At 41.6% G+C, this 71,808-nt stretch overlaps 2 protein-coding genes across 3 annotated transcripts; one reads left to right on the plus strand and one right to left on the minus strand.

Moving 5' to 3' along the window:
* The first annotated feature begins 6,550 nt into the window (after positions 1 to 6,550).
* WRNIP1 (WRN helicase interacting protein 1) lies at positions 6,551 to 27,938 on the plus strand. 2 transcript variants are annotated; one of them, XM_032861453.1, is made up of 7 exons: positions 6,560 to 7,577; positions 9,753 to 9,944; positions 11,217 to 11,458; positions 21,928 to 22,157; positions 25,659 to 25,814; positions 26,544 to 26,623; positions 27,204 to 27,938. In XM_032861453.1, exons 1-7 carry the CDS (start codon positions 6,756 to 6,758, stop codon positions 27,477 to 27,479), a joined length of 1,998 nt encoding a protein of 665 aa, XP_032717344.1. In that variant the 5' UTR covers positions 6,560 to 6,755; the 3' UTR covers positions 27,480 to 27,938. The 2 variants fall into 2 exon arrangements, with proteins under 2 accessions (XP_032717345.1, XP_032717344.1); XM_032861454.1 differs by lacking the exon at positions 26,544 to 26,623 and having other exon boundaries at positions 6,551 to 7,577; positions 27,204 to 27,367.
* Positions 27,939 to 59,460: 31,522 nt separating this feature from the next.
* SERPINB1 (serpin family B member 1) lies at positions 59,461 to 67,244 on the minus strand. Its single transcript, XM_032861456.1, has 7 exons — positions 67,136 to 67,244; positions 65,785 to 65,960; positions 62,782 to 62,919; positions 62,122 to 62,239; positions 60,745 to 60,887; positions 60,483 to 60,650; positions 59,461 to 60,099 (listed from the first exon to the last, which is right to left on the minus strand). The coding sequence occupies exons 2-7, from the start codon at positions 65,950 to 65,952 to the stop codon at positions 59,698 to 59,700; spliced, it is 1,137 nt and encodes a 378-aa protein (XP_032717347.1). The 5' UTR covers positions 65,953 to 65,960; positions 67,136 to 67,244; the 3' UTR covers positions 59,461 to 59,697.
* Between the last annotated feature and the right edge of the window lie 4,564 nt (positions 67,245 to 71,808).

Below are 71,808 nucleotides of genomic sequence, written 5' to 3' on the forward strand. Positions count from 1 at the left end.
AGTGTTAAGTCTGTATTTGAAGCCTGCCTGATTGCTTTTCTTCATGGATTCCATTCAAGTACATTCCTAGTGTCCACTACATGGCAAGCCTGTGGTCTGGCCCTGCGCAAGCAAGGTGACAAACTCTATCCTATGATGGAAGTGGAGGCAGGAGTGCAAATAGACCTGTAAATGGGCAGGTATAATCCTATGAAGATATCCACAATAAAGAATAGACAAGGTGTCAAAAGGCACCAGAGCATATGGCAAAAGGCGCCAAAGCAGCCTAGAGGGTTGAGGCAGGTAAGCAGGACTTAATCTAAACTGAAGAGAATAGACAAGGTGTCAAAAGGCACCAGAGCATATGGCAAAAGGCACCAAAGCAGCCTAGAGGGTTGAGGCAGGTAAGCAGGACTTAATCTAAACTGAAGAGAATAGACAAGGTGTCAAAAGGCACCAGAGCATATGGCAAAAGGCGCCAAAGCAGCCTAGAGGGTTGAGGCAGGTAAGCAGGACTTAATCTAAACTGAAGAGTAAATAGCAATCCAGACATAGCAAAGGACCAGAAGGAAACTCTAGGCCAAGGATGTAAGATGCATATGTGTGAAAATATGATGATTATCTTTAGTGTTTTTGCCATGAAATATAACAATGGCTGCTAGTTTGTGGCAAAAAAAAAAAAATTACCTTAAGAAGACATCTTTCTCCTATTCTACTAAAAGTTTTTTTTTTTTAATCAGGGATTGAATTAAAATTTTGTCTACGCCACTTCAAATTTCACTTAGAATATTAAGAGACCTGCTCTCTCCAATAATTTAATAATACCTAGTACAGGTTAACACAATTCAAAAAGAAAACAAAATAATAGATAAATGCACTGAAAAGGAAAAGGCAAGAGTATTGTTCTGACAACAATTCTTTGACACCACCTGCTCGGTGTCCTGTAATTAATTCAATTCTGACACCAACTAACCAGAATTAGTATCAGACACCACAGGCTAAGGGAAAAGTCCTCCACAAGACTGCCCCCACACCATCCTCAAGTCTGAGGGGCCAGCTGCACTCCTGAGGGTTTCTCATGACCCTCTCATTTTTGGATAATTCACTAGAACAAATCACAGAATTCATTGAAAGCACTCTACGTACAATTTCAATTTTTTTTAGTGAGGGATACACAGAATGCGATGTCTGGGAGGGTACCAGATGAAGAGTTTCCATGCCCTCTCCCTTGGAGACAAGGCTCATTCCTCTCTCTGCCCATCAGTATGCTCACCAACCAAGCATAAAGAAGCTCAACTGGGCCTTGGTATCCAAAGTTTTCACTGGAGTTTCATTATGTAGGCATGCTTGATTAGATCACTAGCCATGTGATTGAACTCAATCTCTAATGTCCCTGTCACCTCCAGGTTGGTATGAAGTTCTGATTGTGTGGGTGGTCTTTCTGGTGACCAGCCACCTTTTTTGAGGCTATGTTAAGAACCTATCAGAGGCAACCTGATTGGCATAATACTCTACTGTCACTCAGAAGAGTCCAAAGTTTTCTGAAGCTCTGTGTCAGGAACCAGGGACAAAGATCAGATATATTATTTTTATATTATATCAATAGAAAATCATTTAAAACCAATAAAAGAGTTCTAAAAAAGCCAAATATGAAATAAATAAAAAGCCAGTGCATTTCTTTTATACCAATAAGACCAATAAGAAAATAGAACACTCAGAAGACCTTATTACATATCAAGAAAATGTATACAACCTATTAGAATAGACTGAATAAAAAACGTGGCATAGATTCCAGAAGATACAGGGGAACGTCAGGAAAGAAAGGAACATGAGTTTAGGTTAGGGAGAGGAATCACAAAGCCGAAAGGAGAACAGATAATCATGGGGCTCACTTCTAGGATGGTGACTAAAGATGTCAGGGATTAAATGGACTCAAAATGTCCAACATACCTTGTGTATAAATATGAGGCAGCAAGATGATATCTGGAGGTTCAATAATACTTGTGGTTACTGACCAGAGGGCTTATTTGAGTTACCCACTGAATACATCATTCCCAAACTGACTCTGGAGGAGGAGGACAGAGAAGATAGTTAGGTGGCTCAGAGTAAACTGCAAGGCCAGTTGAAAACAATCAGTGGGTTATTTAAAGAGAAAATTTAAGCCTGGATTTTACTTCTTTACAATAGTCTCATTTCCTGCAACCTTATCATATGGTTTAAATTTATTTATATTTAGCTGATTTTTAAAAGAAAGTGTAAATCTGGTTAGAAAAATCAGTAGATTCAGTTTATTTTTCTACCATCACCATCTAGTGGAGAAAACTTCAAACTTCAGGCAGAACGAGCTAGGGTTCAGAAATAAAATAGAGGCATTGTTGGGTCGGGCACTACGCTACACACTTTACATTTATAAGGTCATTTGCTTCTCACAGCAGATCATGTAGTGCCTCATGGAGGTAGGCACTGTTGTTCCTCTTTTAGGTTTGGGAAAGTGAGTCTGAGAAGTTGAGTATCTTGCCCAAGGTCACACCGTGGCCAACTCAAATCCAGATTCCTGAAGTCCATGTCAGATGCCACTCTCACCTCACAGTATATCCAAATACCTCAACTTTATTCATGAATATGACTATGGATGCAGAATATACATACATATATGAAGATTTTTCTTTCTTTTTATATTTTTCCCTTTTTCTTATTATTTCTTATATATTATATATATGAGCAAAGCACATGTATTAAAAAGAAAATATTGTATAGTTTTGTATTCTAATTTTTACTCCTTATTACATAAATACTTTCCCATTATAATAAATACTTTTGACTTACTCATATATACATATACATATTAGGTAACAATAAAGACAGCTATAGAATTACATTTATATGTAAATATACAGTGTAATCCCAAAATGCATTTTGAAAAACTATAAGAAGCTGCTAAAATATTAACTATGCTGATCTCTGAGTAGATTTTCCATAATAACATGTATTATTTCTAAAATATATATATTTTAAGCCTTATATTTACCAAAAGAATAGACATTCAAGAAACTTTGTCATTGTCTGATTTGTTGTAATTATTTAAAAATAATTCGTTTGTGTTAGGGGTGATCATATGTCCTTCTACTTCTATAATAGTTTAAATTAATATAGTACATTACATTCCCATGTTTAGTAACATTTTCCTTCACAACCTGTTTTGAGGACAGTCTTAGAACCTGAAGAGTACCAGAATTTACCACACCAAAATATACCACTTTTGCATAAGGATTAAAATTGACCCTTAAACAACACCGATTTGAACTGGGTGAGTTCATTTACATATGAATTTTTATCGATAAATACAGTCCTGGGTTGGGGTGCCTGGTTGGCTCAGTGGGTTAAGCCTCTTCCTTTGGCCTCAGGTCATAATCTCAGGGTCCTGGGATGGAGCCCCCACATCAGGCTCTCTGCTCAGGGGGGACCTGCTTCCCCCCCTTTCTCTGCCTGCCTCTCTACATCGTTGTGACCTCTCTATCAAATAAATAAATAAAATCTTAAAAAACAAAACAGTACTGGGCACCTGGTGGCTCAGTTGGCTAAGAGACTCCCTTCAGCTCAGGTCATGATCCTGGAGTCTCAGGATGGAGTCCCACATAGGGCTCCCTACTCAGCAGGGAGTCTGCTTCTCCCTCTGACCTTCTCCCCTCTCATGCTCTCTCTCTCTTTCATTCTCTCTCTCACATAAATAATAAATAAAATCTAAAACAAACAAACAAACAGTACTGATATGTGGAATTTAAGAAACAAAACAAACGAAGGGGGAAAAAAAGAGAGCGAGCGAAAAGCAAGCCAAAAACAGCCTCTTAACTGAAAAACTGGTGTTTACCAGAGGGGAGGCAGGTGGGGTGAAGTGTGATGGGGATTAAGCAGTGTACTTTTCCTGAGGAGCGCCGGATGGCATATGGAAGTGTTGAATCACTATATTGTACACTTGAAACTAATATCATACTGTATGTTAACTAACTGGAATTTAAATAAAAACTTAAAAATAAAATATTTAAGACTGCTAAAAAATAAAAATAAAAACAGTGCTGTGCTGTAAATGGATTTCCTCTTCCATATGATTTTTCTCAATAACATTTTCTTTTCTCTTACTTTAAACACAGTATATAACATATACAACATATAAAATATGTACTAATCAACTGCTTATGTAATGGGTAAGGCTTCCCATCAACAGCAGGCTATTAGTAGTTAATTTGGGGGGGGGGAGTCAAATGTTATATACGGATTTTCAACTGAGTGTTGGGAGGAGATCACTGCTCCTAACACCACAATTGTTTGAGGGTCAACTAACTGTATTTTGAGCTGAAGACAATTAAGAAGCAGCAGATATAAGAAAAGCTCTCTGCTCTCCCCCATTTGCCTAAAAGGAGAACATAAATCTGTAAAGACGTCCCTCCTCCCCTCACTACCAGAAAGGACAGAAGTTAATTACCAGGGGGAGCCTGGGTGGCTCAGTCTGTTAAGCCTCTGACTCTCTTTCAACTCAGGCCAAGCATCTGATTCTTGATTTCAGTTCAGGTCATGATCTCAGGGTAGTGGGATCAAATCCCACATCAGGCTCCACATTGATCATGGAGTCTACTCGAGATTCTTTCTCTCTCTCCCTTTCTCCCCCTCCCCTGCTTGCACTCACTAAATAAATAAATAAAATAAAATCTTTTAAAAAAAGAAGAAGTTAGTTACCAGAGACAGCTCCAGGCCCGTATCAGCCCCCAGATGGTACCAGAGGAATCACGAACTTAACTGGCCTTTATCTTCCATTAGTTACCCATATATTTATCTTTCCACAATTTGTCACTCTTGAAACTCAGTCTTTTTCCTTTGTCTTATCAATCCTCTACAGATTTATTATTCTTCTGTTAAGATGTAGTAAGCTCACGCTCATCACTAAGCACTTCCATGTGTATGAGTGCCTTACGTGTTAATGTTTTTCTTTCTTTTTTTTTTTTAACTTGTTTTCTCTTTTAGTCTGTCTTTTGCAAATTTGATTCACGGGGACCAATAAACTTAGGATGGGTAAGGGGAAAAGACTTTTTCTCTCCCTAACAAACCTCTTCTCTAAGTACTTGCTTCTGTGATGTTCTGTGATGGTTGCTCTGGGGGATAGGTAAAAGGCTATAGAAAGTCATGCTCCTTCCTTTTTGCACAATTTCAGATTATGATGACCAAAGAATAAAGATTTTTATCTCATTTTAACATACTTTTTCTATTAATTTTTATTTTTAAGCCTGACATATCTAGTCAGAAAATCATGAAAAAAACCACATCTCACATCTTTTCACAGCTACCAGGAGGCTGGGCCACACACTTCACGTCCAGTTATCAACTGAAACAATGCTTCCTTTACCTGAGCTTTTGATTACTATTGTTTATCTAATACTACTTCCTTGTCTTGCCCCTTTTTGTAAAATCATCTTAATAAAGAGACTTACAAAATCCTCAGCATTTGCTTTGGAATAAGTTTCATGGAGATGTTCTTGTACAGATTAAATAAAAATATCATTCTTGTCAACTTTTAGAAAAATTCGTTCTTTCCTAAAATTCATTGTTTTTTCATTCTCCACTCTCCCTCAAATTTCTTCCAAAATACCAAAAAAATAATGATAGTAATAATGCATCCTTACATTTTTGAAGGAGAGGTTTACAGAAAAGTAGAAAATAAAATTGCAGACAATAGTAATCCTATCATTCGAAGATGTATAATGCCACACTTTTTAATCTCATTTGTTTTTTCATTTATGGCGGGCATTATCTGTCACTGCCTATAACACTAAGTTTGACTGATTCCCTAATATTTTATTGCTATGGGGATAAATACACCTGACTTGGATTACCCTCATTTAGAATTAAGTCTGCTTTTGAATATTTAACTATTAAACAGCAGACTGAGACAAGTATCTAAGTGTGTTAAGTAAAAAGCCCTCGGGTGAAAAGGCCAAAAAGCTAAAAGGGGGTGAGGTGGGGATATTTTCTCTTTATTTGCGTTTTCTGACGTAAATAATTTTTTCAGACGTGTAGTTGCTTGCATTGTTTTCTTTTGTTCAGGTCCTTTGTCCAGTTTTCTTCTGTAGGGTTTCGGGGTTTCCCCATTTTTCTTTAATTAGAAACAACCTGCCATGAGCCTCCTCTCTTCCCCCACACGCCCGCTGAGTTCCCTGGGTGTGAAAAGCCGCTTTCCCAGGTGCAATCTCGGCAGGTTGCCTCAGGCTCCTCCTCGATGTCACCAGTCTGCAAGGGCGCCGGAGCTGCGCTGTTTTCACCTCCGCGGCTCCTGCGCACGCGCAACCCGCCGGCCTCCCGGCCCCTCACAAAGGTGGCTCTCAGGGCCGGCCGGAAGTGGACGCTCAGCCGCCAGGGCGGGTAGTGTGCACTACATTTCCCGAAAGGCTAAGGGGCGCGATGCCAGCGGTGGCTAGGTTGAACCGCCGCGGACTACGCTTCCCGACGCGACACGCGAGGCGTTGCCAGCGGCGGCTGAGGTAAACGGCTGCGGACTACTCTTCCCGACGCGCCCCGCGAGGCGCCGCCGGAGGCCGGCCGAGGGCGGGCCGACGCGGGAAGCTCCGGACGTGAGGCATGAGCGGCGCCCTCCCCCGGCCCGCGCGCGTCCTGCTGCCTCCCCGAGCGAGGGTCGGGCGGCGCGGGGCCTAGCGGCGGGCATCTCGAGCCCTCGGCGTGCGCAGGGGCTGCTGCGGCCGCGCCGGGCGCCGGCGAGGGCGGCGGCCACCATGGAGGTGAGCGGGCCGGAAGACGACCCCTTCCTGTCGCAGCTGCACCAGGTGCAGTGCCCCGTGTGCCAGCAGATGATGCCCGCCGCGCACATCAACTCGCACCTGGACCGCTGTCTGCTGCTCAACCCCGCGGGGCACGCGGAGCCCTCGGCCGGGCCGCACCGCGCCGGCGAGCGGGCCAAGGGGCTCTCGCCGCCCAGCGCCAAGAGGCGGCGGCTCTCCGAGAGCTCGGCGCTGAAGCAGCCGGCCACCCCGACGGCGGCCGAGAGCAGCGAGGGCGAGGGCGAGGAGGGCGACGACGGCGGCGAGACCGAAAGCCGGGAGAGCTACGACGCGCCGCCCACGCCCAGCGGCGCCCGCCTCATCCCCGACTTCCCGGTGGCCCGCTCCAGCAGTCCCGGGAGGAAGGGCTCGGGAAAGAGGCCGGCGGCCGCGGCCGCGGCGGCGGGCAGCGCGTCTCCGCGGAGCTGGGACGAGGCGGAGGCGCAGGAGGAGGAAGAGGCGGTGGGCGACGGCGATGGCGACGGGGACGCCGATGCGGACGGCGAGGACGACCCGGGCCACTGGGATGCGGACGCCGCCGACGCCGCCGCCTTCGGGGCCAGCGGTGGGGGCCGCCCGCACACCCGGGCGCTGGCGGCGGAAGAGATTCGGCAGATGCTGGAGGGCAAGCCGCTGGCGGACAAGATGCGTCCCGACACGCTGCAGGACTACATCGGGCAGAGCAGAGCCGTGGGGCAGGAGACGCTGCTCCGGTCCCTCCTGGAGACGAACGAAATCCCCTCCCTCATCCTGTGGGGCCCGCCGGGCTGCGGCAAGGTGAGTGCCGCCTTGGCTGGAGGGTTCCGAGTGTCGATCTCTACGGGTCGGGCGTGGATCTAACGGTCAGAGGCCGTCGCCGAAGAACCCGCGCGTCCACCCTGGATGTTGAGGCCTGAGGGCAGGGCCTCAGATACTATCGGAGCCGGGGCCGCGCCTGGTCCACAGGTGGAGTTAGTGATGGGTGTGAAAAAGACACACCGCGCCAGATTTGTAAGACACGTTTTCCGGTCATTTGCAAAATGAAGATGTCCGAATTCATAGGTTTGCAAAAATATGTGGACTCTTAGATTTGAGCTATCTCTGTGTTCCAACGTGTACCTCGACCCTCCCATTAATAACCCAATTCTCAAGGAAATGACATGCTGCAAATTGCAGAGGAACATTTGTATATTCGATTTGTAGGTATATGGGTTTAGCTTTGTGGGGGGGGGATCAAAAATTTTTCTGTTTCGATTGTTTCTCTTCCCGCCCTCTAGCTGTTGGTTTATTTTTAACAGACTGGTGTTTATTTATCCTTGAGAATATATTTATTTACCAAGTCTAATATGAAAACTCTTTTCCCTTTCCCAGTCGTTTTATCTAGCATTTCCATAACTGTCCTCACTATGCTTTCTGCTTTAGAGAAGAAGAGAAGAAACATCAATGCATTTTGGTGTCCAGTTGTATGTACCTTGTTAGCATATGTCCAGAGGAAGGTGGTTCAGATATTGGGGTCTAGAAAAGGTGTCATTGGAGAACACTTGAGAAACAGGCAGAGTTAAGCAAAACAGAAGGCTAAGAGGTGTTTAAATATATGATTTTTTTTTTCCTATCCACAGGAAGAGAGTGGAGGATGAGCAGCAGTGAGTGAAAGGCAAAAGTCAGTATCAGAATGTAAAAGAGCCCTCTTAGCTTTGTGATTCACACTCCTTAGTTAGTATGCAAGGGCTTTAATGAATTTTCCAGTTTTTCTTTCCGACTTCGTCTCCAACTTAATCACACCATCCTTTGCTACGGTTCCTGGAATGCATTTTGCTCATTTTGTGCCTTATTGTTCACTTCCATCCCAAATAATTTACCCGGGGGGGTGGGGTGGGGATGGAGATTTAGTTGCTACCCTATTTAGGAGATTGAGCAAGAGCATTATTAATAATTGTTTGTGAAATCTTTACATAAGTTCATGAGAATGGCCAACTCAGCTGTTGGCCGACTAGATGGCAAGAAAAACCTCCCGAGGAAAATGAGTAGGGTGAACTAATAAAAGACGCCATGCAGAAGATGTGATGGGCTGCTCAGCATAGTGGTTGGTGGTCACAAGCCTAGGCATATGTGGTGTGGAAGCCCATAGGCTGGGATTTGATGAAGCAGCAGCCACAGTAGCTTAATGATACACTACAAATTTTAGAAAATAAAATGTACCTTCCCATTAATTCAGTATCGAATTTGTCCCTCTCATTAAACACTTTTTCTTTATTTTCATTCTTATTATTATACTTTTCTGTGAACAATAATAATGATATTAATAACAGTATATGCAATTTTATGGAACACCTGGTACCTACCAGGCACTAAGCAGTGGTTTCCTTGGATCTCACCATTGTCTTCTCATAACTACTAACATGGTCAAAGTGCTGTTGTTTAATCTACTTCCAAAGCAGACATTCAGCGGTGGCAGTATGCAGTCATCGTTAATGCTAGGTAGTTGTCATTAGTCTTTCAGTTCAAAGCCTCACTCCTTTTCCAAGCTGCACTGATGAGCCTCCAGTTGTAGAATCGATTGATTCTGTGGTTCTGCACTCCATTTCTACAACTAGTCCTTCAACAGTAGTGCTTTCTTGGCTGGAAGAGGTCACAGCTGTCACTCGGGCTCTGCTAAATCAAGACAGCCGCTCTTTATGGGGATTCCAAAGATCTTAGAGTCCCCAAAAAAGGAATCAAACAGGGTTAGGTATAAAGGAGAAAAGGTCAGGATTAGCCTAAGGTTTAGCTACTTTCCTGTTTTATTTTTAACCATCTTTTTTTTAATTTTTAAAAATGTGCTCTGGTATTTCGGATTGCATCTGTGCTGCTGAGCATTCTTTAGAGTTCAAGTTGCTTGGTAAATAGTGCTGATGCTGCTTGTGTTAGTGCCCATGGGTGCTTTTCTCTCTGTGTCTGATCAGCTTTCCAAACTCTGTGTGTCATATTTTCTAGACCACTCTGGCTCACATCATAGCCAACAACAGCAAGAAACATAGCATAAGATTTGTGACATTGTCTGCAACAAATGCCAAGACAAATGATGTGCGAGATGTCATAAAACAAGCTCAAAATGAAAAGAGCTTTTTCAAAAGGAAAACCATCCTTTTTATTGATGAGATTCATCGGTTCAATAAATCTCAGCAGGTATATTAACTTCCTTCTACCTTTTGGTCATTGTGAACATTACAGTGAATATAAAGTATGTGAGATTACTTTGAAAAGCATAAAGCACTACGCAAATATAAGGACTATTGTTATCATTAGTTTTCTGTGCATAAAGAGGTATAGATTGTCAGCCCATCTCCTTTGAGCCTTTTTCCCCACTTTTTCTTAGTGTTTTTTGGTGACAAGAAAATGCTTTCTCTGTCTGATAAATGAAATTATTAATATGGTCCTGAGTTATACTATATCAGAAAAACAGCTTATCAAGTTTCTCATTCTTACAGATTTTTGGATCTCAATATTAAGAGTCCTAGTAAGAAATTTAACTTGATTTTTAAGATCCTTATTTTAATATTTTTAAAGTTCTCCCGTATACAGTGTTACTTTTTTATTTTCAAAATTGAAGAATGTTTTCTGTGACCTCAGGGTTTCAGCCGGGTGAATGTTACAAGATCTAATCACCTCTACTTATTTAATGGCTTTTGAGATAAAAGTAAAAGTACAGTTTATTTGTATAAACAAAGCCAAGCCACTGTTGTATTCTTGTAAATAAACATTAACTTTTTTCTTCCAGTACACTTTTTTCTCTGATATATTTTGTTAAAGCTTTTTAATCAGAGACAGAAATATTTTACAAAACCTTACTACAAAACCTTGTTCCTGATCTGAATCTCTTATTTTTTAATTTTTTTTTATCTGAATCTCTTTTTAAATAGACTCTTCAGAGTTCTGATAGGATGTTAACGCTTTCAGTTTCATTAGACCATTAACTCATCTTAGCATTTCTTCCCTATAAGACAATGTCCAGTGGTTACATATTCACCAATGCATATTTACCAAGTTTGTTAGGAAGAATGGCTGTTATGACCAAGTACTCCGGAGGAAAATTTTACAAATACTAATGTTTTTGTGTTTTCTTAAACTCGAATAGCCACCTGCCAGTTGGGATAGAAGCCTTAGGATAGAAGATAATTTTCTAAGTAAAAAAATCATTTATCTTGAAACTACATTAGAATTGTACTTTGAGGTTTAGTGTACCAGCAAGGGCCAGGTTTAGACATTCACATTGCAAAAGGTGTGTTTTTGGCTTAAAAAGCGTGAGTTGCACTCACACAACAGTGCACCCACATCCATTGACTATAAAGCTGTTGTTCCTGAATTCAAAACTAGGAAAAGGAAGGAATGGCCAACTTACATAGGATTCTGCAGGTTGTTGACTGGAATCAATTTCTTCTGTTTTCCTCCCATGATTAGGACACTTTCCTTCCTCACGTGGAATGTGGGACGATCACTCTGATTGGGGCTACCACGGAGAACCCTTCCTTCCAGGTCAATGCTGCTCTCCTAAGCCGCTGTCGCGTTATTGTTCTTGAGAAGCTTCCCGTAGAGGCAATGGTGGCTATCTTAATGCGAGCAATCAACTCACTGGGAATCCACGTCCTAGACTCCAGCCGTCCCACTGACCCTCTGAGCCACAGCAGTAACAGCAGTTCAGAGTAAGTTGACTGTGGGCAGTATCCTGGGGGCACACACCTCTCAGAGAATCCCCTGGCAGACAGCCAGAAAGGGCTGGACAGCCATAAGGAGAGGGCAGGGACGGAGAAGAAATGTTGATCTAGTAATGAAAACAGGAGTGGAAGAAAGTGCTCAATTGTACCAAGTGTATCTCTGCAAATGTTTCCTTTCTTTTAAGATGGATTTTATAGCCCTATAAGGGGTGCATCTAATTTTTCAAGCTTTAACATTGTTTTGTGCGTTTTTTCAGTCCTTGGGTGTTTTCATTTGTGCTTAGGGATTTTTTTTTTCCTAACACACTTTTTTTTAAATAAGGCTTGGAAGACTATGGGAAGCCTTACTGATTATTTTCCTTCATCAAATAGGCTTGACCTACAAATCTTTCTTGAGATTTATATTCAGATTCCCAATTTCTTTTTTCCTGAAGTTTACGCCTCTTTTAGAAATATTAACTATAAATTAATGTGAATGTTACCATAACAATTTTTAAATCTTTTTAAAATTATTTTTGCACATTTTAAAAGTCAAGCTCAATTCTGTAAAAGTAAAGAAACTTTATCTGAAAATGACATATTAAAAGCTCTCTCATTCCTTTTGGCATTCTGTTTCTGTATCATGAATACCGTGTAAGTTCATTAATACCAGAGTATATATAAAGTTATATGTAATCAATTAGATTACTTGGGTTAGAGGTTTTCTTTATATTCGAATATATTCTTCACATGTCGTTTATTCATGTGTCAACTGAAATAACGCAGTGGAACATAATCTGGTGTGATGAGAGACTAATGCCTGCCTCTTCATGCTGTGGACCCCACAGCTGCTGGTGCCTGCCCCGAGGCCAAGTTCTGGAGCCACTCTTCTGTGAGGATTAAAGTACAAGACACAGTTTTAGGTTCAGGGTTTAGGTTTCAAGAGTCTCTCTGCGTGTGTCTGGCCTCTCCCATTTGCCCCTGTCTCATGTAGGAGGAATTATGCTGTGGTTCATGAAAGCCTTGAAACATGGCCAAGGACTCCCAGGTGCAACGGAGTTACATCAGTTTAGGGTAGAGTTGTGATGCCATAGCCATCTTAAAAGAAATACAGAACCCGCTGGTATCAGTTAAGTGTATTCATACTTAGAGCCCTTTGTGTGCTGGGCACTTGTTGGGGTCAAAAGGGGCTACATACAGCCAGCCTCACATCTAGTATAACTGTCCTGTAAACAACATTTTCACTACAAAACTCATATAACCAAGTGATAAAAATGGAAAGAGAGAGGAACAACTATCCTAGTATATTTCTGTGTACTAGTTATCATAATATATCTACTACATATTATGCATTTTTATTAATTAGGGTAGTTTTATTGATTTCAGTCATGTCATGATTTCATGGAATTGTTATTCAGATACCCTCAGGTTTTTTTCTCTCCAATCACTGCCATGCCAAAATTAGGTGAAATGAGAAAGACAGTGGAAGAACCATGGAGCTCATCTTAAAAAGGATTTCCACATTTTAACCAGATCTCCGAATCATTTGCATGCATATTAAATTTGAGAGGATAAGTGAAAGAGTTAAGATTTCTCTATTACTGAGACTGCGAGCCTGATACAAAAGTGAGCCAATGATTCTTAATCTGCTAAAATTGCATTTCAGTCAGAGAAAACCTGCCATGTACAATAGATTGTTTGCTTTTTCCACTATCACTCATTTGAGTTGATCCTAGTTATAGCTTATTTTTATTCACTTGTTTCCTTTCTAATTCCCATCCCTCCCCTTCCTGGGAGGGCTAAGAGGATAAGAACTTGTCCTCCTTGTTCATATTCCCAGCACAGTGCCTAGTATATACATGCTTAGTAAATGGTTTGTGAATGAATAAATTCTAACTTTCAATTTGAGAGAAATAGTTCAATTTTATTTTTGGATCATCCAGCATAAGGGATGATTGCCTCACAACCTGGGTATCAAGAACCTTTTCATTTAATACTACTGCCTTAGCAAACAGAATGAAACTTAGTTAATTGATTTACTGGTTAGCAATTCTGAAAAGAAAGTTAAGTTGGGAGATGCCATAGGCCACAGAAGGAACTCTTATATTATAAGTGATTTCCTAACAGAAGCACCTGACCACCCCAGTGGAGAATTAAAAACAGGTATTGTTTTCTTTCAATTTTAGGTAAAATTGTACTTTCCCATCTATTGACTGGCTTCAAATGTATATACATTCTTGTGAACATAAATTGGGTTTGGTAACACTAATCTAACTGGAAGGAACGACTTTAAACCCCAAATAATTACTTCTCTGGGAAGCCGTGAGTGCATTTGTAGTCTTGTGTTTTGGTGCCCTAGTTTACAGAGAAATCTAGACTACCACTGTGCGTAGAATAGCTGAGCAAGTACTGGTCTGGAAACCAGTGGAGCTGATTGCTAGACCATTCTTGGTTTTTCTTGAATTGTGGATTCTCATCTAGTATATGTTTGTACATGACAGATTCCTGTGAGAGTGAGATAGAAGTGTTCTTTTAAAATTTTTCTTTCCGTATTTATTTGTTCAGCATTAATTGAAGGCCCCACATATAATATACTAGGCATTGGCTGAGTGTTGAAAAGCGCATTCCTGTCCGTTTAGAGAGCTTAGTATATGATACGGAAATAGGTAAGTGGGCTTCCAGGGACGTGCTGTGATTGAGTTATGACCAAAGAGGAGTAGGGGATAGAGAAGAGGCATCTAGAATATGTGAAATCAGATATCTCACCTGATACATGAGGGGATGCTGAGTTGAATTTTGAAGAATAAGCAGAATTTAACTAGATGAAATGGAAAGTTCATTTGGCAAGGGAATATAGCACCTGAAAGTCAAGGTAATAAATAGGATGATCCATTCATTATAGCTGAGTGGAACAGTGGGCATGAGGAAGTGATGGGCAGTGAAGCCAGGGAGGAAGGCAGATTATGAAAGACCTGTGTGCTAAGGTAAGGTGAGTGATGTGGAGAGCTATGGGAAACCATAGAAAGATTTTAAGCAAGAGAGTGACATATCAGCTCTACATTTTAGGAAGATGAGAATAGCATTGGAGAGATGGTAGGTTGGAGGGAGTCAAGTCCCATCTTCCCTGCCCCTCACCAGAGATCAGGAAGATCAGTTAGGAAGCTGTTGGAGTGGTGCTGAAGATAAGTGACAAATGCAAGTGACTTGAACAAAAGCCAGAGCTGCTCAGAAAAGTTGGAAAGTCAGGTTGATAGGCCTGGGTGTGAGGAGGGAGGAAAAAAGGATTGTCTAAGATGACTCTCATACCAGGTAACTAGGCAAATAATTACACTTCTGGCAAGAATGGTATGAGGAAGAGGAGCAGAGGAGGTGTGGAGTTCAGTTCGGGACTTATTCAGCTTGTGGGGTCTCTGGATGATTCATATGAAGAGGTTTTTCTAGGCAGTTAGATAAGGAACTCAGGAGAGCAGCAGAGTTGTTTGAGTCTGAGATTTGGAAGCCACCGGCACTTCAGAGAACATACAGTCCATTTGTTTGAGTAGGAGAGCTGAAGGGAGCCAGGAAGTAAGGGTAGTAAGTTGGAGACCTGTCAGCATTTGTTGTGTAGGGGAAAGACAAAAGTTTAGAAAGGTAGGAAAACCAGAAGGATGCTCTACAGAGAAGAGCTTCAGCAAGGCAGGAGTATTCGACGTTTTTGAGCCAAACTTAGGATTCAGTTTGGCTGCATATATTGGGGAAAAAATCAAATTAACTGGCATAAACAAGATAGAACTTTCCTTTTCATGTTAAAGAGTCTGAAGATAGACAAGTATAAAAAATGCAGCTGCTAGTCAGCCTCATGGTATCATCAGGGACCCAGACCCTTATCTGGCTTCTGAGGCACGTTTCTAACCACAGGCATACCTCAGACATAATTTGGGTTTGGTTTTACACCATTGCAATAAAGTGAGTCATATGAGTTTTTGGTTTCCCAGTGAATATAAAAATTAGGTTTACACTGTAGTGTGTTAAATATGCAATAGCATTATATCTAAAAAATCAACATGCATACCTTAATTTAAAAATAACTTTACTATTAAAAAACGCTAACCATCATTTGAACGTCTGCTAGTCTTGATCTTTTTGCTGGTGGATGGTCTTGACTTGATATTGATGGCTGCTGACTGATCAGGGCGGTGGTTGCTGAAGGTTGAGTTGCTGTGGCAAACTTGTTAAACAACTGAAGTTTGCCACAATCAGTTGTTCTTTTCACAATTTCTCTGTGGCTTGTGATGCTGTCTGATAGCGTTTTACCTACAGTAGAACTTCTTCCAAAACTGGAGTCCATCCTCTTACCCCCTGCCACTGCTTGATCAACTAAGTTATGTCATATTCTATATCCTCTGTTGTCATCTCAACAGTCTTCATGGTCTCTTCACCAGTAGGTGCCATCTCAGGAAACCACTTCCTTTGCTCATTCAAAAGAAGGAACTCCTCAATATTCAAGTTTTATCTCAAGGTTGCCGCAATTTAGTCACATCTTTAGACTCCACTTTCAAGTCTAGTTCTCTTGTTATTGCCGCCACATCTGCAGTTCCCCCAGTGAAGTCCTGAACCACTCAAAGTCATCCACAAGGACTGGAATCAGCTTCTCCCAGTGTCCTGTTCATGTTGATATTTTCATCTTTTCCCATGAATCACAGATGTTCTTAATGGCATCTGGAACGGTAAATCCTTTCCAGAAGGTTTTCAGTGGACTCTGTCTAGATGCATCAGAGGCTCTAGCCTTACAAGATTTATTTCTTAAATAATAAGACTTGAAAGTTGAAATGACTCCTTGATCCATTAGTCACAGAATGGATGTTGTGTTGGCAGGCATTAATCTCTTTATATATCTCCATCATAACTTTAGGAAGACCAGGTGCATTGTCAACAAGCAGGAATATTTTGAAAAGAATCTTTTTTTCTGAGCAGTAGGTCTCCACAGTGGGCTTAAAATACTCAGTAAACCAAATTGTCAACAGACACATGGTCATCTAGGCTTTGTTCTCCCATGTATGAAGCACAGGCCGAGTAGATTTAGCGTAATTCTTAAGGGCCCTGGGATTTTCAAAAGAATAAAGGACCATTGCCTTCAACTTCCGCTGCATTGGCCCCTACCAGGTGAGTCAAACCACCCTGGCTTTAAAGGCAGGCCTTGGCTTCTCCTCTCTAGCTACAAAAGTCCTAGATGATACCCTCTTCTAATAGGAAATGGTTTTGTTTACATTGAAAATATGCTGTTCAGTACCGCCTCCTTCGTCAGTGACCCTAGCTAGATCTTCTGGATGGTTTGCTGCAGCTTCTCCATTAGCACTGGCTGCTTTATCTTGTGCCCTGATGTCATGGAGACGGCTTCATGCCTTAAACCTCAGGAACAAACCTCTGCTAGCTTCAGATTTTCCTTCTTCAGCTTTCTCACTTCTCTCAGCCTTCACAGAATTGAAGAGAGTTTCCTTTGCATTCTTAACTTGGCTGTTCGGTGCAAGAGGCCTAGCTTTTCACCTGTCTTGACTTTCACTGTGCCTTCCTCACCAAGCTTAATCATTTCCAGTTTTTAAAATGCCAGACATGCAACTCTCCTTTTCACTTGAATGTTGAGAGGCCACTGTAGGGTTATTAATTGTCCTGATTTCAATATGGTTGTATCTCAGGGAATAGAGGAACCTGAGGTGGGGGCGGAGGGGGAGGATGGGAATAGTTGGTTGGTAAAGCAATCAGAACACAAATATTTATCAATCAATAAGAGTTCTCTGTTTTGTGGTTTGTGGTGCCCCAAAACAATTAGAATAGTAACATCAAGGATCACTGATCATAGTTCATCATAACAAATAATGAAAAGTTCTAAGTGTTTCAAGAATTACCAAAACGTGACCTAGAGACACAAAATGAGCAAATGCTATTGGAAAAACGGCACTGATAGATTTGCTTACTGCAGGCTTGCCACAGACCTTCAATTTGTAAAAAAACATAATGTCTGTGAATTGCAATAAAATGAAGCAAGGTAAGGGAGATGTGCTTATTTTCAGTTTAGAAGGGATCTAGGTACCAATTTAAGCGAGTTACTCGCTTTCACTTAGAACCAGGTTAAAATGCTACTGGGAAAGATTAACATTGGAATCTTTCTCTGTGTTTCTTCATTAAGGACGATACTTTTAATCTGTAAAGGATTAGGAACAAAAGATTCCCATCTATAGCAGTATTGCCTTTTAACCACATTTGCACATCACATTTTACCAGGAATACATTTTGAAAATAGAGTTGACCCATGAACAACATGGGTTGGAACTGGCTGGGTCCACTTATACACAGATTTCTTACAGAACAGTACTGTAAATGGATATTCTCTTCCTTATTTTCTTGATAACTTTTCTTTAGCTTATTAAGATTATAGCATGTAGTAGAGGTAACATACAAAATATGTGTTAATTGACTTGTTATTGGTAAGGTTCTGTCAATAGTAAGTTATTGATTGTTACGTTTTAGGGGAGTCAGAAGTTTTATGTGAATTTTTGACTGTGTTGGGCGTCATTGCCCCTAACCCTCACATTGTGGAAGGGTCAGATCTGCAGGTACCCAGAGTCTGTCCCTGGAGGTTTTAGGATCAGTAAATCTGTGATTAGATATACACATCTATATTTTAGGATAATTCCCTGTAATCTGATACATATCCTTGGTTGAGGACCACTGTTAAGCAGTTGTTACCCTGACCATGGAGTGTTCCTTTTCTTTAGTGAAAGAGATTCATAGAGTATAGTTTTATAATTTATGAAGAGAGAATTTAATTGAGCCATACATATTTTTTTATTCTGCTATGAAATAACAAGTACATTTTCACTCGTCTTCCAACTTAGACAGCTCACCATATAAAAAGAATTCTTCAAATCCCAGTATCCTCCACCACAAAAACAGTGTGCAGAAGGATTCAGGCCCTTGGAAATAAAAAGGAAAGGAGGAAGTTGTCTTTACAGCATGCTTCCCATATTCCTGTTAAGACCAGAGCATTTCTGTTCAGTTGAAGAAACAAGGCTAAGTCTTTGATTTCTTCATCCATTAATTGGGAGTATGATCTTTTTAAATGCACTTATTTTAACTATTTTTTATTTTCTATAGTTTATGCTTAAATTTCAAAATAATGTCTCGACTAGGAGTGCTCTTCCAAGATAATTTGTGCAATAGTTACTATTTGCTGAGGGGTTTTGCAAATATCAATATAATATTCCTTATTTTATTGCTGTTGGCGTGAACACTCATGTGCTTCCTCTTCTAAGATCTCAAGATATTTTAACACATTTTATTACTTTTCAGAACCGAGGTAGTGTAAATTTGGGTTCAGGATATATTAGAGAATAGATAATCTTTTGAACATCCTGTACAGTGTTCTTAATAGCAAAATTTCATTTGGTAAGTTGCTTGTGTGACCATTGTGAAGGCCATCAGCAGTCACCTTTTATTACTTGAACAGAGTTGCTGACAGATTCATCTGTGTTTAAAAATACTCAATTTTGGACAGGATTGAAATTTGGAATGTGGATCATATCAAGGGGGAGGAAGAATGGAACATTGGGAATTTGGGTGAAAGCTCTCAGCTCCGGTTTTATTGTGGCAGCTCTCCCACTCCCGGTGACTCCAACCCTGATTGAAAAGGACAACAATAGAATAATTCGGACCTTGGTTAAGAGTTTAAAAACTGAAGGAAAGATCCTATTTTCCGACCCATAAAATACCCACTTAAAGGCTTATTTAAATTTATATTTACTTAGATTTATAAACATTGTGCTGTTTATACGTCTATGGCGTGGTCTGCTAGTTGGCTTCTCTCAGATATTAAAGCCTACTCACTGACTTTTTATGAGGACCAACGGAAATGGCATAGAGTCAGTGCTAGGGTGTATAAGGACACTTGTCTTTTTTCTGTCCCCAAAGCACTTCATGCTGCTAAATATTTACAGTGGACAAGTTCGTAGAAAGGGGATATATGCCAAAATACGGCATTAAGGAAGTACAGCAGTAGGTGATTTTTTGCCCCATGTGTCTATTTTCCCAATTTTATATAATACACACTTTGTTTAAAAAAGTAATATTCAGAGAGTTATTTAATTGTTAAGGATGCAAACTATATATAGTATGATCCGGATTTTGTTTTAAAAATTAGATGTAAGGTTGATGGTTCCATGGTTGGTTGGATCATAAAGGAAATTCAACAAATGACCTAGTAGCTATTGTTATCTTTAGATGGCACAGAAAATGATTTCTTTTTGTTTTTTTAATGTTTTCCCATATGTTATAATTATTAAAAAATAAACATTTCACTGAGATTGTGGGGAGAATTGAAATTAGTCCATTCATTGTACAGATATCAAATGTCTATTCTCTCCCAGGCACTAGGGGTATAAAAAAGGAATAAAACATAATTCCTATTCTTGAGGTCTCCACATTTAGTGGGGATGGAGAGATGACAAATTTGATCAACAAATGGCCCCACTCCTATGATGGTTCAGTCAGTTAGGATTGATTAGGTCTCCTACTTTACTCCTATTTTCTTCCTGCAAATGATCCCATAGGGTCTTTGTTGCTAGGAAGCTTTCCAAGGAAATGGAAGGCTTTGCTTTTATTAGTTCTGGAGCTGAAATGAGGTGTTCCGGCAATTTTGGTTCTCAACCCACCTCCACCCTCCCCATAAACACACATGTGTGCACACGCATGACACAACTCAGATAACATACAGTAACCAAGCCCCAGGAGTGCCCTTCCCTTTCAGGCACATAGGTTGCTACCGCACCCCCTCTGACGTTAGTCCCTCCTAATACATTTTCTTGAGTATGTGTTATCTGTCATTTTCTTCCAAATCATCTAGAATCTGCTAAACAATATCTGTTTGAGAAATGCTTCATCAGCTTTACTTAGTGCCGGTGATGTTGGTTTGGTGTGTGTTTTGAGTATCTTATCTGGTCAAGAACGGAGGAGGATGGGCTTCTAAACTGTAACCATGGTTTTCAGGGCCGAGGCAGCTGTCAGGAGGAGTGTGATAAGAGAATCATTCATTATTGGCTATGAGAAAACAGGTGCCTTATGTGTAGTGATAGATGAGAAACTGGAAGTCTTGGCTTTGGTAAATAAGGGGCGGGATGAGGCAATCTTTAAGATGTTAGAAACAAGAGGCACCTGGGTGGTTCAGTTAATTAAGCCTCTGCCTTCAGGTCATGATCTCAGGGTGCTGTGATCAAGCCCCATGTCCGGCTAATGCTCAGCCGGGAGTCTGTTTCTCTGTCTCCCTCTGACACCCCCACCCACCTTCTTGTGCTCACTCTTTCTCTATCTCAAATAAATAAAATCTTTTTTAAAAAAAGAAAGATGTTAGAAACAAATCTGTTAGTGAATGAAAAGCAAATTGGTGTTATTCAAGTTACTCACTAAAGCCGAGTAGCGGGTGGGTGTATGGTATGGAATTATGCAGAGACAGGCTGGGGTCCCCTTCATGGACTGGACCCCCACCGTCCTGCCTTGGCCCAACACCATTGGTGCCTGTGCTTTGTTTTCTAGGTAGCTGATGAGGACAGTCCCAATCAGCTTATTAATTAATAGAGACATTTTCAGCTGAAGTTTGGCAGTGACATGGTGAGCTTAACTCTGAAGAATTATATTTTGCTTTTGCGAATGTGCAGCTAGCAGCTAGACAAGAATAGTAAGACATCTCTAAGAACCTATATGTGTGAGATATTTTGTCTAACTAGACTAGAAATAGAAAAGTTTACTGAATTAGACTTGAGAACAATCCTAATTAGACCTTTATGAAGGTCCACATTTGGAAATGTGATGGTAGGTGACTTATCTCAGGTCTTACAGCCAAGTTCTGTCAGAGTCTTCTAACGGATACCCAGACTAGTGACCTCTCCACTACTCTGTGCAGCCTTTATGTGATTAATACCTTCTTGGAAACATGCCTCAGGCCAAAATCCCAGAGGCTTGCTCCTAGGCCCCATGTGTCCAGAGTAACTGGGGACCCAGGTTGTTTGTAAAATGAGGGACATGAGCTGCCTGATGCGATCTTGGCCCTTTCCTGTTTGGGAAGTGGTCTGAGCGTACCTATCTCGTCAGGATGTGCCCTGTGTTTGACGTATGTTTTCTGTATACTATAATGAAGCCCAAATATTTCTGTAGTTTTCACTCTAGTAGGATAGAGCCAGAGAAGCCATGTATCTTTCCAGGCCTCCTTCATGCATGCTTATGGGTGTGTGCTTATACAGCAGAATAATCTCAGGACTCTCAAAACAATCTCATGGCTCCCAGTCTTGATAATGCCTCACCGTATTGACAACATGAGTTAGGGAGAAAGGGCAGAAGCCTTGAACCTAAGGTAGCTTTTTAGTGACCTTGCTCAGAGCCGTTCTGTAAAGGTGCTATAGAACAAGAAGTGTCAGACGTGAAAGTGGTGGTAACTAACCCTGTTTGTGTTACAGGCCGTCTGTGTTCATAGAGGATAAAGCAGTAGACACTCTGGCTTATCTTAGTGATGGGGATGCTCGAGCTGGATTGAATGGACTACAGCTGGCAGTGCTGGCCAGGTTAAGCTCTAGGAAGATGTTCTGTAAGAAAAGTGGGCAAACCTATTCTTCCAGTAGAGTTCTGATCACTGAAAATGATGTGAAGGAAGGTCTCCAGCGATCTCACATTTTATATGACCGAGCAGGTAAGTAACAACTTATTTCATTAGTTAGTGAAATAAGTTGTATCTACACATTCCCATCCTGGACTTCTGGCTTCAGCTGAGTTCAGAACATGAACCTCAATTCTCAGTTGGATCTCCATATTGGTAATTGAATTAAACCTCCAACTCAGAGCCTGATTTCAAAGACCTAGCTTCCTGATCGATCTTTCTTGTGAGAGGCACAGAGCAGAAGCTATCCTGATAAGAACTGAGAGGAGTTTTCGTGTTAAAATTGCAGGCTTCAGACCTGCCTTGTAAGGTAGGTAGGTATTTTTTCCATTACTCTCTGTAGTGCCTTTTAAGATAAAAACATTTTGAAAGCCCCTATGTTCACAGTTGACAGTAATCTTTGTGATCATTTATAATGGCAATAATAACAAGACTTTTGCAGTAAGTGACTTAGTTCTATTAGTTTAATGAGAAGTAAAGTCCATAATTTCTAGAGTCCCAACTAAAAATGAAGTTTATGTGGATCTGGATGTGATGTTTTTGGTTGTGATAGCTTTTTTAAACAATTTTTCTGCATACACTTACGTACTTTTGTAGAACTGCATTTACAGGTAACAGATTTAAAAACAGACTCCTACTAGATCCGTGACCTGGCAATATTAAATGTCATAAGCACAGCACAGTTGTATCTTTTTATATAAGGGGTGGGTGGTGAAGATTAGCATATGGTAGATTAGGCTGGACTCTGGGGCTTGAGTATTTGTGATTCTGGATAGAGAATCTGCAGTAACTGGAATTCCATACCTCTAAAAGTTACACAAGAAAAGGAAGCTGATCATTAAACATTCCAGATATTACATAGGCAGTTCGTTGTCTACAATATTCTGAAATGCTTTTTGATGATGGAGAATAGGTCTTACTGGTTAGAGCAGCAGGGTGGAGGGCTTAAGAATGACTTTGGGTTCTGGACATTGCCTCCTGATGAGCAGAACACTGACTTTGGGCAAGTGGCAGAAGCTCTTCAGCCTTAGTGTGCCTCAACTGATTGGGAGCTGGGTGCGTGGGAATACTAATAAGTACTATGGACACATTAGTTAGGGACTCATTAGAGGCATTTAACAAACAGTCCTGTCTCCTCTCTGATGTGAACATGCCTCTCGGCAAGACCTCTCCTAGCACAACCCAAAGATCTCCGGTGGCCAGCTGTCTGTGCTCCTGAATGTCATGGGAATGCTGGGAAAGTCTGAAAAGTAAAGTATTCTAGACCTAGAGCTTTGCTTTCTTTTGGCCAAATACAAGAATGGGGGATATGAACAAAATTTAAAATTTTAAGAGGTAAAAATATTCCCACATGCTGGGTTCTCCATCGTTTGGGGGGTTCCAGCAACAGGTATCTCTCTCCCTTACACGTGCCCTAAAGGAGACTCTTCATTTTGACTAGATGAACTGGAACTGTTCTTTTACATTTTATCAGACTGTCATTTAAAAATCAAAAGGCTACCATTTAACATAACATTAGGTAACATTGAATATTGGAGCATTTTATATATGTTGTCCTTTTTTTTAAGTCTTAAAAAAACCTTAGGAGGTAGTATTAATAGTATCCCCGTTTTATAGATAAAAAGCTTGCCTTAGTTCACAAAGCAAGTGATAAAACTCATTCTCAACCACAGGTATAAGACTAGTTCCTAGGACTATGTCCTTCCCCACTGGTGGTGCTGCCTCCTTGCCAGCCCCGGCCTGACATCACCAGCTTCCCTGCTAGAGCATGTTCACTCACACGCAGTAACACACTCTCACGTGAGTACACTCACAGACACCCATATGCACACAGTGGATATCAGACATGTCTAGTCCTAGGATTTCTACTTCTCAAGGCTCACATTCCATCCAAGGGAGCCATGCGCAGTGGGGATCACTTTCTCTATAGCTCTGCACTGCCCCTGGAAGAGCTGGGGACAGTGGAGGCTGCCTGGTGTCAGGCCTTAAGAACCCACACATTCTACAAGGCCTACATGTACTGTGACTGTGGCCCGCCCACCGCCACCCCCCTGGAGTGTAGCAGCACAACCGTGAATCTGTAGATACTCATAAATACAGTTCAGATCCTAGGGAATTGTTCTTTTCCAAGCTGTGTTCCATAAATAGGGATGATAGAAGCATTGCCCTGGAAACCTGCTAGCTTATACTCCTGGGCCTTTTTATAACTCTGGTGAGACAAAAATCCCCAGCCCCAAGATTTTAATTATTTCATGTCTTCTAGTGTATAGTTACCTACTTCTAGGATCCAGTAACTAGCTCACATATTTATGTATCAGAGTGAAGAAATTTCTAAATGAGCACAGGTTCTCTGCCTTGCATTGAGGTCAGGGTTCTACATAAATAATGTCGAAATTTTAAGTTAAAAAATTTTATATGATCAAAGCAAAAATGGAAGCTAGCGTAGAGTAACATCTAACACTTCCATGTTTCTGTAGTGCTTACTCCATACCAGGCGTACATTATTTAAGACTCAGAACCCTGGGTCTTTCCTTCCTGAGAAGCCAGCATCTTGTCTCATGCTGTCTTTAGAGGAAGGCCAAAGGTGGTCCTACCAGCATGGTCAGCTGGTGGGGGACTTGCAAAGTAGGTCATGGATTCTCTCCACCTTGGTGCTTCCTGGAAGGACTAAAGCAAATAAGAATTCCCCTGCTTTTTTTATGAAGTGACTATTCTCGCCTCAAACTTAGAGAAGAGTTGATGGTTAGAAAATCCTGAAATTTCTCTTCTTAAATATGTTTTTTTAAAGCACATTTCACTGATTTGTTTACATGTGAATCCTGGGTGAAAAGTGGGGGGAAACCCAGGTGGTGAGTGGGGGGCTATAGTGCTTTCAAGGTGAGAGCCCTTAGTCCATGTGTCAGCCCTTCTAAGATCCTGCCACATGAATGTCCCTGTACCAGATTTAAGTGACCACAGCCTTCAGATACCAGAAAGACAGCTGGAAAGGACACTGAGGAACAAATGGGCCATCTGTAACAGCTGTCCTTGTCATTGACTCTCCATCCTCATGTCTCCAACCAGGCCCAGGGACAGTTTCCTCAAAATGACAGTGGGGGTACATAGAAACAGAATATCAGATTAGTTCCCTCCACCTCTCATTGTGGCAATCCACAGAGGTCCAGGAGAACCAGCTCTCCATGTGCTGCTCTCCTTGTCCCCATCCCAGGTCTCTGCTTGTGTTCAGCACGGGCAGCACAGGTACTCCAGCAGCCTCCTGCGCTGAAGCTGACCTGGTTACAAGACAAGCCCACAGACCCCAGAGGGAGCTCCTCTGGTCTCCAGCATCCCGCACTGGTGCCATTGCACCCTCCTGCTGAGCAGCTTGAGGATAGCCGTCAGACTTCACTCTCCCCAGGCTTTCCTAGGTCCCTTATTCGGGCTTCCTTAAAATCAACCAAGTGGAACAAACCTATGGCTTAGATGACCCTCCTATGGGCTCTGTGAATTTCCTCTTCTGCCCATAATCGAGCATGTGCTTTTTGTGTTATCTAGGAGAAGAGCATTACAACTGCATCTCTGCGCTTCATAAGTCGATGCGGGGCTCAGACCAGAGTGCCTCCCTCTACTGGCTGGCGCGCATGCTTGAAGGAGGAGAGGACCCGCTGTATGTGGCAAGGAGGCTGGTGAGGTTTGCCAGTGAGGATATAGGTGAGTGTTCTGGGAAGGAGCAGACCCTGGTGTTGACCAGAGTGTGGCTTTTTGTGTGCGGGAGCCAGAGAAGGGGGAGGGGGTGTTCAGAAATGCTGACCGCTTTGGGGCCTAGGAATTTCCTGGGACCATGTGGACAGGTAAGGAGAAGAGAAGACAAATAGGAACTGACTGGTTTATTTCTTGGCATCGTGTATGTGCTTTTGGGTGGTTATATTCTGAAGAAGTCATCATTATCTGTTTCCTCTTCAGGAGTGCTTTTCCTAACATGGGTATTGAAATAAAAGAAATGTTTTAAATGCTTTGCAGTCATGTTCAGGTTTTCATTGGACAGCTCCTGAAATAAAAAGGGAAGATTCTGGACACTGTGTAATGAAAAACATTAGGAAAACAGTTCTTTGATATAGTAAATGTTTTGTTTTTAATGTGTCTGTCCTTGTGACTGTCTGTATGGCCTTAGCCCCTCATGTTTGTCATTCATACTCTCATATTTTTCCTACTAGATGTAGTTTTTATCCATGAAGAAACAACTCTTGACACCACTCAGTAAATATTTCTCAAATAAGTTAATGAGATCAGAGGAGAGTCTGTTCTGATAAATGGGATTTTTCTGGTGTGTAACATCTACAGGCAGTGGTGATCTCTGGTCGCATCAGCTCATAGACAGGTCTGGGTGGGAGTGTGCATTATGACTTAAAACTTTCCTTTGTCTTTCCGTGTGTTGGACAGGTCTGGCAGACCCTTCTGCACTAACACAAGCAGTTGCCGCCTACCAAGGCTGTCATTTTATAGGCATGCCCGAATGTGAGGTAAAGTAATCAGCTCAGTTCTTTGCAAATCACTTCCTTTCTCTTGTGCCATGTCCCTTTGTGGATTTGAACATATGTCCTGCCATCACCTTTAATGTACAGGCCCACCAAAGAAGCTGCTTAGCTTTTCAACTCCCTTTTTAGAAGCTTACACTCTAGAGGGGAGACCTTACGTATAAACAATGTCATGTTTTGAAACTTTTCTGTAGTTGTGGTTTCAAAGGAAGTGCTCAGCCCTTTCCTGGGGCAGAAGTATTGAAAGCGCTGAGCAGGACGTTTCTCTAAGATCACCCATAACCAGCAGCTTCATATTTATGTTTTATATGTTGGGGTTTTAAGAAAAAAATCATTTAATAAAAATTCTTCTCTTCAACAAAAAAAAAAAGAAATCTTTTTCAACCTCTTACCTCCTGTAGGAATTTCTTCTCTCCATCACAACTGGTTATTTTGGCTGTAGGTAGGAAAGGAGGATAATAAAAGCATCGTGAGAATCTTTTCAGAATTAAGTAGGGATGTCATAAAATAGTCTACAGGACAGAAACTTTCTGGCACCTTCAGTAATGTTTTCTTTTTGTCCTAGGTGCTTCTGGCCCAGTGTGTAGTCTATTTTGCCAGAGCCCCGAAGTCCATTGAGGTGTACAGCGCCTACAACAACGTCAAAGCATGCCTGCGAAACCACCAGGGGCCCCTGCCCCCCGTCCCGCTGCACCTGAGGAACGCGCCCACCAGGCTGATGAAGGATTTGGGCTATGGCAAGGGCTACAAGTACAATCCCATGTACAGTGAGCCCGTGGACCAGGAATACCTGCCGGAGGAGTTGAGAGGAGTCGACTTCTTTAAGCAAAGGCGATGCTGACTCTCGTAGGCTTTGATAGCAGTGGGATGTGTCTGTTTTTTAAGGAGAGCGAGAATAACAGAGTTGTGGAGTCGGTTGCCCAATGGAAGTTAAACGAGACCAACATTTTGTGCCAGAAATGTCAGAGTTCCTTAGGTGGAGGCACACGTACTTCAGCTAAATGTGTAACATTGAAATTGTGTTCATTTGCACTCTGTGCAACGGTTATGCTTATGAAAATATCTGGCAGCTTTGTGCAATGAATTAATGTTATAAGGAATTATCTATTTTGTCATAGTATTTAAGTCATAATGTCATTTCAGAATTCAGTTCTGTAGGATTTTTTTTTCTTTAAAAGATGTATATTCAGGGTAGTTTGAATTGGTAAAAAAATGTAATTGTGATTTAATACTGCATAGTGTTTTGGGTATTTTTTTTATATGCAAAGGTCTTATGAGCCAATAAAACTATTTCAAAGTACTCTTCAGTTCTTTCACGTCTTTCCCACCTGGGATCCTAGCTGCCAATATCTGTCACCCTCACATGTTGGTAGGTAAATACTGTGAAAGAAAAATGCCCATAGGTGAGAAGGTTGGGAAGCTTAATGAGAAGCCTGTGGATCTTTGTAAAAATCCATTTTAAGTTTTAAAGGAATACGCTAGAGTTGTAAATGGCTTATGAAAGAATCCAGTAGTCTCTTCTTCCTCCAGTTTCTTCTTACAGCTCCGTGTTTCTAAATGATGCACTCCTGTTTTACTTTAGTGATTCCTAAACGTAAATACCACACACGTGCACGCATGCGCGCGCGCACGCGCGCACACACACACACAGCTTTGATTCCTTTGCAGCTATTTCTAATTCTTCCCAAACTACTTAATAGTCATCCACAAGAATTGTCCCTTCAAGTAATCTGTCAGTTCTGTTTCCCTCTCCCTCTCCCCCAACCTGGTGCGATCCCTTCAGGAACTCACTTCCTTCTGTCCAAGCGCTGCACAGCTGATGTCCGGGGACTCCATTGCCTTTCTCCTACACGAGGATTCCTGTTTTCTCCATAGTATACCAGCCGTCTCAGCTCATCCCAGCGTTTCTGTACAACATATGCTTTACTAGTTTGAGCAGGCTGGAGCGACAGTGACCTCACACTCAGCAGGCCTGGTGTGTGAACTCCCCTCCTCTGTCTGGGCATCTCCCTTGTACCTGCCTCACGTGTTCTAGTTGCGGGGTCCAATGCTTGCCTTTTTCTCCTGAGGGGATCCACATGCTTTAAGAGCTTTATGGAACAAGGATGCATGGGAGGCAAAATACTTCTAGCTGTTAAGAGTCTAAAAATACCTTTATTCTACCTTCAGACTTACCTGATAGTTTGGGAATAAATTCTAGGTTGGAAATTACTTGTCAGCTGTCTTCCTCTTTCCCATGTTGCTATCGAGAAATTTGAAGACATTCTGATTTGTGACCTCTTCAAGCTGATAGAATCTTCTCTCTTTGTTCCTAGTTTTTGAAAAGCTCACAGTGATTTTACCAGGTGCTGAGTGGACCCTTTCAGTCTAGAAATTCATGTCTTTCTGTTTTGGGAAAGTTTCTTTATTCATTTACTAAGTGTTGGGTACTTGCCTCATGCTAAGCACTCTTGGGAACGCATCAGCTAAGGAAAAACATCCTGTGCTCATGAAAAAGATAGTATGAAAAATTGTATTTTGATATGTCCGCTGATGATGAGTGCCACGAGGGAAATAATCAGGGAACTGAGCTAGAAAGGGTGAGGAGAAGTCAAGATTTTATTTGGAATAGCCAAGGTAGACTTCGTCAAGAGGAGAATATTTGAGTCAAGAATTAGAGGACGTGATTATGCCATTCAAGGATAAGGGAGAGCTTTCCAAGCAGAGGGAACAGCAAGTACAAAGGCCCTGAAGAAGGAAGGTGCCTGGCTGGCTCAGTGCTACAGAGTCTAATTGGGATGGAAGGAAGTAGTGGAAGTGGAGAAGAGATGATGGGGGTTTGGATTAATGTGACACCTTCCCAGTCCTGGGAAAGACTGGCTTTTACTCAACGATTCAAGCAAAGGAGTGTCACAGTGGCACTTATATTTTGTAAGGATAGCACTCACTGCATTGTTGAAGGAAAGTAGGGCAAAGCAAGGAGAAGGGGCATCAGAATTTGCAGTGCTCCAGTGGAGGAGGTGACAGGATTGGTAGGAGCAGGCATGGTGAGGAGTGGTGTGATTAGGAATATGCTTGAAGGGAGAGTGCACTTCCTCACCTCCATTTTCCCTGAGCTTGGCCCTCTTGAACTGGTGTTTGTCTTCCCTCCTTGTTTCTCAGCCTTTTGTCTTTTTGCTCTACTTTCTGGGAGATTCCGAAAATTTACTTTCATCCCTTCATTTTTACCATCATCACATTTTAAATCTCCAAGAGCTCACTTTTAATGTTCCCCTTTGTTTTGGGGGGAGTAGCTTGTGTTTGCTTACTCATTCCTGTGATGACTGCTTATCTTATCTCCTTAAGGATATTAAATTTGTTTTTAATTTTCTCCCTACATACTCTCTTCCATATTATTTTGTTTGTTTTAGTCTCTTTCAGACAAAGCTCTGAGCCCTTGGTGGGAGTGGACTTCGATCCTTACTGAGCCATTTGCTGGAAATCGTTGAAGTCTGCATATTTAGGCTGGTTATGGCCCCAGAGAAACTCTTCTCTTCTCCCAGTGAGTAGGTCAAGATTGGCTCCCTGCATTCTGGGTGCCACGTAGGTATTCCTCATACAGCAATCAGTATGTCTATGTCCCCTTGATCTCTGAATATGAATCAGTAGCCAGCAACCACCCCCCACTCTCTTTGGGTCTAGTTCAGAGATTCTCCAATCGCCTGGAATAAGAGAGCATACCTGCCACTGCCCAAGCTTTTGAGACATCTGCCACATGGATCAGGTGGGTTCTTGCCTTTCCCCACCAGGATCTCTCAAGTCAGTTACCATTTGCCCATTGTCTTCACAACCTCCAATATAGTGTTGCCATTATCACTTGTTCTCTATCATTTTCACAGCTGATGACTTTTAAAGATTACCATAGTTTTTGGAGGGAGTGGGGGCCCTTGAGAAAAAAATTAAATGTAGGTTCAATCCATCATCTTTATGGATATTTGGATATTTAATTTAATAAAACTATTTACAGTTTACAACCACAGGAAGCAATTCCAACTCAAGACCTGAGGAGGCAAGGGGAGAGAGCTCAGGGGAAACTCTAGGACTGCCTTCTGACCAGGATAGTGGCGGTACATAGAAGCGGACGAGCTTGACAGCTACTGTACCTCTTGGCAGAAATAGGGGAGCAAAATACGTGAAAGGGAAATGAATAGCTTAACCCCTCTCCTGCCCTCTGATCTCTTGCCGGTGCCTCCCATTGGCAGAACCTACCGAAGTTTCCCTGGTTAAGAAGCAGCAAGACGGGTGGAGAGTCGATTTAAAGGAATAAGTGATGAACACTTAGAGTGGCCAGATCTCTGACATAAGAGATAACTACTGTATTTGAAAAGAGGATTCTGCATGATCTTATATATATGCCTTGAGAACCAGAAAGAATAGTTTGAAAAATTAACAATGGAGTCTAGGAAAATGGTTCAATGTTAACAGTACATGAAAATTAGTAGATTCTGGACAACTAACTGTAGTCAGAAAATATACCAAGAAAAATATCCCATTCTCAGTAACAGCCTTAATCTCTGAGGAACAGGACCAGAGTGAAGAAACTGCCGTACTACTGAGATTGAGAAAAGTTGAACAATAGGAGAGGCAACATAATTTTACTATAAATATGACTTATAAACACTACTTAAACTTGTTTTCATTTTCCCATCATGCTTGGTATTCAGAATGTGATCAGTACAAATTTGTTGAATGATAAAGAGTGAATAAAAAAACTTTCACCTAACTATTTATGTATGTGTCTTCAACTAGAGGTCTGTCCATGATACTTCTGTCCACCAGGAGTCAGGCTTCAGCTGTGACAGATGAGCCCATGTTTCAGTACTTCCTCCCAGCTCCCCTGGGACTGGGACGGGTGAGCTCACTGTTTAATAGCCTCATACACTAATAAACAGGTTTTAAAAGAACTTATTTGTCTGATTATAAAAGTAGCCAGGGATCATTGCAAAAAAGATAGAGGAGGAGAGACAACAACAGCAAACAAACAAACCAAAAAACATTCACAGGCACAGAGAAAAAATTGTAAAAATCAACTTTAATCTTTGTTCAGGGATAATTGGTGTTAACATTTTAGTAGACGCCCTCTGGGTATTTTCCAGTGTGTGTATGTGTGTGTGTGTTTGCGCTCATGTGTGAGAACTGGGAACATATGCCATCTGCTCTACAGCTTGCTTTTTCTCACCTCACCATATGATTTTTCACATCCCGAAATTAGTCTCTTAGCATCTAACTTTTCATGGCTGCCCACAGAGCCCCCCGGGGGCCACACATGCCTTGTGCCTCACGACACCAGCTGTACCATCCACTCAGGCTGTGACACAGTGGGCACCTCAGAATGGGGATCTAGCAACTACCAGAGAAACCTATTCTCTGGGCCTCAAGCCACTTCCTTGGTGTCCCTTGCCAGCCCCGGACTGTCTGTCCCGGGGCCTTCCCTGGACCTCAGCACGTTCCTTCCCCTGTGCCCCAAGCTGTGCGGTCCAGCGAGGGAGGAAGGAAGGAGGGCAACAGTCTGATCCCGCGCCCTCAACCCCTCCTGCCTAGTGCTTGCAATCCTGCCGCGCTGTTTCTCTGCTCTCGGTGTGAAAACAAGTCCATGGTCTGAGCCCGACCTCCTCCCCAGCTCCACTTCCCCCACACTCCTGCCCTAGTAGCCCCCACCCCAGGTTCTTTCTGCACCTCCACCAGCAACACAGGGTGAAGAGTGTGGCCCAGAGTCCTGTCTGCTTAGGTTCGAATTGTACCGGGGGCCACTTCTCCACTCTGTGACCTGGGTTTTCATCCTTTTCACTTTTCTCCTCTGTAAAATAGGGATGCAAATATTACCTAACTAGGATGGGGATCACCTGATTTAAACAACATATTGCTGAGAGCAATGGTGGGGGTCACAAAGAGCTAGATAGGAGCGTCACTCATTCTGATCTCAGCTGATACATCACTGTCTTTGGAAGGCCCTTAGATCCTGCAGGTGAGTGAGGTCTAGGAGACGCTCCCACTGCCCAGGAACTTTCACCTGTCACTCTGTGAGCACTTGTGCTTTTCCAGGGCTGCCATGGGCCAGCCGGACATCGCTCTCTTCCTCTGGGCATGCAACGTGAGCGCCTGGGGCCAGGCCACTGGCATCCTCTTTCATTTCCTTCCCTGAGGGGCCCGCACTCAGCTAGGGAGACTAGCCCAGGGGCAGTGCAGGGTTGCAGTCTTCCAAGGACACTTGACACTTATTTTTGGCTGGTGTCAATAATTGCAAACATGTGTACTGACTGCTATGTGTTGGACACTATTCCAAGTGTTTTACATTTACGATCTCAATTTCCAAAATAACTATCTGAACTGGTATTGTTATTGTGTCTATTTTAAATATAGAAGGGGACTTTGTGCTGGGGGTGGGGGGTGGGTGGGGGCTGAGTAGCTCAGTCAGTTAAGCATCTGCCTTCAGTTCAGTTCATGATTCCACACTCCTGGGATTGAGCCCCGCATCAGGCTCCCTGCTCAGCGGGGAGTCTGCTCCCCCCTGACCCTCCTCCTTCTCATGCTCCCTCTCCCTCACAAATAAAAATAAAATCAGAAAGGAAGGGAAGGAAGGAAGGAAGGAAGGAAGGAAGGGAGGGAGGGAGGGAGGGAGGGAGGGAAGAGGACTTTGGGTGGTTAAGTGATGGTCCCAGAGTGACAGATCTAGGCTTGGAACCCATGTGGTCCGGCCAGCTTCTCGACTCTCGTGTGCCTCAGAAGAGCCATTTGCTGTTCTTGTTTAAACCCCAGAATTTCTAATTCCGTCAGTCTGTGATGAGCCCTAAGAATTTGTTTCTAATGAGTTCCCCAGCAATGCTGTTGCTGCTGGTCTGTGCTGGCCACACTTGGACAGTCACTGCACGATGCCACATTCCCAGCCATCAATACTCTAGAAAGAGGGTTTTCAATGGCAAACACACTTTTTTCAGACTGAGGGTAAAATTGCCATGTTTGTCTTCCCCCAACCCATACCCATTTATCTTGACTTTGTTGCTCTAGTCAGTGACTTGCGAAGCCATGAGGCCTGTCCAAAGTCCCCATGCCAACTGGGCCTGCCTCCCTTCCCACTTTTCCCTCAGGTCCTTCATATAGCCAGTGTGGCTGGGTTAAGTCCTCCACACTTGAAATCGGTACGTGAGTGGGGAAACAGGGCTGCTGTGCATCATGCCAGCCTGGCAGGCCCAGGGGCAGGGCAACTGAAATCCAGAGGAAAGGGCCTCCGTTTCCGGTTCTCAGGGAGGTGCCACATGGGCTGGCGAGGCTTTTGAGGGAAGATGGATTTGGGGGCAAGATGATTCCTGTGTTTCTTGCCTATCTTGATAAACTTTTAGCTTCTACTGAAAACACGGTTTTTCCGTGACTTGGCTCCTTCCTGAGGAATGAGATGTACGGACTTGATCTTGTAGCTAGGAAGTTCTCTACTCAGCCGGGCACCTCCTCACTATTACAATGAGCTGAAACAGGTATTGTGATAAGAGGGTCTCTCGCTGGGCCGAGAGCATGGAGATAGTCAGAACTGAGCACGGATATAGGAAGTGAGCACAGGCGGAAGAGGCCTTGTGCCTCAGGAGTGGTTGTGCCCCGGTTAAAAGCAGCTCTGAGGAAACCAGCATCCATGTGGCCATCTGCTTGGGCAACCTGCAAAGTTGCAGGGCTGGTGTTGCTTTACTGTGAGTGGAAGTTATATAACCGGAAGCCTATGATCCTAGCCTTTGAGCTGGAATTCTAGATCTCTTCCATTAATTTTTTTGAAATCTTGCCCCAAGAGCCATCAAAAACATGAAGTCCTCACTAAACCAACCAGTGAGAATCCACTGCTCTTTCCTCTGCTTACATCACACCCACCCGCCAACACTGCCTATAGTCTGTCTTTTGGGTGATGGGATGAGAAGCCTGCTGAGGGCAATCAGAGCGCTGGTCGTGTTAGCCTCACAACATCTGGCCGGCTCCTAGCAGGCTTTTGCCAAGCATCTGTTTAGTTGACTTTCTTGCTAGAGAAGATGGTGATATCCAAGAGGAGGCATCTTCCCGTCACCGATGGTGCGGGTACGAACTTGCCCTAGCTCAGGGCAATGCATCTGGCTTTCTGGGCTTCTGTAAATGCCTGGGAGGGATGGTGTCCTTTAGGATAAGGTATGAATTTTCCATTTCTGCATTAAAACAGAGTCCGTGTCCCTCTTGCAAGATCTTTATTGAAGCAATAACCTGATTGCAAAGTCAGTGTTCTTGACCTTTCTGTGATGTCTTAATGGGGCAGAATAAAACTAAAATTAACGCAATTGGGGTGGAATTCATAAAACACATTTGGACGATTTCCGGAATCACAGAATATTAATCAGCCTCTGTAAACCTCTATCTCCTTATCTCTTAAAGGAGGGTAGATTATAATAATCTCTAAAAACTCAGGCAGTTTGAAGATACATGCTTGTCATTCACATCAAAAAACCACTTAAAGGAAAGTCCCTCTTTTGCTGATGAGTCACTCAAAGTGTACATTTTAGATCTTTCTAGAATTCTTCAATGGCAGGCAAATGAGATTTGGAGACAAAGCCATTGTCCAGTCTCTGGCAAGTCACATACATTCTTTGGGCCTCTGTTTTCTCAGCATTAGAGCGAGTATAACAGTGGCTGCTGTGCTCATTTTGACTTTGGACAATTCTTACGCAAAGACATTAAGACAACACAGTTCACGTGGGTACTTTATCAACTGTCGATAAAGTCTAAAATTGAGGGACTATTTTTTTTTGTCCACTTATAGATGACAGTGTTAAGAAATATTAGCAAGTTTCAGAGGTCTATTGCCATGAGAGAATTTTTTCATTAGCATGCTTAATACACAGGAATGGAAGGAACTCCAGAAAACTGATAAATATGCCCCCACTCCCATCTCCTGGGCTCCTTATCACCCTGCGGTCTCAACCACTTCCTCTCCCCTAACGGCCCTGAGCAGCCACAGATGGGAATGAATTTCTGCTCTTCTTTGTCCTTGTCTCCCTTGGCAACATGAGCGGAATCTCTCCTTGCCCATCCGTCTCCACCTTCCCTTTCCCAGAATCAGAACCTGGTGAGGGTATGGAACTCAGGAAGATGAGACCTGAGCATCATATCAGGAACCTCTCTTCTAGTTTCTGTTGTCCTATGAGTGTCCCAGCAGCACAGGGGGTAGAACGGGGAAGACACCGGCGTTCTTACAACATTTGATGTTTAGGAAATCTTTGCCAACATTTTCCCAAGTCGTGCTTGAACTGGGAGTGTCATCTGACTCTGGGGTGGATAACGAGTCTTGTAGGATTCTGCGGGACAATGAGCATTGTCTGCGGGACAATGAGCATTGTCTTCTTAGTCAGCGCTACTCAAAGTGGGGTTCCCTGAACTCAGCAGCAGCCCCACAAACATGTGAGAAATTTAGGGTGTGAGCAGAAAGGCTAAAGTCCAGGAGTCTGTGTTTTAACAAAATCTCAACTAATTTTTGTGCCCGCTAAATTTTAAGAAACAATGTTCTAAGTTATTCTCAGAGACATTGGTCCCATAATACTAGAGAAAGGGACTGTGACTCAGGAACAGTCAGGTAATATCAAATAGCCAATCAGGTTCTCCAAATTCTTCTCTAATTTCTCAGGAACCTCCAGGGGACTTCCCTTTTCAGTCTACCTAGAACCCAGAGATCTTGCTCATTTTCCCACAGTTCCAGAAAGCATGCAGGGCTGCCCTGGAAGCCCTCAGGGCAGGGAGAAGGAGAGGACAGATGGCTCCACTGCCCACCCCACACCCACCTCCAATCACCGGCCGGAAACCTGGCAGATCCTCTCTCGTCTCATCCCTCCTTTTCCACAACCTCAAATCTCTTCCAGGAAGGATATGTCTGGGCCACACCAAGTCTGGATGTCCCTCAACAGTAAGAACCTCACTCAGATGTTGGTATGTCTAGAGCTCACCCTATTACTTACTGTGGCCCACCCATTCCTTCTGGATTTGGGGGAAAGACACCAGCAGGCCCAGGCAGAGGAAAGAACTATATGGGATAGCGCCCGTGCTGGCCCCATGAGGCTGGCATGGGGCTGGCTGTATCTGTAGGACCGAGCACCAGAGGGAGCCCAGCTGGAGCCATTAGTGGTATCTGTGAATTGAGAAAATGTCCCTGTGAAGAGAAAAAAGGAGGTGAGAGGAGGCAGGCCAGGTGTGACTCTCGGGCCCTAAGGCCCAGAAGCTCAACACTCAACCCAGTCCGGCAACTCTGCAGACATGGTTTATCCCTGGCCCCCTTCATCCACAAGCTCATTCTCTAGGTCACAGAAGCCCCCCGAAGCTCCCTATGCTGGTGAGAGTGGGAGAGAAGGGATTGGCCACCAGTGACGGAGTGAGCCAAAACACGTCCCTGGAACTGCATGTTGGGACCAAGAATGAATGTGTCCTCAGTTCTTCCCATCCATCCTCCGCCTCCCCACCCCAAGCAGCCAGCAGGGAAGTTCCCACAAGCAGCGCCCTCTGTGGCTCGGTCGCTAGTGCCCAGCGCCCCTGAGGCCTCCAGGGGACAATCTATACCCGAGGGAGCAGGGAGTGTTTGCTCAGATTTACACAAAGAAGCCATCCACTTGAACCCATGGCGCACATTCAGTCATCACTCAATTTTATCAAAGGCAGGATGTCCTCTTCTGGTCCTTCCTGTGTTGCTGCAGGCAACTCTGGGAGAAGTGGAGGGACCTGTGTTTCCTTTAAAATCAGATTCCAGGAGCGGCTGGGTGGCTCAGTCGGTTAAGTGGCCAGCTCTTGAGTTCTGCTCATGTCATGGTCTCAGGGTCCTGGGATCAAGCCCCGGGTTGGGCTCTGTGCTCAGCAGAGCAGGGAGTCTGCTTCAGGATTCTCTCTTTCTCTCTCTCTCTCTCTCTCTCTCTCTCTCTTTCTCTCCATTCTCTCTCTCTCTCTCCCAAAAGTAAATAAATAAATCTTTTTAAAAAAATCAGATTCCACTGTGGTTTCAAGCTGATGCATCTCACGTTCTTCAAATGAACCCCTCCTCTGCATCTAAATTTGTTTAAATATCCTCATTCAGCTTTTCAGCATCAGAAAGATACTTTTAAATAGATATTTGTAAATCTGTAAGGATACACTTGTGAGATAGTGCATAAGTAAATGATATTTTGAACATAAAACTCCTGTAAAATCCTGGATTGGCTTTTAATCCTTGAGTATAAGGAATTGCAGTATGGACAGCTACCGCCTGATTTCCAACCATGTGCCCCCTCTCCCTCGCGATGCCCAGAAGACACTGGCAGAGGTTTTCTTGGGCAGTGACGGTGGACACCTAGAATCTTGTGTGTACAGACCAGCCATCACTTTCTTTGGGGACACTCTGCTCCTCTGCTTGGAGCGTGTGTCATGAAGAGAGGTTACGGCTTCCACACCCGCCCCGGCCCAGGAGCCAAGCTCTGTGCACTTGGCTTCACTTGGTGCCTGACTTTCAGGACCTGATCGCCAGGCCCCGGTTCTGCCCAGAGACCAGAGAGGTGAGTCCCCATTCTTCCTCGGCCGTGACACTCAGAGGTGTGAAAATGGGCTTCCTGCTTTGTGAAGAAACTCAGTATGAGGAAATCAGGGTGACACATGGAAAGACAGGAAAAAGGACAAGCCCAGAGCCTTGGAAGCCCCGTTGAGTATGTTCCTGAGGGCAGCCACACCTCTGTCATTTCTGGGGTTGAAACTGCCAGTAATCCCCACTTTCTCTCCTCTTCATCTGGTTCAGGTTGCGCTTCTATAACCTGGTGACTCACAGACACCTCGGGCTCAAGAGCTGGGCTGGGGAGGATGTACTGAGGAGTGGAGGCCTTACTCAGCTGTGACTCAGTCGCTGTCAGAAGGCAGTGGGTGACGGGTAGGTCAAGGGAGGCTCTCAAAATCTCACACCCATTTTTATTGGTAACTTGCTATTTCGGATTTCCTATTGAAAAAGCTCCAACTTTATTTTGAAATGGAGGCAAAGTGTCTTCAAGAACTACCAAACTCTGGTAAGAACATCCTTGGCCTTTATAATTCTTTGAGATCAAAAGCAGCCAAGGTTGTCTGCTACTCCCCTCTTACACCAGTCCGTCTTCACCCCAGGCCTGTCCATCTGTCCCTACCCTATGCGCTGTAACCACAGTTGTTTGCTGAGAGGTGCAGAGGGGTGGTGAGGAGAGCCTGGGGTTTGGAGTCAAGCTTGGTTTGAATCCTGGCTCATTAGACCTACACTCTGGACCTTGGTCTCTTCACTGGTATAAATGAGCTAATGACACACTTACTTCTATGACCAGAGAGAAGTCAAAGTCATGACTATAACATGCCTGGCATATAGAAGGTGTTTCGTTATCAATCTTGAAAAGCTCTTATGTAACACGCTTTCTGAAAGTAAAGATTTTTTTTTTTCTGCTCCTGGGTATTTTCAAAAGTGTCCAGTATTGTTTCCATGTGCTGGGACCAGTCCAGATATGATTTTCCCTTTGACCTGTGAAGCCAGGTGTGCCCAACATCCCCTCTGTGATTTACTTCTGGAGATCCTTTTCCTTGTGTTGTTAGAACATAAAAATCAAGCTGCATTTCAGTCTCTGTTTCAGCCCTAAGAATAGATCACTTATAGGGACACCTGGGGGCCTCAGTTAAGCATCTGTCTTCAGCTCTAGTCATGATCTCAGGGTCCTGGTATTGAGCCCTGTGTCAGGTTCCCTGCTCAGCGGAGAGCCTGCTTCTTCCTCTACCCCTCCTCCCTCCTGCCCCTTTGTGCTCTCGCTCTCTCTCTCTCTCTCAAATAAATAAAATATCTTTTTAAAAAAGGATAGATCACTTATAGATAATTGATGCTGTCTCACATAGCATCATAAGACTGTAAAGGAACTTCTGAGTCATTTAACACAGGTCCTACTGCCCATGTGACAGACATTTGATTGTGGTAGAAAAAGAAAAGATCAAAATCAGTCATTTTGATGGATCATTTGTTGACTCATAACTCTCCCATTAACATACCTAGCAAACACCATTCCTTAATTAGTCATTTTGATAATACTTGTGCCTGCAAACAAAATAGAGCACATTAAAAAAAAAATAAGATCAGGCTGTCGTTATGGAGAATTTTACTTGAGACTGGACTCCTTTCAGTGAGTATGTGCTTAACAGGCCAAGTTAACCCCAACAGGGCTCTGTGCACTTAGACAAATGCCCATGACATCATTCCGTTTCTCCAGTTTCAATGCATGTTCCAGGTTTGCTGGAGAACAGTCTAGAAAGGTTTCCTCTGAACTGAACATAAAAGGAAGAAGTGGGAGCTCAGCATGTCATTTCAGAAACTCCACCCGCAGCAGCATACCATCTCCATTTAAATCCCTGTCTGGTCCCTGGACACAGGCACCCGATTGTATGCATTCATTCCCTCCCTCATTCATTCATTCATTTTGTCCCTCACTGGTTTAACAAAGATTGGATGTTGGGAATATAAAAGTCAGTGAGAGAACTCCAAAGCTAATCTGGCAGAATAGATACACACACAGTTGAATTACTTTCACCTATCACTGTAAAAGAGTTGATACTTTGTGTCTGATAGTCAGTTTGTTAGTAACAGGCAAGTTTGGTTGGATTTGATCTCCTGGAAGTCTCTCCATCTGAATCGATTTTTCTCTTCTTCACACTCCAACAGGGCTGGTACAGCATCTTTGGTGTGATAGTGCTTCCTGGGTTCTGTTTTATGTATTAGCTAAATTACTATGATCTGAAGAAGATATAAATAAGCAGGAAGTGGGTCTTTGCTCTCAAGGCGTTTATAGTCCATTAGCAGATTTCAGAAAGGGCACCAGCAATCATTCCAAGACATACCTGGTAAGTGTTAAAGGAGGTCCACACAAAGAGCAACAGAGAGGATGTGAACAAGAACATGGCATCACCAGGGAAGGATTCAGGTGGCAGAGGGAGTGGTGACAGGCTACTTGAAGGTTAAGTAGTATTTCAGCAAGTACATAGAATAAAAATCAGCATTCCAGAAAGAGAAAGGGGCACTCACAGTTCTGCTTCCAAGATTCTCAACTTCAGCATTATTGATGTTCGGGGTCAGACAACTCTTCGTCGCGGGGGGGCTGTCCTGTGCAGACTGGGAGGTTTGGCAGCCTCACTGGCCTCCCACTACTCCATTCCAGTAACACCTCCCCTGAGTCATGACAAGCAAGAATGTGTCCAGATATTGCCACAAATCCCTGGGGATGGGGAGCAAAATCATCTCTGTTGAGAACCCTGATACATAAATTCTTTACTGCGCAGATGCACACATCCATACATACATCTACAGTTTTTATCCTGTGCTGCTGTTTGAACTGAGTCACATCCTTTGACTTGTCTGAAAGTGGGAATGAAGGTAATAATGTTTGCATTAAACGATTATTGTAGGGATTAAATAATGTATGTCAAGTCTTTGGCACATAGTTATTACTGTTCCTTAAGTCAGTTGGTCATGGGATCTTAGAGCAGAAGTTGGTAGGTTCTTAGCTGAATTTTTTTTTTATCTTTTAACATCAAAGAATGTGTTGGTTGGAGGTTACTAAGCAGGGAGAACTCTGAAGGTGTAACTGTAGAGCAGGCAAAATATAATAAGGGCCTGACCATAGGTGGTGTTGCTGGGAGTGGGAAAGAAGGAATGGCTGTAGGAGAGAGACTTTAAACAACTTTATTGAGTTATATTGACATACAATAAACGGCACTTATATAAAGGGTATAATTTGCTGCGTTTGACACACATAGACAGCTGGGAAATCACCATCACAATCAAGATAGTGAATGTATCCCTTAGCCTCCCAAATGTCCTCATTCTTTCTGCAATCTCTTTCTCTCCCTACCCCTAGTCCTGTCCCCAGGCAACCACCGATCTGCTTTCTGTCACTTTTGATCAGTTTACAATTACTAGAATGTTATAGAAACAGAATCATGCAGAGTGTGCTTTGATTTTGGTCTGGCTTCTTTCATACAACAGAGTCATTTTGAGACTCATGCACGTTACAGAATGTATCGATAATTTGATATTTTTTTGCTGAGTAGCATTCTGTCATATGGATATGCCACAACTTGTACGTTCATCTGTCTGTTGATTGGCATTTGGGCTGTTTTCAGGTTTTGATTATTACAAATAAAACTGCCATGGACTTTGGCATATACTCTTTGTGTGGACATGTGCTTTCTTTCTGATAAATACCTAGAAGTGGAAAGGCTGGGTCCTATGTTAGGTACATATTTGACCTTTTGAGAAATTGTTTTCCAGAATGGTGTCATGTTTATGTCACCATCAGTAGTGTATACTTAGTATGATGAATCTTTTTCACTTAACCAATCTACTGGATCTGTGTCTCGTTGTGATTTAAATCTGCATTTCCTTAATGACTAATGACATTGAACATCTTTTCATGTGCTTTTTGGCACCCATATATCTTCTTGGCACAGTATCTATATAAATCTTTCATTTTAAAAAATTGAATTTTTGTCTTGTTATTATGACTAAGTATTCCTTATATATTCTAGATTATGTCTTTTGTCAAATATGTATCTTACAAATATTTTCTCCTGGTCTGTGGCTTGCTTTTTGAAAAGCAAGTATTTTTCTGCTTTGTTTTGTTTTGGTAAGATCCAGTATATTAATTTTTTCTTTTATAATTTGATCTTTTTATGTATTTTTAAAGATACTTTACCAAACTCAATGTCATACAATATCACTAAGATTTTCTCCTATGTCTTATTCTAGATGTTATTTTATTTTATTTTTTTTTTTTTAGCTCTTACATCCAGGTCTGTGTTTCTGTTTGTAATTAAATTTTGCATATTAAAATTACATAGGAAAGGAGTGACATTAGCATAAGCCGACACTCATTTTGTCCCCTCTCAACAACAAAAAAATCAGCATCTATTCACAAACAAAAGTGTCTTTGTTGGAGCTTTGGGATCCAGGACCATACTCAAGGGACCAGGAAAAGTCCCACCCATCTGTTAGTTAAGTAATAGGCAGCAAGACCTTGGTCCCTACTGCAGACCCTGAAATGGCCCATGAACCACCTCCAGCCCTTCTTGGGCATGGCCCAGGAGCCCCTGGAAAACACTGTCTTAGACCAATCACCCACAGACGAGACTGGAAGTTTTCACTGCTGGGTTCTACCAAATATTTAAAGAATTAAAGCAAATTCTTCTGAAACTCTTCCCAAAAAACTGAAGAGGAGGAGACGCTCCCAAACTCATTTTAATGAGCAAGCATTACCCTAAGACCACGGCCTGATAAAAACACTATAAGAAAGGAGAACTACAGGGGCGCCTGGGTTGCTCAGTCAGTTAGTGTCTGCCTTCAGCTCAGGTCATGATCCACAATTCTGAGATCAAGCCCTACATGGGCTCTTTGCTCAGTCAGAGCCTGCTTCTCCCTCTCCCTCTGCTGCTCTGCCTCCATGTGATCTTGCTATTTCCTTCTGTCAAATAATAAAATAAAATCTTTTTTTTTAATTATAGAAAAGAGAACTACAGACCAATATCTCTGGTAAACATAGATGTGAGTATCCTAACAATATATCAGCAAACCAAATTCAATGTCATATTAAAAGGATCATACACTATGATCAAGTAGATTTTATGTCTGGGATAAAGGAGGGATAACATCAGCAAATCAATAAATGTGATATACCACATTAATAGAATCAAAGGTAAAAATCATATGATCATCTCAATAGATGTAAAAAAAAGGATTTAACAAAATACAGCATCCTTTCATAATAAAGACAGTCAATAAATTGGGTATAAAAGGAACAAACTTCACCTCAACATATTTCAACAACTTCAATACCTTCAACACACTTAGATATTCAACTAATAAGCACCATGTAGGAAGCCCATAGCTAACATCACTCTTAATGGTGAAAGGTTGTATCTTCCTCTAAGATCAGGAACAAGACAAGGGTGCCCACTCTCAGCATCTTGTATTCAACATATTACTGGAAGTCCTAGACAGAGCAACAAGACAAGAAAAAAAATGTCATCCAAATCAGAAAAGAAGAAGGAAAATTATCCTTGTCTGTAGGTGATATGATCTTATATGGAGAAAATCCTAAAGACTCAACCAAAAAACTGTTATCACTAATCAATGACAACAGTCAAGTTACAGGATAAAATATGATTATACAGAAACCAGCTGCACTTCTATACACTAACAACAGAGTATCTGAAAAGAAAATAAAATAATCCCGCTCACAGTGGCATCAAAAACAATAAAATACTAGAGAATAAATTTAATCAAGGAGGTGAAAGATCTATACCCTGAAAACTACAGGATTTTAATGAAAAAAATGGGAGACACAAACAAGTAGAAAGATATTCATGTTCATGGATCAGAATTTATATAGTTCAATTGGTTGATCATACTAGCCAAGCCATCCATAGATTTAATCATTGGAGCTATCAAAATTCAATATTCCAATGGTATATTTCACAGAAATAGGGAAAAAAAAAAACAGAAAAAAATACGTTTGGGACCACAAAAGACCCTGAATTGCCAAAGTAGTCCTGACAAATAAGAACAAATATGGACATATCACACTTCCTGATTTCAAATTATACTACAAAGATGTAATAATCCAAACAGTATGGTACTGGCATAAAAATAGACCTATAGACCAATGAAGCAGAATCAAGAGCCCAGAAACAAGCCCTTGCATATACAGTCAACTAATATTTGACAAGAGAGCCAAGAATACTCAATGAAGAAAGGCTAGACTCTTCAATAAATGGTACTGGGAAAACTGGGTAGTCAAAGGCAGAACAATGAAATTGGATCCCTAACTTACACCACTCACAAAAATCAACTCAGAATAGATTTGAACACTTAAACATAAGACCTGAAACCATAAAACTCCTAGGAGAAAACTTAGGGGGAAATCTCCTTGACATTGGCCTCTGCAGAGATTTCCTGGGTATGACACCAAAGCACAAGCAACAAAAGCAAAAATAAATAAATGGAACTACACAGAAGTAAAAAGCCTGTACAAAAAAAGAAACAACAAAATGGAAAGGCAACCTGGGGAATGAGAGACAATGTTTGAAAAATCATATATCTGATATATCTAAAATATATGATAATATATTAAAATACTAAAAATATATTAAAATATATTTTAAAAACTCAAGTGGACCTCTGTTCGCTCAGTCAGTTAAGCATCTGCCTTCGGCTCAGGTCATGTTCCCAGGGTCCTGGGATCTGGCTCCCTGCTCACCGGGGAATCTGCTTCTTCTCTTCCTCTGTCTTTCAAATAAACAAATAAACAAATAAATTCTTTAAAAAAAATACATAAGCAGTTCAATACCAAACACAATCTAATCTAAAAATGGGTGGGGAAACTGAGTAGACTTTTTTTTTTAAAGATTTTATTTATTTATTTATTTATTTATTTATTTATTTATTTATTTGACAGTCAGAGATCACAACAAGTAGGCAGTAGAGGCAGGCAGAGAGTGGGGGAAGCAGGCTCCCTGTTGAGCAGAGAGCCTGATGCGGGGCTTGATCCCAGGACCCTGAGACCATGATCTGAGCTGAAGGCAGAGGCTTTAACCCACTGAGCCACCCAGGTGCCCCTAAGTAGACATTTTAAACACACACACACACACACACACACACACACACACACACACACATACACACACATAAATGGCCAAATAGGTTCATGAAAAGCTGTTCTGAATCACTTAATCATCAGGGAAATACAAATCAAAACTGATAATCACCTCACACCTGTTAGAGTGGCTGTCATCAAAAAGACAAGAGATAACAAGTGTTAATAAGGATGTAGAGAAAAAGGAACACTTGTGCACTGTTGGTGGGAATGCAAACTGGTGCAGCCACTCTGGAAAACAGTGTGGAGTTTCCTTAAAAAATTAAAAATAGAACTACCCTATGATCCAGCAATTCCACTTCTTAGTATATATCCAAAGGAAGTGAAAACAGGATCTTGAAGAGATATCTGTATGCCCAAGTTTACTGTAGAATTATTCACAATAGCCAAGATATGGAAACAACCTAAATGTCAGTCGAAAGATGAATGGATAAAGAAAATGTGAGATATCTTCTATCTACCTATTTACCTATCTATCTAGGAATAATATTCAGCCATGATAAAGAAGAGTTATCCTGCTATTTAAGAGAACATGGATTGAATTTGAGGACATTAGTCTAAGTGAAATAAGTCCGAGAAAGTCAAATACTCTATGATATCAATTTTATGTAGAACCTAAAAAAGCTCAACTCATAGAGAGAGATTGTTACCAGGACCTGGGGTTTGGGGGGATGGGAACTGCTGTTTAAAAGATACATGCTTCTAGTAATAAGATAAATAATTTCTGGGGATCAAATGAATGACTTGGTGACTATAGTTAGTAATTCTATATAATATACTTGAAAATTGCTAAGACGAGGTCTTTTTTTATTTTTTTTTATAAACATATATTTTTATCCCCAGGGGTACAGGTCTGTGAATCGCCAGGTTTACACACTTCACCGCACTCACCATAGCACATACCCTCCCCAATGTCCATTACCCCACCCCCCCTTTCCCAACCCCCTCCCCCCATCAACCCTCAGTTTGTTTTGTGAGATTAAGAGTCACTTATGGTTTGTCTCCCTCCCAATCTCATCTTGTTTCATTTACTCTTCTCCTACCCCCTTAACCCCCCCATGTTGCATCTCCTCTCCCTCATATCAGGGAGATCATATGATAGTTGTCTTTCTCCGATTGACTTATTTCACTAAGCATGATACCCTCTAGTTCCATCCATGTCGTCGCAAATGGCAAGATTTCATTTCTTTTGATGGCTGCATAGTATTCCATTGTGTATATATACCACATCTTCTTTATCCATTCGGCTAAGACGAGGTCTTAATGGTTCTCATCTCAAAAAAGAAATGGTAATTACGTGATGGTGGAGATGTTAACCAGCTCTCCAGGTTAACATATCATTTTACAATATGTGAGTGTATCAGATCCACACATTGTATACTTTAAATTTAACATGTTATGTTCAATTACATCTCAATAAAGCTGAAAAGTATATATAAGAAAGACATAAGTGTTGAGATTCATATCTTTGAATATGATTGTCAAATTGTTCCAGCATAATTTGTTGAAGTGATTGTACTTTTCCCATGGAATGCTTTGGCACGTCTGTTGAAAGTCAAGTGATCATATGTGTGTGTGTGTATTTCTGGACTCTATTCTGTTTTATATATGTGTATAATGTAAACATGATATATGTCATATAATGTTATTTATTTATATGTACTAGATACATATATATACACACATATAATATATATGTATATATGTACATTTTTAATTTATATCATATATATGTATAAGTACATATATATGATATATTTGTACATATATATGATATAAATTAAAAATTTTTTTCTCTTTGATCTCAATACCCCATTTTCTTGATTATTACTGGGGCTTTATTACATCTTAAAATAAGGTAGTTTAAACTCTCCAACTTTGTACTTCTTTTTCAAAGTTATTTTGGCTATCTTAGGTCCTTTGTATCTCAATATAAATTTTGGCTAGCTTTTCAAACAAGGAAACCTTCTGGGTTTTTATTGGGATTGTATTGAATCAATAAATCAATCTGGGGAGAATTGACATGTTAGCAATATTGAATCTTCTGATCCCCAAGCACAGTAGGTCTCCCAATTGATTTTTGGTTTTCTTTAATTTCTTTGAGCCTTGTTTTGTAGTTTTCAGGATACAGATCTTTCACATATTTTGTCAAATTTATCCATATGTAATTTGTATTAGTTATTGTAAGTGGCATTTTAAATAATTTCTATTTTCAATTGTTCAATGTGAATATAAGAAATGCAATTGATTTTTGTGTATTGCCCTTGTACCCTGAAATTTTGCTATGTATTAGTTCCAAGTAGATTTTGCATACTCCTTAGGATTTTCTACAGAGATAGTTATATTGTCTGTAAAGACCATTTTAATCTTTAATGTCTGATTTGGAAGCTTTTATTTCTTTTTCTTGCTTTATTGCATAGCTTAAAGCCTTTGGTAAAATGTTTAATAGAAGTGATTAAAAACAGGCATCCTTGTCTTATTCTCAATGTTAGGGTGAAAGCATTCACTCTTTCACCATTAAGCATATTAGATGTACTGGTTTTTGTTTTTGTTTTTGTAGATGCCCTTTATCAGGTTGAAGGTTTTCTTCCATTTCTATTTTTCTGAGAGTTGTGTGTTATTATAAAGAGATATTTAATTTTAAATGTTTTTTCTGTATCTATTGAGATGATCACAAACTTAGTATTGTTTTTAATCTGATAATATGGTGAATTACATTGTTTTTTTTATTATGCATTAATCAATTTTTTTAAACTTTTTTTTAAAGATTTTATTTATTTATTTGACAGACAGAGATCACAAGTAGGCAGAGAGGCAGGTGGGGGGTGGGGGGGAGCAGGCTCCCTGCTGAGCAGAGAGCCCAATGCGGGGCTTGATCCCAGGACCCTGAGATGGTGACCTGAGCCGAAGGCAGAGGCTTTAACCCACAGAGCCACCCAGATGCCCCGAATTGATTAATTACTCCTTAAGTAAGCATTTTTACTATAAAGAGGACTTAAATGTTCACAGTAACAGAAATAATAGCTTAGTCATGGAATTTCAGGCATTAATCAGAAGATAGGAGAAGTCTGTGGAGCAGAGGAGCTGGAATCCTCAGGGAACAGCTGTAGACTATCAGCGTTTCTACTTGGCTTCCACCAGCCTGGTTTCAGGTACAGTGAGTGCTAAGTGTTTTCCAAGTTTGAATTTACAACGATTTAAGAATCTTCCTCTGTTCTTACACTAAAAAAGGGAACATGCCTCATTGCTTTGTGTTCAAAGTACCACGCTCTTCCTGCTCTCCAGGAAAGTCCAGTTCTGATCAAATTCTTTACAACATTGGAACCTGAATCTCAAGTTTTTCATCTTTGCTTTCCGCCCATAAAACCGCATGCTCTGCTACAGGCCTCACAGGTTGTATTTTTAAAATCCAACAGTAATTTGTCCCATAATACTTCAAATGCAAACCAAAGTTGAGATGCAATTAAAGCACTGAAACACTCAGCCCCTTATCTTATAATAAACCCTGATGATCTATCACTCTATTTCTGCTGCCTGGTAATTTGGGAACATGAAGGGACTTTATTCTGTGTAGGAGGGAAAAAAATAGGGATAGATTTGCTGAAGTTACAGAAACAATAATAAGAGGAGATATGAAATCAACAAGGAAATGGTTGCCAGGCAACAGGCTTGGTTGTCAAAGAGATAGAAAGAGATAGAGCATTCTTCAATAATAACCCATGAGCAATCTTCAATAATGGCTCATAAATCTCTCAGCTAGAAAACGTCTATGTCATGAGTGGGTTACAGCAAACACTTTTCCAAAAAGCCAAAGCATCCTGCTATCCCATTCCATTCCATAATAAGAACCATGCTGTAAATATAAGGCCCTGGGGTGATGCACGTTTGAGGAGTGTAGGGTCCTTGCTAAGTGGAACATTTTGTAGCTTTTTTCTATGGTTGTATCCCCAGCTGTATGTACTATTTTTACTCAGCACAATGAACTGCAGTCCCATGATGCACCCAAATTGTGCCCAATATCTTGCTTTGCAAGCCTGGTAAAGTCTTGCTGGTTTGATCACCAACATATGGCCTCTGAGCCTCATTAGTAAACAGGACTGTGACCAGGCATGAAGATTGCAGGTTTAAAGATTTAAGGTTTAAAGGAAACTTATAAGACATTGTGACTGCATTCTTCACTTCCCAGGTGAGGAATGTGTCTTCTATGACTGATATATTAATGGCCATCTCCTTTTGCTATTTGAGTCTACCATTCCAAATAGAACCTGGTCTTTAAGCTTGGAGTCTTCTGCAGCTGTGCTCATTCTGTCATTTTTCCTCCATGAAAAGACTCTTTGACAGAGAATTCTGCTCTATCATCCCTGGCCACCGGCCACTGTTAAAGCACATTAACACATCACTTCACAGGAGTATTAATATATCAACCTGAGCAATGATCTTCAAGACAAGGAGTGAATTATAATTCAATACTGTGGCTAAGAACACACACACTCTGGCGCCATACTGTCTAGGTTGAAACTTGGCTCTTTTTGAACCTTGACAACTTGACTCTGTGCTGTGGTTTTGCCATCAGTAAGCCAAGGATATTGGTTATACCTAAATTCATCAGACTGTTGAGAGGATTAAACAAGCTCTAAGCAAACAGGTGAGTTTAGAAAAGTTCCTGTCACATAAGCATTTTGTAGTACGAGAATATTGCCTTCTTTTTTTTAGAGTCGGATATATGTCGGTATCATTGTTGACCATTGCAAAGCAAATTCTCCCAGAGTTATGGATTGGAACTAGGAAGGGCTGTGCCCATGGGCAAGGTGCAGGGTTGGGAGAGGTGATGGTAGGAAGGGAAGCACCTTTTCTTTCCTTTATTTTCCTTTCCTTTTCTTTTCTTTTCCTTGGCATTTTTCATTTACTACATGAGCCACTTGATTGTTGGGTTGGTGATTCTTAGCAATATAAATTAAGCGATTATCTGGCTTTTCCTCACAGGATTTTCCATGTCAATGTTGATTTTGATTTACTTTTATTTCTTCTAGAGAGTAGCCAGCAAAGAAGTTTACCAAGAATTGTACTCATTGTTGTAACAAAACTGCTCAGAAAAAGAAAGCTTTCCTGCTTAATGGGTGACAAGTTTGCTTATATTTATAAGGCTTTCTTGACATACAAAAGAAAAGAGCAGGCTAGAGAAAGAAAAATACAAATAGAGTGAGAATTCTTTATTATCACTTGGACACATAAAAACCAAACACAGAGCTTCAGTCCTAAGGGATGTTGCTTTCTTCACAAGATAATTTGATCGTTCAAAATGGATTTCTCAGGGTGCCTGGGTGGCTCAGTTGGTTAACTGTCTGCCTTTGGCTCAGGTCATGATCTCAGGGTTCTGGGATGGAGCCTGGAGTCCTGGCCATTGGGCTCCCTGCTCAGAGGAGAGTCTGCTTCTTCCTCTCCCTTTGCCCCTACCCCCTGCTCTTGCTTGCACGCTTTCTCTCTTTCAAATAAATAAAAAATAAGTAAAAAAATAAAACACTCATTAATTTTAGCACATGTCATTTATCAAAATATAGACTTTTTTAAAGAGTTTTATAAGTTTTATAAAGTCCAATAAAGGTGATCCCTAGTTAGGATATTGATGGTTGCAATGATTGAAAAACAACAACAAAAAATATTATCTAAAAGAGAACTGAATGGTAATGTGTGGATAAAACACTCAGTTCCAGGATTAACTGACCTCCCCTCCCCTTCTTCCTTTCTGCCCCCTGGGGCAAAGTATGTCACTTCTTTCTTTAAAAATGCTTAGTCCCTGCCTCTATCCTGTACCTCTCATGCTTTATTGTGATAATTTGCTTCTGGTACTTGTCTTCCAAAATAGTCACCATCCAAAAGAATGATTTTGTCTCAGTTACCTTTTAATCTTTAGCACCTAAGGCCATGAAAGGCGCACACACCTGGCTCATTTTCCACCTGTTGAAGGGCTGTGAGGACAGAGGACTTTCCATCTGGGCCCTGGTTGGGGAGCTTTCCAGTTCCTAGGACTGGAATCCTGTAGAATCCTCGTACCACAGAGCCAATGGCTCTTTAGAAGTCATCCACCCAGCCTCTCCCCCTGACGCCTGGACACACAACTACCTCTCATGGTGCACATCTTAGGGTTACTATGCCCCGGTCATATATGTTGCAAATATTTTCTACAGGTAGAAAAAATTTATGAAATGAAATATGTAAATCTCTACTTTATGACTCTGGTCATTTGTTTTATGAAGCCCCCTCTCACTCAGTGATTTTAAATATGTTCTCTGAGGTTTTATTGCAGTACTTTTATTACTTTATCTTCTTAATTTATACCTTTATTTTTTTCAGTTTAGGTCTTTAATCTACCTGACATTCCTTCAGGGCATGAAGTGGAGATATTTTTTTTTTCCCCAAAAGTCAGCAGATTGCCCCAACCCCCACTTAGTCCATCCACATTAATTATTTAACAAACTCCCACATATTCACACAGATTCATCATTAGACACTCTGTTTTCTTCTGTTGATTGATTTGTCTATTCTGAGTGAGAGCCACACTGCTTACATTATTATAGTTCGAGTTTTCTTTCATTTTCTCCTCTTTTTAAAAGAATTTTTCCTATTTTACCCATTTACGCCTCCAGGAAAACCTTTAATTAGTTTATCAAATTGGGGTTTTGATTGGAATTATGTTAGAATTATAGATGAATTTGGGGCAATTCTTGCATTGACCACATTGGTTCTGTCTTATAATATGGTTGCTGTAAGTCATCATTTCCCTGTTTTTCACTCAAGTTTCATGGTTTCCTTTTTTCTCTTGCACTTCTACTAATTTCTAGATATTTTCTAATTTTGTTGATAAGGTAAATGGGATCTTTAAAAAAATTTTTTTAATTATTTATTTATTTGACAGAGAGAGTGAGCACGGGGAGGGGGAGCAGGAAAGAGATGGAGAAGCTGACTCCCCCCTGAGCAGGAGTCCTAGGCAGTACTTAATCCAAGAACCCGGGATCAAGACTGGAGCCAATGACAGATGCTTAACCAACTGAGCCACCCAGGCATCCCAGTAAATGGGATTTTTATTACAATTTCTAACTTACTATCATGTTAAATAGAGACCTATTAATTTTTGTAAATTCATCTGGAATCTTGTTATCCTGTTGGTCTCATTATAACTAATAAGTTATAATAGTTTGTGAATCGATTCTCTAATTCTCTAGATATTTTCTTTGTCTTTTCCCAATCCTCATATTTTAGTTCTCCTTCTTGAGCCATTTCACTATCCAGAATGTCTAGAAAAATGTACAATAACATATGTGATAAGAGGTCTTGCTTTGGTCTTGACTTTAATGGAAATGCTTGTACTATTTTAATACCAAGCATGATGCTGGTTTCTAACAGAAACTTATTAACAAGTTAAATGTTACTAAATGTTTTTCCTCTATTTATTGAAACAAGTATATATATTTTTTTCTTTTTTGTGATTCTTGTAGGTTTTCTCTTATACTGTTTATTCTTATTTCATTTTATTTTTACTCTATTTCTTCTTATATTGGTTTTCTTCTTGGGATTAGTAATTGAGTGATTACAACATATATTACTAGGCTATCTAATGCTGAATTGTTCTTGCTTTCATAAGCATAGATCCACCTTAGTTACGTCTATTAAAAAACAAATGGGTAATTAAATTGTAGTATATCTATACAATGAAATACTGGTTGGCCTTGAAAGGGAATGAATTAATACATGTAGCAACATGGATGAATTTCCCAGATCAGGTCGGGGAAAAGTCAGAGACAAAAAGCATCTGTTGTAGGATTCCATTTATTTCAAATCCTAGAACAGACAAAAGTTATCTATAGTGACATCGAAAAAAATCGGTGGATGCCTGGGGTGACAGAGGTGTTCTATCTATTGATAAGGGTAGTGCTTTCATGCATATATACATTTGTCAAAATTCCTTGAATTTCATGCATTAAGCGGGTGATTATAAACTATACTTCAGTAGGTTGGTAAATAAGAAAAAAAATCTATGCTATTGTCACAGTCTTGCAGCCAAAAAGTTGTGCTGCTTTCTCCTTGAGCCACTTCCATTTGGCTTCCATTCTCATCACTACATCAACATTCCCTCGCTAAGGTCCCCAGGGACATCCATGTGGCCAGTCACAAGGGCAGTTTAGTCCTCACCTCCCTTGACCTCTCCTGAACTGGACGCAGTTTGTCTACTTCCTCCTGCTTGAAGCTCTCCCTTCCTGCCGGTCCGCTGACCGCTGCCTCTCCTGTTCTTTCCCATCTCATAGGCTCCTTCTCTTAGGCATCCTTTGTCCGCCCTCACTCGCCGGCTGACCCTGAATGCCAGCACCTCTGGGCTCTTTCCCCATCCTGGATGCTCTCCTCTCCCTTCCCTTCACACCAAGCATCCTCATCCATGACAAACACGGATTGAACCTCCATGATTAGACTCCCACGTAGTTCTCACCAGAACTGCTCTTCCTCCCATCTTCCCATCCCTGTCCATTCTCCCAGTTGCTAGAAAGCTGGAAGAAGACTTTGATCATTCATTTTCCCTCACCCTCCACAATTTACCTCCTTTGAAGTGGCTACTTCCAAGTATGTCTCAAATCGATCTCTTGATATCCACCTTCACTGGTCCCTGCTAGCAGCCACTCTCATCTCTCACTCCTGGAAGAGCCCCCTAAGTAGCCTTCAGACTCCCACTCCTGGCTACCCTCCAATGTGTCTTTACATGCCAGGCACAGTAAATGTCTCTCATGACCTATTTAAAATACCTCAGTAGCCGTGAGAGAGGGCATAGCTTTGTCACTTCGTTTTTTAACTGTTTTGTCTTTAGTACCTAAAACAGGGTATGGGACCTACTAGGATGAATGGAGTAATTGCACTTAAGATAGAAATCCCCAGGGCCACCTGGCCTTCAGTGCTCTACATGATCCAGGCTCTCCACTCCCTGGACACATCCCTCTTGTTCTTCTCTTTACTTGTTCATCTCCAATCACACCATCCTGATTTTGTTTCCCTAACCTTGTGTCTTTGATCACATTCTTCCCTTTGCAAGGGGAGCACCTGTCTGCTCCTAGATTAGCTGTGCTTTGGGGATTCACAGCTCTGTTTCGACAGTACACCCCGAGATAAGTATATCCAGGAGGGGGAGTAGATAGATACCAGCATACATACACTGATAACAAGGTAAGTACACACCAGCTAATTATCAGTTTACCAAATAATGCAGAAGAAAAAGCCTCCCAGAATGTTGGCAGTCTTTCCTTGGTTGCAATAAAGGAAAAGATATGAGCAAAAGCACAAGATTAAGGTGCCAGCAACCATACTGGTACCATTGCTATCCAATGGATCATTAACCAAATGAGTTATTGGAGAACTAGTTCATGAACTAGACATAAGCTACCTCAGGGCAAGGGCCTCACTGGGCTCATTGTCCATCGTTGCATCCTTAGAGCCTATTCCAGAGCTTAGCACATAATATACATAGAATGAAAGTTAATTAGAAAAATGAGTGGATGAAATTGATTTGAACACTTTTTTTTTTTTTTGATTTGAACACTCTTAAGAGATATGTCATGCCATTGTTGTGGTTCAATGGAAGATGGTGAGCCTTGACTATGAAGGACTTTACCTGTTGTAGGCTAACAATTTTTTTTTTCTGGAGTTACTATATTTTTGCTTAAAACTCACAATGATTAAAAAATATTAATTTTTTTAAAGTAGTTCAGCAAGTAATGTAGGACATGAGTGATAATAACAAATTAATGAGTTTTAAAAGCATAAAACTCCTGGTGTGCCTGGGTGGCTCAGTCAGTTAAGCATCCAACTGTTGATTTCAGCTCGGGTCATGAGATAAGGGTCATGAAATTGAGCTCCCTGTCCATGCTCAGTGTGGAACCTGCTTAGGATTCTCTCTCTCCCTGTCCCTCTGCCCCACCCCTTCCACTTGCACTCTCTCTAAAGCAAACAAACAAATGAACAAATAAATAAAATAAAAGCACATAAGTCCTTATAGTAATATAGTTATGTCATGTGAAAGCAATTGAAAATTTTAATATCTTTTATTTTGCCTTGATTGAAAACACCTGGGTTTACCTGAAAATAGGAAAATCTTACCCAGTTTCCTAAATATCTCAGGCAACGTACCAAATTTTGCATAGAAAACTAAAATTTACAGTGCATATTCTATCTTTGAAAACTGACCTTTTAAAATACTGTACAGTAATCAAATATTTAAGTCATTCATAAACTCATTTATCTGCTGAAACAAAATATCTTATTATGAGGATTTGGTGTAACATAGTTACAAACTGAAGGAAGGGCTTGTGCAAGAACTCTTTGAAAACCTCTTTCAGTAATATCCTCTTGTTCTTGTTATGCATTGCCTTTTTTTTTTTTTTTTTTTCAATTTTCCCACCTGCGTACTAGAAAATCACCTTCGGGGGCGCCTGCGTGGCTCAGTGGGTTAAAGCCTCTGCCTTCCACTGAGGTCGTATGCTCGGGTCATACGAGGTCATCCCAGGACTCTGGGATCAAGCACCACGTCGGGCTCTCTGCTCCGCAGAGAGTCTGCTTCCCCCCCCACCCCACCTGCCTGCCTCTCTGCCTACTTGTGATCTCTGTCAAATAAAGAAATAAAATCTTAAAAAAAAAAATCACCTTCGTTCCATGCACACATGTGGTTTTGCTCTACAAATTATTCTTTGGCAGTCTAATTTTGAACGGATCCATTCACCCCACATCACTCCCTTCACACCCCGTAGACTGCGTCCCTGTCACCTCAGCTACTGACCGTGTGATCTTTCTCAGATTGGCAAGTGCCTGATGTCAAGTTCAGTCTATATAATTAGAACACTGAGCGTTTGGATGAAGAAATGCTTTATAGCTGTACACATTTATGAGCCAACCACCTCTCCAAGGTTAAAGTATAACACATCCTTCTTCAGTGCCCCCAGCTGTTTTTTTTTTTTAAATGCCCAATTCTTCTTCCAAAGTATTTCTTGTCCCCAACAAGATCGTTTTTTGTAGTGATCTCAGCTTTTGGCAGTGGCATTGGAGGTGAGCAGGGTGCAGAATTCGTGCCATGGAAAAATGGTACCCCAGCGGGTTCTACTGAAATGCCCTTTACCTCCTGTCTCTAAGCAATCCCAGGTTAAAGTCTTCCTTTCCAAGAGCAAGTTTATTTGAGATTGTAGAATTATCGAAGGTTTCCTTTTCAGTGGCTGAGACTGGCAGCTGAGAGTGGAATTGTAACATTAATATTGAAGGACAGACTCTCTAAGACTCACTTAGAATGCATTTCTTATCCCTCTGGGTGAGACTCGATGGTGACACTCTGGGGACCTTTCAGCTCATGATGAATCACGGTGATCTCAGCACTGCGGAGCTCTGAGCTGCAATCCCCGTTCTGCTTCTCGTCTGTAGAACAAAGTCAGTAACACCCACCTCATGGGGTTGGCGTTAATACAAATGTCACATATGAAACATGAGGCTGCCCCGTGTCATTCTTCATGAAGTTTGAGTGAGTCTCTCCCTGACCTAAACTGGGAGAAGTTATGGGCACATGACAGTTCTAGGTTATGATCTTATAATTTATTTCTGAGTGAGGAAGAATCAAGAATAGCAAGAACATGGCAGTAATCTGTTTAAGGAAAAACACCAATGTAGAAATCACCTAAGCAATTTGACTTTGGATGATGTTAAAAGCCCTCTTGATTTGGTAGTACCCTACCAGATTCCCCTTCTTTCCCTCCTGGAGATGGGCTACCAGTTTCTTCGGGTAATCAAGACAGCGTTTCTGACCCACAAAAACTCTGAAGATATTTGGAAGCCTGTTCTCCAAAGCTGTACCTTCACAAAGTCTGGCTACCCTAATCATAATTTTTGAGTTCTAGCCTGGGAGATAAAGAGGGAAAGGCTCCAGACTTGGAAACCTGCCTTTGGGAACATTCTCTCAGACCACTACGAAGATGTTCCCTCCTTGGGGCACTAGCCTCCATCAACTAATCTGAGGTTTGTCTTTTCACTCTCAATAGTGTGTGATACAGGACTGAAGTTCTTAATTTTTGCTTGGCCCAGTTTATCATAAAAAATGTCCAAATGCCTAGAAATAAATTTAACAAAAAATTGTGTGTGTATGTGTGTGTGTGTGTTGTTAAGAAATCACAAGTTCAGCGCACCTGGGTGGCTCAGTGGGTTAAAGCCTCTGTCTTTGGCTCAGGTCATGATCTCAGGGTCCTGGGATCAAGCCCCACATTGGGCTCTCTGCTCAGCGGGGAGCTTGCTTCCTCCTCTCTCTCTCTCTGCCTGCCTCTCTGCCTGCTTGTGATCTCTGTCTGTCAAATAAATAAATAAAACCTTTAAAAAAAAAAAAAAGAAATCACAAGTTCATGAGCATACATTTGTATATGACCTTCTAAAAGTTTTTTTGTTTTGTTCTCAGAGTTTAAGTACAGCTGGTATGAATATTTGTTTAGGTTCAAGACAGGAATCAACTTGAATTACTTTCCATACGCATTCCCAAATATCCCAGAACAATTGATTGAAAAATTTCTTCCTTCACTCTCAACTTTGATGTGCCACGTTTGTTATAGCTATGATGACCATATGACTTACTATCCAAACTGACTCAATTTTCAGAGTAAAAGAGGACATTGATATTAGATAGGGGAAGTCTCAATTTAATTAGGTATGTCCTGTCACCTGGTTCTTCTTCCAAGACTGTCTTGGATATCCTTGGTCATTTACATTATTGTATAAACTAGAACCACTTAACATGTTCCACCAAAAATATCTGTAGCTTATATCTATTTCTATGGTATTTGTACCATATATCTTCTCCATTCTTTTAAACTCTATTTTTATGTTATAGACATATTTCCTATAAACACCAGATAGTATTTTTTGCAATCTAGCCTAAAAATCTTTGTCTTTTAACTGGCACAGTTAGCCAATTTGCATGTTAAGTAGTTACCTAGATATTTGGTGTTTAATATACCATCTTGGTATTTCTCATGCCTGCTCTATGTACTTTTCTCTCATCTTTCTTCTTTTTGGATAGTTTATTTTTTGTTATTCCCTTTTTCTCTTTGGTTTTTTTCACAGTTATAAACCCTTTCACTCTTCTTCTAGTGGTTACCTTAGACTATACAACATGCACCCCTGACTTATCAAAATAGAATGTAATTGTAATTGTGCTTCTGTTCTATTCTCTTCCCAGACAATGTAAGGACTTTAGAGTTTTTACCTTATTTCCTTCCAGAAGAAGAAAACAAGGAAGGAAAGCTTTCCGACAACAGATTTGCAAAATGTTTTTTTTATTCTGAGGACTGTCATCATGGACATCAGTTCCTCCAGGCCAAGAACTCCCTGTTTTACTCTTGGCTTGTCTAAGATCCAAGAGAACAAGAAGGGGACTGAGATGAGTCTGGCTTATAGAATCTTATGAACATTTATTAACCAGCCAACTTGTTTTGTGGGAACAAGAAAATGCAGCATTTCAAGCCTCATTCCAAGCAGTACATGTATATCAATCAGAGTCCGCCCCACACTTCCCCCCACAGCCTGCATAAAGCCATCCCATTGCCACAAAAACCAGTATCACATGACTGAAGTCAAGAACCTTCATTAGAAAACATGCAAGAAAACAGTTAACAAGTGAGATCTTGGTTAATAGTTTTCCCACTATATTATTCTTTCTGTCATTTCTTAGCATCTTTTATGATAAGACACCTACTTTTTGACTCCATGTAATCCCACACCAATGCCACATCACATAGGATAAAGGAGAATGAAAAGGGGAAGGCAGGCTATCACCTGGATAGCCTGGTGGCTCTTTAACAGTTTGAAAGAATAAGAACAACCACCAAAAACACTAATCTTGTAGAATAAGGGATCAGAAATATTGGCCAAGGCAATTTTGTCTTTATAAACCAGGCCTTTAATTGAGGCCCTATATTTCCACTGAATATCCGTTTTTAAGCCTCCTTTCTACAATATGCGTCTCTCGATTTGGGCTTTCAAAATTCTGTGCGTAAAATAATTACAGAATTACCATGTTTCCTTTGGCTATCAGGAGAGCATAGCAACTTCATAGACTACTATGTTGTCAAGAATCTAACACATCTCATTTCTTGATTTTTTTTTAACTTGCATTCAAAAGCAATCACTGGACTTTGTCAATATAAAAAAAATAGGAAAATAGATATCTGTGCCAAAGTTCATGGGTGTATGTAAACAGGAAAGAGCTGAACTTACAAGTGAAATTAAAGATCTGCTTAGGGATGATAGTGGTATTGGCAAAGATGTGTGAAACTTGACACCATTAAATGTGCAGCTAACAAAGCTCTAAGCTTGACCTTGTATTTCCAGTCTCTAAGGGGAAGAAAGTCTGCCCAAGAACAGGATGTGAGATGAGGAATTGTGCCGAATGAAGAAAATGAATGGATGGTCAGCAACAAAGTTCTCCTCGTGCACCAACATGGCAAAGGTGGCAATGCCTGCTGTAGCGGCTGCCGCCTCTGTGCCCTCTTCATTCACTTCCACAAAGGACTTGTGGACAACTTTTGATATGAAAAGATCCCTGGTTCCTGACATGCCAGACAGATCAGCCTTGCGACTAAAGAGATCCTCTATACCCAGGTGGGCTAGGTGGGAGTTGAGGTCATAGCTCTCCTCCAGTTTGAACTTGGGCAAGTGGACGTTGACTTCAACCCAATCCAGATTCTCAGCTTTGGTCCACTCATGCAGTTTTTCCAGAGTTAACTGTTCCTCAATCTGGAATGAGAATGGGCAAAAAGAAGAAGTGAGAACAATTTTACATAAGCAAGCTAGTAAAACATTACTGAAATGAACAGACCCATTATATCAGTTGCTAATTAGTCTCCTCCATGTCTTGTCCCCAGACAGATTCCATTTGGAAGATGTCATTTCTTTCCAGGGACTGGAGATAATATAACAGAGCTGTTCCCTGACAGTAGCTGAAAATGTAAACTTTGGGCTTTGGAGTAGTAAATTCCATGAGCCACTTGACAAAAGAATGACAAAGCACTGGAAAGGAAAGAACCATCCATAAGCACACACCAAGCACCGGCCACTACCACACAAGGCAGGTGGATACAACCAGAAGAGACACGAAGCGTGAAGCTGGGAGCTGTTACCTTCTTGAGACCCGTTGACCCATCCTCAATGTCATCAGGCAACAGGATAATCATGCTGAGCTCTTTGCCCCGGTAAGGCAGTTCCAGCACACGGCACTTAAGGTCCTGGATGTAGCCAAATGGGAGTTTCTTCTTCTGATACATCATTTTCACGGTTTTTTTGTCTTTCTGAAGAGTTGAAAACAAACGAACGACTCACTCACATTTTTATCCCCATTCTCTTCGAGACAAGAGTAAGTTTAGGCAGTTACCTCTCTCTTACCTTATTCAGTCGGAATGGGGCATCCGCAGTGTCTTCCTTCCGGAACTCATCCTCCCAGCTGCCTTTGAAATAGATGGCGTTCACCAGCACAAGTTTAGTCATGCTGTCAACCGTACCTGCTTCCAACAGTTCTGGAATCTTCCCTAAAAAGATAAAGTTAGCTTTTTAAAAATAAATCCATCTATCAGAATTCCAAATCGGAACTAACATTTGATTAGCACTGAAATGCAATCCAAAAGCAAATTCTGTACTTAATTTTTCTTTTGTGTGATATGAAGTCAGGAAAGCCCTATCAGCATGTTTCTCATTTAAATAATCCAAGTAAAGGGCTAATGAGCTAAAACAGCACATTGCTCCTTTTCTGGAGTACATGGTAAACAATGAGCTTTGAGAATGACCATTCTTTTCCAGGAAAAAAAAAATGTCCTGAACGAAAGTATTTTTGGACATTAGTAAATCACTTTTTCAAACCCTCTAAGTAGGAGCCAAATCTCACCAAAAAAAAAAAAGAAAGAAAGAAAGAAAAAGAAAAAGAAAAAAGCTTTTAGTACATATCCAAAAAGGGCAATTACTCCACTGAAACACTGGATACACCCTAGACCACAGACAGCGCTACCTTGAACAACTCATTGTATGGAAGACAGGTGTTCTGCAGGTGCCCTGACTCCTCCCATGACTAGGTCAGAGACAGCTGTGCTCGACAGTCCCAGCTACCATCCCTGATTTCTCTTTTTTTTTAAGATTTTTTTTTTTAATTTATTTATTTGACAGACAGAGATCACAAGTAGGCAGAGAGGCAGGCAGAGAGAGAGGACGAAGCAGGTTCCCCGCAGAGCAGAGAGCCCAATGCGGGGCTCGATCCCAGCACCCTGGGATCATGACCTGAGCAGAAGGCAGAGGCTTTAACCCACTGAGCCACGCAGGCGAACCCCCATCCCTGATTTCTTAGACGAAAAGTGGACAAAAATTATTTATGACCACAGTGGTTCATGAATATTCCTTCACAAGTATTAGCGTATTTCTTTCCATGTGTATATGAAATAATCTGGGCCAGGCTAGATTTCCCTCAAAATTTTTTTTCCTTTTATTCTACATTCAAGCTGAGTTTTCATTTTAAAACGGACTTTTGGGAACTTATGAGGGAAAACCTATTTAGCTACTTCAGTTAAATCATGCTGACATTTCCTCTGTGAAGAATTTTCTACGTGTGAACACTGTCCAACCAGGTGGTGCAGAGTTCATGCCCAGGATGAACCCCAGGATTCCCAGGGTCAGGATGAGGGAACAGGAAAAAGGCAGAGGCAATCACATGCAGGTGGGGAAGCTGGAAGGAGGAGGAGAACGTGTGTAATGATTACATTCTGCCCTCTCTCTTACCTTCTGTCTGCCCTTTGACCCACTCATTAATCACCTTCCTCGAGTCTTCAGAGGCTTGCTGAAAATCCACAGTGGCCAATTCAGCACCATACATTTTCTGAGTTGAAGCTAGGAACTCCTGTTTAAAAAAAAAGGTAATGTCATGAATAACTCCTACTACATACAGAGATAGTTTCCTAAAATCCTTTAAAGCAGAAATGGTCCTAAAGGTACAAATTGCATTATAACAACAACAAAAAAATTCTAACTTTATACTCTTTTTATTATGGTTAAAAAAAAAAACCCACAGAACACTAAATTTTCCACCTTAACCATTTTTTAATGTATAGTTCAGTAGTTTTGGTGTTGCGTAAAATTTACCAATTCTTTTCCAACATCTGGCTGACATTTTCATAAATAAGCAAATATTGATTGTCCTTGGAAAAGAATTATGGAATTCACTCTTGCTTTAGCAAAACAGCCAGGATCGATCTTTTTCACTGTGAAGACCATAAAATGAAGCCATGTCAATTAATGGGAGTGCTGTCTGTCATATGTTTTCATTCTGTATCATTTTTCTGAGTTTTTATAAAAATTAAAACATTTCTATGGCTTGGTTATGCTAGGAAAAAATCTGCGTTGTCTAAGTGAGTTTTTGAACAAGAAGTGCAAAGTACTTACAGGGAGGAAATTGTATGTCTTCTCTCCATATAACCTATTAGCAAGTTTCAGGATATAGGAAGCTCCACATTTGTTGATATCAGCATTCAGACTCTGAAATCTTGAATGAATCTCTTCAACCATATCAAAATGAAGAGTCTAAAATAAAGAAAACATTCCTTCTATAACATTCTTATTTTGAAATTATAAGGTGATTCCTTGGCATTTGCTTCCACCAAACTAAATTAATGTGTTTTTTTTTTTACTGATTTTTCATGATCTGCAGCCCAATATTTTATTAATTTCTCATAGGTGAACAAATAATAGAGAATCCAAAATGTACAGCTTTGTGAGATACAATAATTACATCAGAAACTACTTTTATGGGGCGCCTGGGTGGCTCAGTGGGTTAAAACCTCTGCCTTCGGTTCAGGTCATGATCCCAAGGTCCTGGGATCGAGCCCCGCATCGGGTTCTCTGTTCAGCAGGGAGCCTGCTTCCCTTCCTCGCTCTCTGCCTGCCTCTCTGCCTACTTGTGATCTCTGTCTGTCAAATAAATAAAATCTTTAAAAGAATAAAAATTTAAAAAATAAACTACTTTTATACTACTTTTTGTTATAATTCTAGTTCTACAGTATGAGTGGTTAATAAACTAAGTATTTATACAAGTCTGCTTTTTGTCCCAAATAAAATCATAAATAAATCATGTGCTTATCTTGTATCTAATATAATTTCACTGAACGTTCTCAGAAATAAACAGAAAAAATAAGAAACATGACCCAGGCAGGAACTCAAAGTTACTATAGGCAGAGGGGGAATATTTTTTTTTTATTATACTATTAGCATCAGTAACTCACTTACTTAAAAATAACTTCTTTAAACTTAATATTCAGCAAAAGTTTAGTTCCTCATGTATCAGTTACAAATCAAGAGTCCCTTTATGGTTTTATGAGGCCTGGGCTGGTTCTTTGCTTTTAAGACACAAGGAACAAACCTCTACAGTGTACAAAGTCCACTTACTCACCAAGATACGGAATGTTTCCACAGTTGCTGCGATCAGTCTGCTTCAGGGGAAATAGGGGTGGGGAGGACCTTGAAACTATTCTTCGCTGAAGGCATAAAGAAAGCCTCAAAATAGGAGCTGACAGGGAGCCCCAGAGTGGCTCAGTCCATTAAATGTCTGCCCTTGGCCTTGGGTTCTGATCCTGGAGTCTGGGGATCAAGCCCCAGGCCAGGCTCCCTGCTCAGTGGGCAGTCTGCTTCCCCTCTCCTCCTGCTTCTCCTCCTGCTCCTGCTCTGCATCTCTCACTTACTCTCTCTCAAATAAGTAAAAAAAAATTTTTTAAGATTGTATTTATTTATTTGACAGAGAGAGATCACAAGTAGACAGAGAGGCAGGCAGAGAGAGAGAGAGAGAGAGAGAGGGAAGCAGGCTCCCTGCTGAGCAGAGAGCCCAATGCGGGACTGGATCCCAGGACCCTGAGATCATGACCTGAGCCGAAGGCAGCAGCTTAACCCACTAGCCACCCAGGCGCCCCAGAAGTAAAATTTTTTAAAAACAGAAGCTGGTATTAACCTGCAGGAAGTCACTAAAAATTACTACCAGAGGGTAAGAAAAAAAGAGGAGCTTTGAAAATTTTTAAATGCTTTCATATCTGCACTGATGTAGAGGATTTGTTCTCCATAAAGTACAGTCATAGAGGCTTTGCAGCTGTAACAGACCATAAACTTGAATCCAGGGCTAGACCTTTCCTAGTGTCGGCTGCCCTGTACTTTATGAGTGGTACGTCAGAAAGCCCTTCCCTCTTGGCACTCCTTTTCCCTAGATTCCAAGGGAAGCCAGGGTTCCCCTCTTGGAATGAAAGAATACCCAGCACGGAAGTGGCCTCCACCCCCACAAAGGACAGGAGGAAGGCTGGGCATCTGCTTCTCCTCCTGGGAGTGAGAGAGGGACCTGCCACACCCTCAAGGGCTTGGTCCCCCACCCCCATCCCCAGCCAATCCCTCCCTTCGGGGCCCTCCTACTCACAAAGGCACACTGTGTCACAGCCCACAGAGCCACACTTGGTGCCAGGCCCAGGGCTAGGCGGAGGCAACACGGAATCACACACTTGCTTTGTCCCCTCAAAAGGACACCACTGCCAACTTCTCCACTGTGGAGCATTTCCTATGTGTCATTATGCTCAAAAGTAACATTACATAAACAGGCTCATCACATGCAAAGCAGAGAATGGAAAATCCTCGTCCGGGAAGAGATGTTCTGGCTTACAGGAAAGCTGTCATGCAAGAGGCACACCACAGGGCTTTCATCAGCCTTCCTCAGTGCCCTGCCCTCAGCCACATATAAAACAGTGCCTGGCACAGAGCAGGTGCCCTGTAAAGACTTGATCATGAAGGAAAGCCTGCATACAAATGGATTGTTCTTGGGGCTTCTTCTGAAATTCTGACCTCACAGTATATGGTTGAACACAGAAATACAGTTTTAAAAACACACCGTTAAGAGGGATGCCTGATGGGGCACCTGGGTGGCTCAGTGGGTTAAGCCTCTGACTTCAGCTCAGGTCATGATCCCAGGGTCCTGGGATTGAGCCCTACATCGGGCTCTCTGCTTAGCAGAGAGCCTGCTTCCCTCCCCTCCCCGCCATCTCACCCCACCTCCACCCCCCATCTGCCTCTCTGCCTATTTGTGATCTCTGTCAAATAAAGAAACAAAAATCTTCAATTTAAAAAAAAAAAAAAAAAGAGGGGTGCCTGAGTGGCTCAGTCGGTTAAGCGTCTGCCTTCGGCTCAGGTCATGATCCCGCAGCTCTGGGATAAAGCCCCTCCTCAGGTTCCCTGCTCAGCAGAAGTCTGCTTCTCCCTCTGCCCTCCCCCCACCCTTCACACTGTCTCAAATACATAAATAAAATCTCAAACACATACACACACACTGTAAGAGCTCAAAGGCACAACCTCTCAGTACGGACTTGACATGAGCAAGGAGACTCAAGGGAGAGCGGGCTGTTTTTGTTCGGTTCTGCTGACCTTGGACACCTGTGCTGCAGTATTGCCTCGAGTCCCCAGAAAGATCATGGCCAATGCTGATGAAATGCTGAAGGGAGAGATGAAGATGTTCCCAGTAGGATTGTCCTTATTCAAAACGCGGAACAGGTCCACGGCGAAATGGGTGTTGGCTGTGCTCAACTGCTCCATGGTGAAGGCTACAACACAGAAGAGAGGGCCCGAGCTGCCCACCGGCCACTGCAGCAAATGAGGCAATCCGCATCTCCCCCGCTCCTCCTCGGCGGCTGTCAACCACCCTGGAATGCCCTGAAAGGCCCTGCAACTTGTACTTTCTCTTTCTCACTTTATTTTTAGGAGGGCAAGATACTTACCCCATGCACGCATGTGGGACTGGGGATGACCCCCGCAGGGTCCAGCTATGTAATTTCACCAAGGGATTTAGCAGGGACCCAGGACTAGGGCACCCTAAAGGGTTCTGACCTCACAGACAGACTGAGGAGGGGCCCACACGGAGCCTCGCCTACTAAGTTTAGGAGCACACACATTGCTGTGCACCTTTGGTTCAATCTCTGATTCATCTGGGCAATGAATCCACTGTCCATATTTACCTACAATAATGTGTCTACTAGAAATCATTACTACCTACCTTGCACTAAAGCAAATTCCACTGAAGTAAATACAATTGTCCTCATTATTGAGATTTAGTCTAACGCTTCCACAGGTTAAGAATCGCAAGTCTCATAGCTTAGTGTTGGATGTGAGAGTTTATAAACACAACACAGGTCCCAGGGTGTGGCAGGGCAGCCGGACAGGGAGAAGGTGACAGCTATCCTGTCATTCTTGCAACAGTTAGGGGCACCTGGCCTTAGGTCTCAGCTCAGCCACTGACTTCTCTCAGAGTCTTAATGTCCCCACAGAGAGGCCAGGAAGACCACCAGCTGTGCCGGCTGCCTAGCGGGTAAGCAATTAGCTACATTACTGTTAACTGATAAATCATCTCCCGGATCTGGCCTTCTTTCTCTTCCTCCTGTGGCAGAAAGGAGAAGCAGGCTCCTCGGGGCCGCGCTGCCAGGAAACTGCCACAAACAGCTCAGGCGAAAAGGAAGAACAGGAAGAAAAACATTCTGATCCCGGGTCCTACGGACTCCAGCCGCCACGCACCGACCTCGGCCCTCGCGGGCCTAGCGCCCCCGGCGCGGTGCTGGGAGATCCGGGCTCCCGGGGGCGGGGCGCACGGCGTGGGCTGCGGCGTCCGGGGCGCAGGGCAAGGGGCTGCGGGGATCACTAGGCACCCGGGGCTCGGCGCCTATGGAGTTCTGGCTGGCCTGTTCCGCCCGGCCCACCTCTCCACTACTCCCCGGCCCCGCCTTACCGGCTCCGCGTTCGGACAGGCTCCGGGTAAAGAAGCGTACGGTCCGAGGCCCTTATAGCTGCGGAAGGGGAGTGTCGCCCAGGCAGGCGGGGGGAGGCAGTAGGGCAGGGCCTTGGCCCTTCCCCCAGAGGACTTCCTGGGACTCGGGGCTTGGAGGCTTGGCCTTATAGAAGGGAGCTGAATGTGGGCTCCGCGCAGCGTCCTCCTTTCAGCCTCTTTCTGAGTTCTAGGCAAAGTCAGATCCCTGGCAAGGATCTGATAGGCTATTTCTTACTAAGATGTGAATGACTGCCATGATTACAGTGTCACCTCTTAGAGGAGAGACTAGCACCGTTGAGGGCCATGCCATCTGTGTATGATATACTCCAAACTTGAAGGTTATTTGTTTTATTTATTTTTTTGGTGGGGGAAGCAAAGTAGGGCCCTCTCGTGTAGGACGCAAAAGGGGTTTCCAGAATAAGAGAAAACAAAGTCTGGTCCAAACAACATCCTTGCTGTCACTGTCAGGTACCAAAGTGGGCTCCGCTCCAATACTTCCTTCACAGGTGATGACCGCATCAGCTGAGTCAACTCACACGCCACACACCATGATAGCTGACAGCTGTGAGCAATGAAGAATTGCTTACCCACTAGAGTAAAATGTGGACTCACCAATTTTTCTTCCTGTACTGTTAAAACAGAAGGACTGTGGTTGAGTAGTAAAGGCAATAATTATTTCTGTGGGGTTTTTGTCTGTTCGTTTCTCCTTTTAAAATCCAGCTATGTAATTTCACCAAAATTTATAGCGCCCAAAGGTATGAAATAATTCTGTATCCATGAAACTTCTCCCCTGCTTCTTTTTTTTTTTTTTCAAATATCACCATGTAAAGGGGACAAAGGAAAATCCTATTGCTTTATTAGTACGGATAATATAGTTTGAATAGATTAGTAGATCTCTTTCAACTGTGAGAACTTGTTTATAATGAAAGGAAGAAAGATCACAGTAATGACTAATAAAAATACTGTCCATAGTTATTTTTAAAAAGTAAGGATTTAATAACTGGGATTGTAGAATGCTTTACAATTTACTAGGATAAAGAAATCAACATTTATGGAAAACCAATCGCAATTAAGTTGAAGCAGTTTGATCAAATCTGGTAAGCTCTCCACCCAATTCTCACAAAACTAGAGAAAAATTCAGTAGCTTCTGTGAGAAAGTCAAGAGTGCAAAGCTGTGCTGAAAAGTTAAATTAAAATCTGAAACACGTAAACCAAAAAAGAAAAGTGTTCTGAATTTTTATTTTTTTCTCCTGACATTTTACATTTGTGCTTATCTGGAGTTAGTAGTAATCTGGGTCAAATATAAAATGAAACCATTTCCTAAATCAATACATTTACTGTCTAAGGTCAAGACAAAATATTCTGTTGAATAACATTGGAGTGTCCTACTTGTGGCTTTAAACTGTGCATGGCCCTCTACCAAAGGTCACACAGAGATACCCTCACACCCTGCTGATAGCACAGCCAGTTTGGACAATGCTTGGCCTATCTACTGATCTCAAATTCATGCTTACCCTAACTGTGATCCAACAATTTCACCCCAGGATTATACCCAAGAAAAATGTTTGTGAGGGTGTGCACCTGGAAATACATACAAGAATGGTTCTAGCAATGTTATTTATATGAGATCTGACCTGGAAACCAGCTAAATGCCCATCCACAGAAGAACAGATAAATTACTACAACAGAATGATATACAACAGTGGAAATGAACACACTACAGCAATACACAACAACAGGTCTGAATGTTACCAATACACTGTTGAACAAAAGACTTTAGACACTAAAGATTCTGGTTCTAGTTATGAAAAGTTCAAAAACGGAACTAATTCAGGGTGTTTGATGTCAGAAAAGACATTCTCTCTGGGGAGGAAGGAGTACTGTACTGATTTTATTTTCTTGTTTGCTCTGGCATTTGGAGACCTGATCCTGGAGTGTCTGCCCCTACCAGGGCTAGCTAATTCCTGGAGATAGTGAGTGGTTCCCGTGATAGTGAAACTTGGGTATACAAACCCCACCAGTTCGGTGACCGTACTCTCAACTACCTTTTTCATCAAACTCTCACACATCAAGCCAGTACTCTCACTGCCCTAAATCACCCCAGGGTCAGGCACCAAATAGAGATCACCTGAATAGCCCAGAGCCCAGCAAAATTATTTAAAGCTCCCAATCCTAAGTTTTCTTAGTGTACCTACCTTATCTTGCCATTCCTTCCTATAAGAACCCCAGTAAAGGTTCAGGGCCACGCTTTGCCCTCTTGCCTTCTGCCTGGGGTGCTTCCCAGGTCCTGCATGGTCTGGCATGGTGTGGTTTGCCTTTTATTTCCAGGGATCTATGAGTATAAACCTCCTCCATGACTATCATGTCCATGTCAGCGGTCCTACCCTAACTGACCAAAACATATCCCAGGTTCATTTTTAAACACAGGGGGCATGAGTAGGAGCAGCATGGGGGTGGGGACGGCTCTGGGGTACTGATATTGTGACATTTCTTGACATGGGTAGTCGTTACACAGGTGTATTCACATTGTGAGAATGTACTGAGTTGTACACAAAATTTCTGTGCTTTTCTGCATGTATGTTATACTTCAATAAAAATTATTATACTTTATATGTATACTTTATACTTTATATATATACTTTATACTTCAATAAAAATTATTAAAAAGTAGCAACAAAAAATGTTGAATGCTAGTGATTATCTTTTTTCTGTCCCTCCTTTTTCCCCTGCTGCAGGGTCAATCAGCTTGAAGCTGGCTGGCATATCATCCAGCCTGTCCACCCCCTAACTGTGTCCACAGTTTGTGCCCCAGGGACCCAGATGAGCTAGAGAGCCTCCTGCCCTTCCTCTCTCCCAAGTCCAGCGACACACAACTCCGAATCCAGGTAAGAGCCCTTCCCATCTACTCCTGCATGTGAGCACACTTCAACCACTACTTCAAGGGGCACAATAAAGGAGATGCAGTATAAATTTTTCAAAGACCCATAGCCAGATTTACAAAAGCCAGGAGAAAAATCTCAAGCAGCTCCGATAGGTGTTTGAGAACTAATTGTGTTTGTTATTGACTTCTAGGTTAATTGCACTGAGGTTTGAGAACATGAATTCTCTATTATTGTCATCTTTAGAAGTGTTTTCAGATTTGCTTTATGGTCCACATTATGGTCAATTTTTGTAAATACTCCTGTGCATCAGAAGAAAAGATATATTTGAAATCCATTAGGGGCAGTGTTCTATATATGTGGCCATTAGGATAAGAGCAATTAATCATTTTATTCAGCTCTCTACTTAGATCTACCAAGCATATTTAGCAAGACAGTCACTAAATATCAGTATTTCTATTGACTAGTGACATATGGAAAATGAAATTAAAAGAAAGATATCACTTAAATTAGCATCAAAAAAATCAAGCAAGTGGAAATATGTCCAGCAAAACATATTTTAAAAAACCTCTATACAGAAAGCTTTTAAATATTATTAAGAGAATTTTTTTAGAACTCTAACTGAATAAAGCAATATCTCATGTTCACTGAGGGGAACTCACTATTAGTAAAGATGGCTGTTTACTTCTGATTGATTTTTTAAATCAATCCCAATCCTAATCAGCATTCCAAAGGAAGTGTGTGTGTGTGTGCACAAGCTGATTATAAAATTTGCACGGTGTTGTAAATGATCAAAACACTCTTTTTTGTTGTTATTTATTATTGATCAAAACACTCTTGAAGGAGAACAAAGCAAGAGGCCATGTTCTGCTATATAGCTGAACTTATAAAGCTGTAATAATTAAAACAGCCCAGTATTGGTGCAGGGAGAGATGACAGGCCAATGAAAGAGAATAGAGGGTCAAGGAACAGAGCTTTGCATATACTGACATTTGATAGAAGTGGCAAGGTGTCAATGGGAAGAGGATACAATACTTAATAGGTGGTAGAGACAATACTTAATAGGTGGTAGTATATTTGAATATCCAAATGCAAAAAGTAAAGAGACAGGTGGGGCTGCCTGGCTGGCTCAGTCCATAGAGCATATGACTCGATCTCAGGATTCTGAATCTGATCCCCATGTTGGATGTCAAGATTACTTAAAAATAAAAGTCTTAAAAAAGGAAACGAGAGAAAGAAGAAAAAAATTCCTCACCTTACCCTATCCCAAAAAACTCAGTTCCATGGATATTTAAGAGTTATGAAATACCAGGTGAAGAGTAAAATTAGCTAAACTTCTAGAAGAAAATGTAAGACATTTTTCCATGAGTTTTCAAAGAAAGCATTTAATATAAAAGAAGCAATTAATAAGTCTGACTACTTTAAAAATAAGAATTTCTGTTTATTACAAAGACAAATTAAGAGAGTTAAAAACATGAGTCACACAGTTGGATGAGAATTGAATGGCATATGATGGACAAAGGCTGTTATCACAGTGCATGCATGCATATAACTTACACAAATCACATTAAAAACTTTTAAAAAGGCAAACGATTTGAATAAACATTTCAAAAAGAGAAAAGCCAAATGGTTTATAATGTATGAAAAGGTGTTAAATACAAATTTTAATGAGATACTTTATACTTACATTGGCAAAAATATAAAATTCTGACAATTCCAAGTGTTGACAAGGATATAGAGCCACCAGTAATCTCT

Source organism: Lontra canadensis, unplaced genomic scaffold (assembly GCF_010015895.1).
Source record: "Lontra canadensis isolate GAN:19392208 unplaced genomic scaffold, GSC_riverotter_1.0 scaffold21, whole genome shotgun sequence".
NCBI lineage: Eukaryota > Metazoa > Chordata > Mammalia > Carnivora > Mustelidae > Lontra > Lontra canadensis.

What these genes read in the sequence shown, in the direction of transcription:
- SERPINB1 (XM_032861456.1), bottom strand. Translation starts at nt 65,952, where the DNA reads ATGGAGCAGTTGAGCACAGCCAACACCCATTTCGCCGTGGACCTGTTC. An exon ending in GGTCAAAGGGCAGACAGAAG is followed by an intron (nt 60,888 to 62,121) that starts GTAAGAGAGAGG and finishes TTATCTTTTTAG; the next exon opens with GGAAGATTCCAGAACTGTTG. An exon ending in GGTCAACGGGTCTCAAGAAG is followed by an intron (nt 60,100 to 60,482) that starts GTAACAGCTCCC and finishes TTCTCATTCCAG; the next exon opens with ATTGAGGAACAGTTAACTCT.
- WRNIP1 (XM_032861453.1), top strand. Translation starts at nt 6,756, where the DNA reads ATGGAGGTGAGCGGGCCGGAAGACGACCCCTTCCTGTCGCAGCTGCAC. An exon ending in GGTTCAATAAATCTCAGCAG is followed by an intron (nt 9,945 to 11,216) that starts GTATATTAACTT and finishes TCCCATGATTAG; the next exon opens with GACACTTTCCTTCCTCACGT. An exon ending in AGCAGTAACAGCAGTTCAGA is followed by an intron (nt 11,459 to 21,927) that starts GTAAGTTGACTG and finishes TTTGTGTTACAG; the next exon opens with GCCGTCTGTGTTCATAGAGG.